Below are 72,089 nucleotides of genomic sequence, written 5' to 3' on the forward strand. Positions count from 1 at the left end.
CCCCATATACACATTTCAAATGCTTCTAGTCGTTTCTCTTCACTTCGCCGTAAAGTCTATGTTTCTACCACACACAATGCCACACTCCATACAAAGGACTTCACTAGTCTCGTCCTTAGTTCTTTTTCCAGAAGTGCACAGCTCTTTTTTTATATTAAAAGCTTACTTTGCCATTTCTATCCTCCTTTTGACTTCCTGGTAGCAGCTCACGTTACTGCTAACAGTATACCCCAAGTTGTCCACTTAATTTACCCTATGTGAAGAAAATTACTTTCTTGATACAACCATGGCTACTGAACTCTCTAAAATTGAAGTTTTAACAATACCTCATTTTAAAATTCTTATCTTCCCGAACATACTGATTCGTAAAACATTTTCATTGTTGTATAAGATTAGGACACAGTAGATTTAACTAATTCGTGTTTGAAATATTTTCCCACAAATGAAATGAGAAATAAAAATATGGGAATATCGCTGACTTTCAGGACTAATTAATGCAGATTTCAGATGTTTTATCCAAAGCATACAAATATAGAATATAATATATCATACCAGAAATTGAGTTCCTTATATCTGTCTTGCACGCCATCACCACACATGTGAAGACACGCCGGCCGGCATAGCTGACGTTATGAATGATCACTGTCATGCTTCCGGCTTGCAGCTCAAGTCTCTGCTTGTTGCAGAAACGTTGGAGAGGTGATTGTGGGTGATCCGTGGACCAGATGTCAGTGGTGACTTTTCTAATTATTAGTAGGACGACTTCTAATATTCTATAGCTTTACTGAAGCATTCGTGCTTTTAATTTATGCATATTTTTGTTTAATTTTAAAGTGCATGCTTTTGGTTGAGTTTTGGCTCTTAACTAGGCTGACCAGATTTTTTATGGTCCAGCAGGAGACATCGGAAATTTCAAGAAAAACCACAAACGCTTACTAGTCACTCTCAGTTGAAAAGTGGGAGAAAATACATGTAACAATAGATACAATGATAGAACTTAGCACACTACTAAAGTTGTGGAGTATCTCAACGTTTTGAATTAATTGTATAAACACACATATTTTAGTATTTAGTATTTATTGTTAATAGTTCACAAAATACATAAACTTAATAATTTAAAATTTATCTATATACAAATTATTAAATAAAGTAAATATACAATTAGTAATAATTTTTCTACCATATATCTATGTAGGCCTAATTTGTGTTGGTTCAAACTTGCACTTAGCATAAACACACGTAACTCCTATATACAGATAATTATAGCCACTAAGAATTCAATTTCAGTACTGATGCATGCATGGAAGTCTTTCACATAATATTGTACACATTGAACTCTAACACATACATTTTACAAGTACTTGTCTGAAGAATGTATATTTTTAAAGATCTGTTCATTCCCATACAGCTTCACACTAAGTTTTTCAAATGAGGAATAAAAGTTTGTTTTCATTTGTAGGTCTAACAAAGCTTTAACTGTTTCAACTTTTTTTCTTGACTCCAGAGTCCAGATTGAGTTCATTGTGGAGAAAAGTCTTTCAACTGATGAATTACTGACTGGAAGGTACATGATTAATGACACTATTTTGAGAAGATTTTCAAACGGAATGAACATTTTTTTGAAATGTTGAAAAACATCATACCACTTTTCACCTGTTGGTTTGTCACAAAATTTCTCATTTTTTGAACTACCGGTACTTAAAAATGGATGCTGCGGCAGTTCTAACGCTTCTGCGCAATGCGAATGCTAAGATGACCACAGACAAAGATGCTATGTTCTTCTCGTAGAGTGCAGCATATCTCATACTGTGCTCGCAGGTTCTTCTGTCTCATACCGAGAAGCGTTCAGAAATGTGCATGAATCGCAGCACTTCCATCAAGATCCTTAAATATTTACGTGTAAAATGTTATTGAAACAAAATCAAAGCTTCTGGGGACAAAACTGGGACATTTGGTCCCCGAGGACAGCAACTCAAACCCGGCGACTGTCCCCGGAAATCGGGGACGTCTGGTCATCCTACTCTTACCTCGCCGTAACTCGGAAACCAGTAAAGATTTTGATCAGCGATAACTTTTAAAAGTAATTTCCATTAGTTTTCAATGTTTATCTCGCTTTGACGTTCCATATAACGTGGAAACCAAAAGTTTGCCGATTACTAACTTTAAACTGTTTTGAACAGATAATCTCGAATTTAGCGTTTTTTCTCGTTTTCTTTAACATTTTGATATAGAATGTTTTCTATGTTTTCCTTAGACATTCAATAAAAAAATTTCAGCACCTTTGATTATCATTGGAACTATGGCATGTTCGTACCCTTTAATCTGCGTCTCTGGTAGCAGTGCAGGAAAATTCTTGCTTACGTCACGCGTACAGAAGTGGAGCGTGCGCGCACCATCACCCGACTTGGGCGTAGCTGAAATAACCTGTCCGTTAGTGTATACATATACAGGGACATCATTTTATTTTTACTAACATTTTTAATATTAACCTGTCTATACCTTTAGAGAACCGGAAACACCGCTTGCTCCCCCCTCCAAGATGGAGTTCGATGATACTGGCGTAAAACACAAATCACTCTACTAGGTATAGGAAGGAAGAAAAGTAGTTCATCCATTTACGTAAACTAGGAAATATCGCGATTTTGAGTTTGATAATTTTCATTAGGTTTTTCTTTAATCAAAGTACAGTACTGTATTAAGAATAAGTGTTTTTACTCACGAAGTGAGTTATCCATGCGAACGTATTCATTATGCAGTGTATATTATACTGTCTACAGCACATTAGCGTACAATATAGAGAAAGAAGTTAAATTGAAAAATAATCATAATATGAATATTTAAATACAATTTTGAAAATGGTGGCCGTTCATTTCGATACAGGCTTCAGTTCTTTTGTGCATATTATCGCACTATAGACTATTGCATCTAATTCCAATTGCCAGTTTCGTCCTTCGTACTAGTAACTCATGTTGAAATAATTCTGTACCTACTCTACGTACTGTTAATTCAATCTTCACTTCTGCCCGACCCGAAAATATAAAATTACTCAGACATGCTATCTACTGTCCGTCCAAGTGGTTATACCGCAGGATTGTAGAAAGGGAGGAAATCACGTGACAGTTAAATACTTAACGAGGCCCTTTTATTTAAGTTAAATTAAACAGCTATATAATATTACGTAAACTTCCAATTCCTAAGATAAATTAATGTTTTCAGAAAAGAGCTAAGACAGCCCAGCTATTACAGAGGGGCGAGCAGAAGCAGGTGGGGGAAATCGGGATGCGACGTAGGCAAACGGACAGTACCTGTGCGAAAATATGATTCAATATTGAAAGCTCTTTCGTCACTGGAAAACGCGAACATATTTCTGGAACGTACTATACTCAGTAACTCAGTACTGCTTACTATCTGCGGTCTTGGTTCTGTGTGGAGTTGGAACTTCCTTAGTAGAAGGGGTGGGAGTGAAGTACATTCAAAAACTCAGGTACAATAAAAATTGAAGTAAAAATAAAATGATGTCCCTATATATATATATATATATATATATATATATATATATATATATATAAAATATAGAACATGGGGGTGTATAGTATTGTTGCTGTGAGAGCAACTCATGAATTAGCGCGCATGATTCTCGCAAGACATGGAACTTATTCAGACGGACAGTTTATAAAGGACTGCATTTTAACAACAGGAAAGTATGTATGTCCCAATGAATCTTGGAGTTCGAGACCATAAGCTTATCGCTAAATACTGTAGCTAATCGTGCACAAGAAATTCCCCTGGTCTTACATTCGCACACGGCATTGTGATAGATCACAGAACACTGAAAGCAGGTACGGTTGAATTATCGTCTGCTTTCCGTCATCTGCTCCGAGACTGGTGCCGTGCTCTGTGTAGGTTTATGGCGGCACTGAGTCTGACATGGCTGTCCTAAAGTGTGCTTCTCATTTCTTAATGAACTTAAATCAAGCAATTATAATATAGATGTACACAATAAGAGGATAAAAATACAAAGATATTGGTTTAAATAATTTTGGTGTTTCACCTGTAAAATGTTATTTCTTCATATTCCCTTCTGTTTACGAAAATCACCATAATCCCTCGTGTATAAAGTGGCTGGTCTACGTGTGTTGCAGGTGATGGAGGCCGTCACATTCCAGCGCGTCGTCCTGTACGAGGCGTGCATTGAGAGATGGCCGTCGCAACGTGCGCGTCTCTTCTACGCAGTGTGTCTCCTCTTATTGCAGTCCGTCATACCGGCGCTCGTCGTCGCCACGGTGAGTACCAGTCATCTTCAGGAATGCGAATATTACAGGAAATCTGCGCCGCATTCTACATAACTTTCAAATCGCTTTTGTCTCGTCTTGCGTGAACGAAATGTTAATACAGTACGATTCGAGCATCTCACTCCTCACCTTAAGTTGCAGCATATCTGGCTAAAAATCCAGAGGAACAGAGTTCGCTTCTAGGCCGTTTCTGCTGCGTCTTTGAGATGTGTTTGGCTGCTTATGTCTTCGTTACGTAGTCTGTGTCTGAGTGTGATGTTCAGCATCTTCCTCTTCATTTTTCGTTGGCACCTCCTTTCAAAATATTATACCTTCTTTTCTTAACACCCAGTATATGTAATAAGAATTATGAGAGTAAACTATGAGATCAAAATATGATTATGCCTCTGGGAAAGTGTCTACAGAGTATTTTTAAAAAGACGATAGATTTTGTGCTCAATGTTATCCTCTGTGAACGACTTCTTCGGTCTGCGGATAAAGGGAAATAAAAAAATTCGGCAATATGCACAAAGACACTATCAATTACTCAGTGACATAAGAAATTTGGCAAAAAATATAAAGATAAAAGATGCCGGTGAGAACCTTGGGAAACACAATGACAAACTGCACGTGATGAAAATCTCGGCAACTTTTGATGACTAGTAAACTCTGGGATCCGTATCTATGCGGCGAATCACTAAACAATATGGGGAACACTGTGTAGTGTCGATGTATCGTTTCGAAGGATAGAAGATATAAGATTAATAGGAAGAGCTCGAATGAATTAGGCCTACCTACTGTAAGTAACACACGCTGGTAACTTGGAAACTCGGGTTACAAATTTAACACTTGTTTATTTAATGTTTAAGGCAAGTTTTGAGTGTAATACATTTACATTTATGGTACAGGGTTGGGCAGATAAAACCGGCCCATCTCATCTCATCTCATCTCATTTGATTTGAAAGAACTATTCTTATTCACAAAACAACTCTTAACATTACAACAACAAACAGAACAGTTTATAAATCATTCGTAAGTTATAGCATGTAACAAGCAACAATGTAACTAAACATGCGGAAGAAAGGATAGCCAACATAATTTCAAATGAAAAGAAATGAAACGGGCCTGTTTTATCTGCTCAACTCTGTATTAATTACATATTTTGCACGTATTTTACGTGTCGTATAGAAATTAATTTTTCGCTTAATTTCCAAACTATTTCCGTAAGTCGTAAATATTTGATTATCATTGAATCTCCAGAGCCTAGTGCATGACCTTCATTCCATAGAATAAGTCTTCATAATATAACACAGCTAGGTGGCTCAGGCGGTATCTTTCTAGACTCACAGTCAGGAGTTCAAACCTCGTGGCTGGCCAATCTAATTGGAGTTGTTCATGGTTTCCCTCAATCAAAAAGACAAATGTTGGATTGAAAATGCACATACAGTGATTCATGACCGCCTTAATAACTAATATCAAACATTAAAACAAAATCTAGATCAGTTACATTAACACTAGCCGTTTTTACATGGTGGAAGTGGAATAATCCTGCAGATTCAAAGGGACGATAAGGTAAACTTAAAATAATAGTAAACCGACATTACCTTTTGTGAATAAACTCACGGTCAATTGAGGACCGTTTTTGCAAAACTTGCTAAATGAAAAAAACTAAATTTTACAGGAGAGATAAAACACGATAGTAAGCAAGTTTTGCTGTATCTCTCATTTATAGCAGAAAGCAAGTTTTGAAAAAAACGATCACACTTTGACACACTACTATGAAGAGAAATAAACCAATATTAATAAGACGCTTTGAACATCATGTAGAGGCCTGCCTTATGTTAACGAATCCATCAAAATCTCAATTTTTCAAATTTTGCAGTTAGCAAGTTTTGCAAAAACGGTCCTCAATTAGAAAATTGAATCGGAAGTTTCAACAGCATGGAAACATCGCCGCTAACACACCTCTCTTTTTTCTCATAATACAGATGTAAGAGGTCAACGAACGCACCTTCATGAATTCCTTCTATCTCCCTTTCTTTTTCTTGTGACATTTTAATTCTACTTCTTTAGTTATGTGAATTATAAACATCTCTTCATTCTGACGCATATGTTTACACTTTACTAATTATTCTATCACATTCATATATCACAATTAAATTACATTACAGATAAGATAATTAAAAATTTTGATCTGTTCTTCGGCCAAGAATTTTATTTGATCTTTTACGTATACATACAGTTTAGGATAAGTTCTAAAAATAAATTAATAATATGGATAAGACAATGAAATTAACCTTCAGTTAAGCGCAACGTAAATTTTAGTTGTTATAAATACTCATTTAAGATCATTCTGTATATCTCTACGGTCATATGTAACAATTTTTCTTAGTTGAAGGTGTGTGAACATAGCTTAGCGGAGCTGAGTAATTCTTATAAAAATATGGATCGGTAAATGCAATTCTGAAAGTAAAATGGTGAGTTATTTCCCATTAAAAAAAGAGAGAAAAAAATAAAGTTGACTCTAATATCTTGAATATTATATGTATAAAAATACATTACATGTATCACATATCCCCTTCGATGTAATTTAAATTGTAATTGTCGGTTTGTGTATATCTGAAATATTTCACACGCTAACGGGGGTGAAAGAGTTACTTGGACCATCCTGTATATACAGGTTGTTAAAAAAGAAGTATCCAATATTTTAGGAGGTGACAGTATCCATCATAACAAGAAAAATGTCTAATAAACATGGGCCCTACAACACATACTTTCTGAGATCTGAACACTTGTTCATAGGAGGTGCTCAATGTGACGTCCATTTATGGCAATGCATTTTTCTGCCCTACAATACAGCAGGCTACCAGATAATCATACCGTAGTTGACATCCCTGGCATGGAATAATGATATGTTGCAAGGAATACTGAAAAGAAAAGTTTGGTTGCGGATATGAGCGAGGTACAGCAGAGATGGTGTTGTGAATTTTCGCAATCAGCATGTGTGGGCTGATGAAAACCCCCATGCATTTGAAGAAACAAGGCATCAGCACCGATTCTCAATCAACATGTGGGTAGGCGTTCTTGGCGATAGTTTAAGGGCCATACGTGCTACCACAGAGATTAACTGAGACTCGTTATCAGGATTTTCTAATTAATGTATTGCCTACCTTGCTGTAGTATGTGCCATGTCAGCAAAGACTACAGATGTGGTTCATGCATGATGGCACACCAGCATATTTTTTCCGCAATGAGCGTGAACACCTGACGCTGATATTTCAGGACCGCTGGATTGATAGGGGAGGCCCCACACCTTGGCCTGCTCATTCCTCAAATCTAAATCCCCTAGAATTTTGGTTACCAAGAACAACCAGGTCAATTTCAAAGAGTGCGTGATTCCTTACGCCGAATGGCAGAGGAATGCATTGCCATGAATGGACGTCACATTGAGCATCTCCTATGAACAAGTGTTCAGAAAGTATGTGTTGTAGGACCCATATTTATTAGACATTTATTAGACTTTTTTTTTGCTGTTTTGATGCATACTAGCACCTCGTATAATATTGGATACTTTTTTTCTTTACATCCTGTATGTATGAATGAATGTATTTCCAATAGATTAAAAAAAAACTGATATGAAATTAATTTAAAACAGGAAAACAACGTTTCTGTTTATATATATATATATATATATATATATATATATATATATATATTGTTACAGGTTTTTATTTCCAGATTTCACGTTTCATTCACTTTTTAAATATATTGGAATTATACTCATGGAATTATAGTCCGCAGCAATCTGTTTCCAACCCTCCTCCTTTTGTCTGGTGATAATAGAATCTGTTTCTTTATTCTCTACAACTGATTTATGTTCGGGAACGTTTGCAGACCTCGGGTTTTAATAACGATAACCCACAATATGTACGTCGCATAATTTTACTTGTTACTACCGACACTATAGGGTTGTCATATATTTCAAGCAGCACAGTCCAACCATCTCATAATATATTCACATAATTCTTTAACATTAGGAAAAATAAAGTAGCTTAGAGATGTTAACCAGAAAAAGTAAATTTCAATTTTATCGGACTTATCACTATTTAAATTCTTGAATTTAAGTATATTTTAATGAATATCTCTCTCCATCTTGGTATTTTTACTTTTCTAGCGCATTTTATTATTATTATTATTATTATTATTATTATTATTATTATTATTATTATTATTATTATTATTATTATTACTGCTACTTTTACTATTACATGGTTGATTTAGTTTCATAATTATTCTTGTATTCTTCCGCAATTATTTTCTCATTGTGCTCGTTAACAAGGAAGCAATTTTATTTATATCAATCAATGTATTACAAACCACACTATAAACATGACTTTCCCTCGTATTTCGCGCTGTTTCCGTATCCATTTTTGTGATGTTAAATCAGCACTAAGCAAGTTCATATAATATAGAGTAATATCAATGTCCATAATCGTACCTATTTTTAAGAAGGGGGACAAGACTAACTGTAGTAACTTTCGAGGAATATCACTTCTGTAGACGTCGTATAAAATTTTGTCAAATATCCTTTCGAGAAGATTAACTCCATATGTAGATGAAATTATTGGGGATCATCAGTGTGGTTTTAGGCGTAATAGATCGACTATTGATCAGATTTTTTGTATTCGACAGATATTGGAGAAAAAATGGGAGTATAAGGGTACAGTACATCACTAATTCATAGATTTAAAAAAAGGCGTATGACTCGGTTAAGAGAGAAGTTTTATATGATATTCTTATTGAATTTGGTATTCCCAAGAAACTAGTTCGATTAATTAAAATGTGTCTTAGTGAAACATACAGCAGAGTCCGTATAGGTCAGTTTCTATCTGATGCTTTTCCAATCCACTGCGGGCTAAAGCAGGGAGATGCATTGTCACCTCTACTTTTTAACTTCGATCTAGAATATGCCATTAGGAAAGTTCAGGATAACACAGAGGGTTTGGAATTGAACTGGTTACATCAGCTTCTTGTCTATGCGGATGACGTGAATATGTTAGGAGAAAATCCACAAACGATTAGGGAAAACACGGAAATTCTACTTGAAGCAAGTAAAGCGATAGGGTTGGAAGTAAATCCCGAAAAGACTAAGTATATGATTATGTCTCGTGACCAGAACATTGTACGAAATGGAAATATAAAAATTGGAGATTTATCCTTCGAAGAGGTGGAAAAATTAAAACATCTTGGAGCAACAGTAACAACTATAAATGACACTCAGGAGGAAATTAAACGCAGAATAAATATGGGAAATGCGTGTTATTATTCGGTTGAGAAGCTTTTGTCATCTAGTCTTCTGTCAAAAAATCTGAAAGTTAGAATTTATAGAACAGTTATATTACCGGTTGTTCTATATGGTTGTGAAACTTGGACTCTCACTCTGAGAGAGGAACATAGGTTAAGGGTGTTTAAGAATAAGGTTCTTAGGAAAATATTTGGGTCTAAGAGGGATGAAGTTACAGGGGAATGGAGAAAGTTACACAACGCAGAGCTGCACGCATTGTATTCTTCACCTGACATAATTAGGAGTATTAAATCCAGACGCTTGAGATGGGCAGGGCATGTAGCACGTATTGGCGAATCCAGAAATGCATATAGAATGTTAGTTGGGAGGCCGGCGGGAAAAAGACCTTTGGGGAGGCCGAGGCGTAGATGGGAAGATAATATCAAAATGGATTTGAGGGAGGTGGGACATGATGGTAGAGACTGGATTAATCTTACTCAGGATAGGGATCAATGGCGGGCTTATGTGAGGGCGGCAATGAACCTCCGGGTTCCTTAAAAGCCAATAAGTAAGTAAGTAATATCAATGTCATACGAGTTCAACATAAATGGAGTCAGAATTCATTTCATTGCCTAATCTTCGAACAAAAGAAGTGAACTTCAGTTAGTGAAGTTTATACAACCGTGCCTTGAAGTTTACGTATTATATATAATATATGAACTGTACACGGCATAAAGGATGAATAGAGTTGCCGGAACATTCAGCGCCATATGCCATTGTTGTCTGAACCTTAGAAGACAGACCGGACCTAGCTGGTACGTAAACACAGAAACAAAGCGAATACAGTGTCATTATACTAGTATACGAGTGTGTAGTAGGGCAGAGTCGGGTAGTATCGGACATCGGGTAATATCGGACAGTGAGTTTCTTTCATCTACCACACGATGATAGTATCTGATGACATGGTTACGTTTCTGTGATGTCGCGTAGAGAAACGTAACCATATCATTCAGGTACTACCATATGGTGGTAGATGAAAGACACGCACTGTCCGATATTACCCGATGTCCGATACTACCTGACTCTCCCTTATACGTTCACGCAAAGGAAGAAAAGACACAATGTTATCAGAAAGTTTATTTTCATAAACTTTGAGATCAGCCTGAAACTTGTCACATGTACTGCAAATGTCACGGCGTGGATATTCAAATGATATATTAAATCTGGCGTTGAAAATCTTTCTTTATTATTCATAAGACACATCGGAATGACCTTGTGAAATATACATTACATAATTTTTTTATGTTGAGATTGTCGGGAAGATAATATATTCGATCACTTTTTGATTGACCATAATGGCTTTTCCGTCCCTTGAATGATTTAATGTGGTTGAGCACACTTTCGAAGACATCATCAGAGCTTTTTTTGTGATGATTATGATGTTTGCCTCGTTGATCTTTAGGTGGCATAACTGTAGACTTGAGAGAGTTCTGTAGTAACTGAACGCGCTTGTAAGAGATCCCATGCAAGGAAATGAATGCTTTGAAACACACTGGTATTTCATCCATGTCGTTGGATTTTAACACCCTTACCTTATAAGAATACTTCCTATGATGCAATTTAGCTGCTACAAAGGAATATTTCAGAAGAGTCCCTCATAAGAGGAAGTAAATCTATAATTTCAACAATTAATGAACTTCTGTTTTTTATGTGAATTTATTTTCTATGACTGTACCTAGTGTCTCTTTATTAAATTATGCATTAATTGTATCAAAACACCTATTACATATTAATATTTTTCCTTAAGAATTTATGCTCATTAAAGGCTTGATTTAAACAGCTATTAGGTTATATTATAACAATTTATTTGGTTTTCTTCTTTAACCCGATCATTCATTCCCTTATCTTATACATTATATCACTCTAATAGTTATTAAGTTAATTAATAGCCTTTCGTAAATTGTATGCATTAAATAACCTAGACCCTATGACTACATCATAACAAAGTACTAATGCATTGCAAACTCTTTGCTCTTCGCTGCAAGTTACTACAGGAGTAGGAAGGTAGTAGAGTAGGGGACAGCTCCTAGGTTGCCGCTCTTTCCTCCGCGCAAGAAAAGCACAAGGAACATCATGCGCTCGAATGCTTGCTTATTCATCCTTGTCGCGCAGTCTTCATATAATATTCCATCTGCTAATTAACGCGTTTATATATATATATATATATATATATATATATATATATATATATATATATATTTGTCTATTTTTTTTTTAAGATTCAGTAGGTTCACATTCCTCGTATGACAATCAATGCTTATACCGGGACATCACTTTATTTTTACTTGCATTTGTATTGTAGGGGAGACTGTTGTACATTTAGCATAGTGTACCTTTGAACATTTTTTGTTTTTTAATTTTTGCTGCTACCTAGAGGACTCAAAATGAAGTAAATTGTAGAGAAAGCCGCTAAGTAGCTCTGGTCGTAGTTTCAGTTTGATTTATTGCAAAGTGTGAGTTCCGTGGACAAAATAAATTTTTTTAGTACCAAAAGTAAACATTTCGTTCATTGATGTATCTTTTCTAACACAAAACCAGATTGCATTTGTTAATATCTTTCAAGTACGGTGTCTTCCCTATCATCTAGTGAGTAATAACATATTTTAATTTCCATGATTTATTTGACTCTCTAGTTTTCGGAGCCATATTTGTTTAAACGTGCACCCTCTTGTACCTTTGAACACAAGACATCTTGCACCATGGAACATGTTCCAAATTACACGATACTATCGGTTTTTGTTTTTGTTTTACTTTAAGATCATGTCACGAAGTAAGTCTGGAATTAAAGAGGTCCCCAATTGATCCGGATGTCTTGAAGAAAGCTGTTGAAGCAGTTATTGTTTCTCCAGGAAATAAAATCTAAATCAGAAAAGCCTGTTCTGGTTTATGATTGAAAATACATTTTAAATATAATTGTCAATTTTTACAGCTATATTCCCACCTATATTCCATGTGTTCCAACTTACAAGAGGGTATGTTGCGAGGTACATGATCCTGTTGTACCTTTGAACACATTACATATCCCTTCATTTTATTTTTTCCATCTTTAATAGATCTGTAAAACAGGAAAATATATACACGAAGTTGTAAAGGAATCTTCAATAATTATTTCAAGCATTTTTCACTTATAATGTTTCATTTCCCAAAATTAAAAAAAAAATAAAATGTGAAAAGTGTTTAAAGGTACAACAGTCTCCCCTACCTGTGCTTCTGAATGTATTTGACTCCCACTCCTTTCACTAATGCTCTTGCTCCCGTCAGCCACACAAACTTACGGCCGCTGTTGCATTCGAAGTCTGCTAACAGTGAAGCAAACAATACAGACTATAGTGTGTTTCAGAAATATGGTTGCGTTTGCCATAGAAGGAAGAGCCTATATTATTGAAGCTTATTGTCAGGGGCAGATATTTATGGAGATTAATTTTATGATTTGTGTTTTTTAATATTAGTGTTGGCGGAGATTGTTGGAGATTGATTTGTACTCTTGTTGGATATTAATGGAAATTTTGGAAAATACAATTATTTTGAAATTGGAGTATTAAATCAGTATGAATATTACTTTCCAAATAATTAACATTAAAGGTTCATTGGGTTCTGGTAAAGGTGCGGTATGGCCAATACACAATATTTGTTGGATTGAGACTGTATTTAACACACATTCATTAAAAACGAAAAAAAAAAAAAAAACTTGCAGCCCTGAAATTAATACTTTCAAATTATTAGTGAAATGTTGAATTATCCGTTTTTTGAGTTCACTAATGTAATCAGAACACCTGGAATACCATGTAATGTAGCCTACTTGAATGTGCAACAAATTCAAATGAAAAAATGTCCGAAAAAGGAACTCAGAATATGAAATTCGCTATAAAACGACACAATAATAATAATTCGCGAATATGTTCATATTTCGCTATTAGAACTCTATTTCTCGATTTGTCGTGATTGGTTTGTCCGCATATTATTACTCAGAATCACTTAATTCGTAAAGATTAGTAAAAATCTATTTTATATCTATTATGTCGTGATTTTCGCGATCTCCGTAAATACCCTCCCCTGCTTATTTCGCACAGGTACGGTGTGTAGCATAACTAATAACTTTATTTATGTGGACTGAGCAGAAGTGAAGATTAGAATTACCGAAAGTACGGTAATATGCTGATTAAAGTAGCCAATATATAATGAATAAAACCGCCTGAAGAGTTGAGTTTGTGAAAAAATGTTACTACTCTACCGTATTTTGATAAAATACCGTAAAAGTAATGATCAAACTGAAAATCGTAATATCGTATTTCCCTGTAACATAAATGGATACATTACTTTTCTCTCCTCCTATAGCTAGTAAAATGATTTGTTTGCATATTGCACTAGTAACACCAAACTCCTGTAATGGAAGGGGGTAACAGTGTTTCCGAGTATAGCCAGGATAATGTTAAAACTGTTGGTAAAAATAAAGTTATGTCCCTGTATAAAGACGATTTATAAAGTAATATTTTAGACGACGCTATCTAATGCATTTTAACGAAATAATATTATGCCTAGTAGATTGGATTCTGAAGTTGAATTTTTAATAAAAATACTGCACGTAATATATGGGAAGAAAAAACTTCACGTAACTCTTCATAATAGAGGGATATAAAAATTCTCCATAACATTCCTACCCAAGTTATATTGTGGACACGCTGTCCAGCAATTTGTGAAAGAGTTTCATGTGTGCATTCAACATGACAGCACTATAAATTTAAAGGTACAGAGTGTGATGAAACAGACAGCAATTTTTTTTTATGAAACCGTGAAATTGTTATGGCTGTTACTCATGAACACCAAAGAACTTAAATGGTGCCATATATAGGGTATTTCAAAAGTCAGTTCAAACATTAAACAGCTATAAATATTACAATATTTGAGATAGGGAAAAACAAAAACATCACAGTATTGGATAAGCAGCGGGGTTTACAAAACACTGGGAAGATGTCCGCCGTTCTCTTGATCAACGTACAGCATTCTATCTGCGACACCATGCACAGCATTTTGCTGATAATATCTTGGAATATTGGCAATTTCTTGCGAGATGGCATCTTTCAGTTGCAGTAGGGTTGTTGGACGCGTCAGGAAAACTCGTTCTTTGAGGTAACCCCACAACCAAAAGTGGGCCGGATTGAAATATGGAGATTACTGAGGCCACATTGTTGGAATTTAAAACATTTAAATATCCAAGGAAAAATTAAGAATACGATATGCTTATTTTAGTTTATAGGAACAAAATTAAATATGTTATTTTTAAACTCTTCTAATTCAATTTAATTAAATATTCGGTGAACATAGGCAACAAGAAAAGCTTATTTTACGTTGTAGAATTGTAATTAATGATTCATAAAATCTCCGTTTGTCTTATTACAATCATTTTCTTCAGCCAATTAGAAATAGTTTCTTTCCAATTTAATTTTGAAAATAGTAACCGATAAACTTACATAGAAGAATTCAAATTTCTCGAGCTGTCTTAAAAGAAATTAAAGTGTATGATCCCAATACGAGTTAAGTCCACTTTTATGAAAGAATTGGGCTAGTTTTTTTAATCCACTGGTGTACGGACTGAGCGAGTTTTGAATAACACAAACTTTTAGACGAGGATGAGCGTTGTTTAGGAAGAAAACCAATTAAAAATATAATGATAGAGAAAATGTTATGTCTTATTTAACGACGCTCGCAACTGCAGAGGTTATATCAGCGTCGCCGGATGTGCCGGAATTTTGTCCCGCAGGAGTTCTTTTACATGCCAGTAAATCTACTGACATGAGCCTGTCGCACTTAAGCACACTTAAATGCCATCGACCTGACCCGGGATCGAACCCGCAACATTGGGCATAGAAGGCCAGCGCTATACCAACTCGCCAATCAGGTCGACTAATGATAGAGATCTCAAACATAAACATATACAGGTTGATTCACGAGGAAAGATAAAAAATTTAGGATACGATGTCTTAGGCAATTTTAAGTGAAAAAGTTCATATGAACATAGGTCCGTTTTCGAACGATGGAGGAGCTAGATGTATTTTTTTTTTTTTTTGGTAAAACGTCTCGCCCCAATGTGAATCAGACATTACCATATGCTGCTGACGTGAGACGTGAGACAAGGTCACAGATCGCAATGAATTGCGTAACATTGGAATCAGCATTGTCAGCGATGTAGATAAGAGAAGTTCATTCACCTCACAAACCGGGTTGTGGGGCATTACAAATGTGCAATCGCCCCCCCCCGTCTTATGTAATGACACAGAACCAGCACATAACACAAATACACTATCACTTATCAGTTCACAGCAGTTCAGTCGGCTACCTATACTACAGTAGTTATACAGGTACAGTTATCGGAAGTGTTAAGTTGTGTTTTTCAAGACGCCTTATAAATTTTCGACTACAGAATACGCCGATATTGTGTATGTTTATAGTTTGTGCGATGGAAGTTCCTTACGTGCCGTTGCTGAATATGAACGACGTTTTCCGAACAGAAGGGTACCATATCGAAGAGTATTTACTGCCTGTGGGGTTGGATGAAAGACTCGGTATAGCAAAGGAACGGGGAAACGAGAAAGGCGCTAATCGGCCGTATTTTGGATGCGGCATAAAGAACAACGTGTAACTCTCCCGAGCGATGAGCGCGATTCACGCCCGAGTGCAACAGTGCATTGAAGTAGAAGGAGGTACCTTTGAAAATGGGCGAAAACATCGACCCCGACTTAGAACATTAGGTGTGTATGCATATGTGACTATAAACTTCAAATTTGTCCATTATCTGTCTCTAAGTGCGAATTAGTACAATGTAATCGCAGAAGTTTTTGTGAAATCAAAGAGCCATATCTCCGTAAGCGTTCGAAAACGGACCCATATTCATAGGAACTTTTGGACTCAGAATGACTTAAGAATTCACATCCTAAATTTTTTACCTTTCCTCGTGAATCACTCTGTATAAATTTATAAATTATAAAAATGGTAAAATGGACTGAGTGAGTTTTGGGATAACACACTTCAGTTGCGTGTGTTATGTTTACATTTCTCGTTGTCTCACCCACATCCAATTACGCGAGCTGGTTCTCTCCAGGCAATAATCTTTACAGCGTTGTCACAGTGCATCACGTTTTAAAATTCTTTTCCAGAAGGAAAACTTACATTTGCTCGGTTCAGATTTCTGTACGTTTAAAGGATAAAACTAAACTTCCTCCAATCATTATTATCATAATACACTACTCTCTTAAATTGACAGTGCATATCGAAAATTAATTCAATAACTTTCCCAAAATACGCTATGAAGTGTTTAATTTTTTTTTTCTCGAAAAGGAAGTAGAAGCAAGCAAACTTGCATGAAACATTTTTTTTTAATATCTCAAGGAATAACCCTCTAAAATTATCGACATTACTGACGGTTCAGCGTGTATATGCGCATCACTATATCTTCAACCTTAGGGTGAACTTCGGTCTGTCACGCAGGGGAACCGGGTTTGAGTTCGGTGAGGCATGGGATTTTATTGAAAATTTCATAGTGATGCAAGTGGAGGACGTGGTCGGAGTATGGATTTATCTCTTAGTTCTCTGAGTTCCTCATGCTAGGCATCTACATCATTCCGTTCGATTTCCATTCCGTTATCATTTCATAGCATTCCCCGAACACCGGTTATAGATTCACTGAAGGGGCTAGTCTAGGGAGGAGTGGGGTTGCCTGTTTGAAACCTGAATCAGTAGCGAAACAATGAATTCAGCCGGTGTAATGCGCCTAGGGCGATGCTAAACGTAATATCTCTGTTAGATGTGCATGTGTGCACGCCTCCCAAATACAATGAAAAAAATACTCCACTTTATTTAAAATGCTTACGATTTTTATATCTAGCAACTAAAATTTTTTCCCAACTAAATGATAGGTGACGCTGTTATATAGTGGACTGGAACAATATTTGCAATATTAAAATAACAGAACTGTTGGACGTTTAGAACATTATTAACAAAATCTTTCCTTTCTCATATCTCCTGCTCAGCTGATGAATTGTTCTCTTACTTACTTACGTTTTTTAGAGAACCCGGAGGTTCATTGCCGCTCTCACATAAGCCCGCCATTGGTCCCTATCCTGAGCAAGTTTAATCCAGTCTCTACCATCATATCCCACCTTCCTCAAATCCATTTCAATATTATCCTTCCATCTACATCTTGGCCTTCCCAGAGGTCTTTTCCCTCCTGCCTCCCAACTGACACCCTATATGTATTTCTGGATTCGTCCATACGTGCTACATGTCCTGCCTGTTTTAAACGTCTGGATTTAATGTTCTTAATTATGTCAGGTGAAGAATAAAATGAGTGCAGTGATGAATTGTATATGCTAATAAATTAAAATTAACTTCCTCAATATGTCTAATAGGCCCATAAGGATTATGCAATTCTTTACTTATTCCATATCTGAAAGCTACAAAAGTGATTTAAGATCTACGAACTACAATAAATGAACTGAAAGTGAAAACAAATTTAATGACTTCTTAAAGAAAGTATAGCCTAAATTATGAAAACAATGAAGTCAACTGGCATTATATTAGAAGCGCGCTCAATTGAGTGACTTGGTGACCGGGATTCCACAATAATATGCACTGTTGGGCGAAGAATCTACATAAAGATTAATTTTTGGTCCTACAGAATATATCTGTTATGGTAACAATAATGGCAGTTGACAATATATGTCAACATAGCCTATATGTCGAACTTGGAGTCAGGCCACAAAAGGGAAAAACACTGGAGGAGAGGGATTCGATCCGGTGCTGTGGATTGAACTTAGTCGTAGTTCAGTGGTTTGGGCACTTGGTACCTGTACGTGGAACCAAGGACCCGGGTTTAATCCCAGCGCCGGAGCGAATTTTTGTCCTCCAATAATCATTGTTACCATAATAGATATATTCTATAGGACGAAAAATTAATCTTTACCTAAATTATGGAAGCTAAAGACAGAAATAAAACGACTAAGAAAGCTTCGTCTTACAGCTATAGTTTGTAGATAAATTCACAAGAAGAGATTACACAGAGATTTATCTAGGATATCTTTCAGCTCTGGAGATACCGGTAGTATGAAGGAGCTCTTCCTGTCTGTTACTGTCAACGAAAATGACAGCGTGTAATACAATCCGTATGCAGTAATGCTTCTGGCAATCCATATCACTCTGGAGAAAGTTGAGTAACTCGCTAAACTTCAGGCAGATTTCATGTTACACTAAATCTGAGACACAGAGAACTATCACTTATATTTATTTCTACTAATAAGAAAATGTCCTCTGCAAAAAGTGTAATGTTCTACGAACGCGAGTTGGACGTTTGCTCCTGCAAACAAAAGGATTTATAAAGGAGAATTACTTATTTTAGTTGAATAGGAAATTATGGTCAATTTGTAATAATTAGTATATATTCGAGTGAAGTTTTTATCTAAAGGAAGACAGGCAGGCATCTTTAATTACTTTCAGCAATTGAAGATGCCAAATATATAAATGCAGTCATACCATATATTAGATTGAATGGATGGATGGAATAATCAATAAAAATATAAGGGCTTACAAAATGCTTGTCTCTTATCTAATTCTTAACGAGTTAGAGATTACTACTGGAAGAAAATCCGAACAGACTCATTAGATGAATGATTAGGGAGACCAGACGTCCTCTTTTGTCAGGATATGTCCTCCTTTTTAAGCCTTTGTCCAAGGTCTGGGCGGACTTTTTAAAAATCAAGAGATGTCCTCGTTTTCGTAACTTTATGTATGCCTGATATTTTGAAATTATCTGATTTTACTCCCTTTTCAATTAATTTGCTTGTACATGGCAGCAGAATCGACGAAATATACTCCTTGCCAATGATCATAAATCTCTTTGCTCCTCTTTGTTGTGGTCGTTGTTTACAGGTAGCTAGTACATAAATCGAGAGATTGAGGTGCGAATTTAAATCTAAATAGATATTTTCTGCCCTCTTTAATAGTTATAGTTCCCTTGAGTTTCATATGTAGCTAACTGTAAATTTATTATATTATTAAGTTTTATCATAATTATTTTGTAATAAAATAGATATTAATATACTTTTAAATACGATATAAGCCTAAATCTGCACTGTAAATATTTTGTAAAATTAATGGATATTGATGTAAATTAAAGTATAATATAGGCCTAAGCTTAAACCTAAGTACATATTTTCTGTCCTCTTTTTTCGAACAATGTCCTCCTTTTTGAAGCTTTGTGTCCTCTTTTTTTTATCGATGTGAATCTGGTCACCATATGAATGTCGGATGGATAGATAAATGGGTTAATGAATGGATAAATAATTGATGAATAAATAAATAAATAAATAAAAGGATAAGTGGGTGGTTGAACAATGAATGAATTGATAATTGTTCGAAGGAATGAATGAATGAATAAATGAATGAATGAATGAATGAATAACACTAAAAGCCTGCCTCTCATCTAACTCTGAACGATTTAGAGAATACTACTTGAAGAAAATCCGAACTGATTCACGAGACGAATGAATGAAAGGATAAATAAGCGAATGTATGGATGAGTGAATGAATACATGGATGAGTGAACGTATGAACAAGTGAATGAATGAATGGGTAAGTGGATGAATGAATTAATTAATTGAGTAATTAATGAATAAATGGATAAGTGGATGAATGAATAAATGGATAAGTTGATTAATGAATACCAAATTTAAGACTCACAAGAAAAGCGTGTCTCGCATCTAACTCTGAAAGATTTAGAGATTATTACTCAAAGAAAATTCGAATGGACTCATGGACGACTGAATTAATGAACAGATGCATGGATAATTAAATGAATGAATGAATGAAAAATACAGGTTTCACGAAAAGTGTGTCTCATATCCAAACCAGAAAGATTTAGAGATTATTGTTCGAAATAAATTGGAATGGACACAGGAGATGAATGATAAACGAATGAGTCCGCCTGTCCGCCCGTCCGTCCATCCATAAATAAATAAATAGATAAATAAACAAATAAATAAGTATATAAGTAAATAAGTAAATAAATAAGTAAACAATTAAGTAAATAAGTAAAATAATTAATTAATTAATAAGTAAATAATTAAATAGTGATGTATTGTACGAATGAATGAATGAATGAATGAATGAATGAATGAATGAACGGATGGACAGATGAACGAAGGAACGAACGAGCAAGCAAGCTAACAAGTAAATAAGTAAATTAATTAACTAATACTAGAGTTCATTATAAAAGTCTGAAGACTTGGAGAGATTTCAAGATTACCACGACAAAGGAATCAGATTGGGCTTATGAAACGCAGGGTATTAAAATAAAATAATGAGAGCCAATAAACGAAGACAAAAGTGAAGAGCAGGATGAGATGGGAATGTGACGAGACTCGTGGAAATTAGCTTGAATGGCTAGTTTTAGTTTTAAAATTTATCAGCACTAGATCTCTAAGATAGACAGTGCAATTTCCCTTCATTTTCTCTTTATCCTTTCAAAACTCTGTCTGATATCAAGCAGCATTGTTCCAATAACACTAACTGAACCCATTGTGTGACGTTTATATCTCAACTGTCTTGAAATGTCAGTGGAGAAAATACTATTACGTCGGCCAGGTTCTAATGGGGAACAGGCTGTTATTTTACGTCTTCAATTTCAACAGCATGCATGCATTTTGTGCTTCACTGAAAATTTATTGTAATGTCCCTTAATGCCATTTGCTTGAAATTATCTTCCTTTCACGCCCCACAAACACTTAACTTCCCATTGTGTGCTCTATTTCCATCCTGATTAGACATTCATAACCACATTATAGGGCGCTTGTTAGACGTTTATATATCCTTTTCCATATTTTTATACATTAACGTCACTTAAATTGGTGTAGCCTTCTGTGCTTCATTTCCATTTACAATATCCGAGAAAGGATGAAATGAGTTCTTAACTTTTTTTAATTAATTCTTTTCGTGCATAGCTTCTCGGTTGCGTAATTTAATTACCCAAGTTATAGGGAATCATAAAAAGTAAACAGCCACCTGCGTAACTCAGTCGGCTAAGGCGCTTGCCTGACGATCCGGAGTTGCGTTCGGGCGCGGGTTCGATTCCCGTTTGGGCTGATTACCTGGTTGGGTTTTTCTCCCGAGGTTTACCCAACCATAAGGCAAATGTCAGGTAATCTATGGCGAATCCTCGGCCTCATCTCGCCAAATGTCATCTCGCTATCACCAATCCTATCGACGCTAAATAACCTCGTAGTTGATAAAACGTCGTTAAATAATCAAGTAAAAAAGTATGCAATAGTAGGCCCATTACATTGTACAACACTGATTTCCTCACAGGCATGAAATACTCATACATCAATTAAGATATTTTCGGATTTCATTTCATTTCATATATTATATTGCATAGATCTTACATGCGCTATGAAGCTTTAAGATGTGGAACAAGTGAAAATTTTACAATATAACAGTTATATTTTTCAAATTTTTACAGTTTTTACAATTTTCTACAATTTTTTTACAATATTTTGGCGAGATGTAGTGAGATGAGGTTAGGCCCGAGGATTCGCCAAAAGATTACCCGGCATTTGCCGTGTGGTTGGGGAAAACCTCGGAAAACCCAACCAGGTAATCAGACCAAAGGGGTGAAATGAAGTGATGCCGAGGACTCGCCATAGACCATCCGGCTTCAGTCCCACGGCTGGGGAAAACCTCGGAAGAAACCATTCAATGAGACCAAAGGGGGATCCAACCCAAGCCCGAACGCAGCTCCGGATTAGCATCCCAGCGAGTCTGCCGACTTAGCTACATCGATGGCTCTACTAAAAATATACCGTACATAGCCAATCAGATTGTTAAATTTACAAACGCAAACGATTATTTATCAGTTGAGCTATATATATAACACAAAACAAGTTAAGTTAATTCAATTTAAGGCATAAACAATTCAATCAGTTGTGACATACATAAATTGATAATGCATATCATGCAAACTACTTCAAATTACAAACACAAACAATTCATCAATAGAGCTATACAGATTACTATTCAATATAAAGCGTATACAATTTATCAGCCAAAACTATACAAACATATACAACACAAAGTAAGCAGATTAATTCAATTTACAAGCATACTTTCATTAAGCTATACAAATTTGTACAATTAATATCAAGTAGATTAATTACACAGAATATGAAAATTGTAATGATTTTTGCAACAAAGTTGAGATATTGCTATCACACCCTATAGCGGAAGTGTTTGTTCCTGTCGGGGGCGACCGGCGCTATATTCTCTGAATCTGGTAATCTCTTTCTTTCTCGCGGTTTATTACTCTTAGGGGCCGTTAAACCTCTAGGAATGTTTAGGTATACGTTGCTGGTGTCTGTTGTAAATAATATGAGGTAGTAAGTATCTTGTAATATACCTCTTTACGTGCAGATGTGCATACATTTTGAGTAAATCATTGTGATAGCGGAATGGCGTTTCATACAGTGATGTGTAACAATTAAGATATCACGCTAAAAATATCTGCCATCTGATAGAAGATATATAGAAAGTTCTATATTTTTCAATGTCTCGCCGCTGTAAGAATTCCCCTAATTTATTCTGTTATGTATATGGAGAGAATAATACAAAATCTCAGCGCGATATTATCATATCTCTACTTCTGAAGGCTTACAACTTATATTTGGGGAACTATAGCAGATTTGGAGATAAGGATAAATATTGGGCACCGAACTCCTGCTTTGGTGACGTCAGCGACGAGCATAGGAAATGGTTTCATCAGGACATATTAGAAATCGAAGGGCGATATTTCGGAGCCATCTTATCGCTGTAAGTCATCCAGGAAGAAGTTTTGAAAAGGAAAAAAAAATGTTCAATATCTTTGCTTACTTTGTTATAATATTCTTTTTATTGGGTTATTTTACGACGCTGTATCAACATCTAGGTTATGAAGGTGATAATGCCGGTGAAATGAGTCCGGGGACCAGCACCGAAAGTTACCCAGCATTTGCTCGTATTGAATTGAGGGAAAACTCCGGAAAAAAAACTCAACCAGGTAACTTGCCCCGACTGGGATTCGAACCCGGGCCACCTGGTTTCGCGGCCAGACTCGCCGACCGTTACTCCACACTTTGTTATATAAAATAGAATTTATCATTAGTAGAAAAATAGTTAGGCTGCACTATTACATACTTAAAAGAACAAGATGTGGATATAAAAATAAATAGATTTAAAAGAATGTGTGGAACAATTATAAGGACACTAAAAAATAAAACGTTACCTGAAACACAACTAAAATTTTATAAAACACTTGCAGTCCCATTACTCACCTATGGCTGCGAAAATTGGACACTAAAGAGAAATAACAAGAGAAAATTAGAAAGCAGCGAAATTAAATTTCTTCGAAGTGCTGCAGGCCTCACATTACTAGATAAACAAAAAAGTGAAGATATGCGCAATAGATTACAGATATATAATATTTATGAGCGGGTACAAGCACAAAAACAAAACTGGTACGAACACATCCAACGTATGGAATATTATAGACTTCCTAAAATCCTTCTCAGTTACAAACCTATTGGTAGGAGAAGCGTTGGAGGACCTAGAACCCGCTGGTTAGAGGACATCATCCTTTGAAGTCGGAACAGGCCTTGAGGCCTATAACCTGAAGTTGAAGAAGAAGAAGAAGAAGAAGAAGAAGAAGAAGAAGAAGAAGAATATATAACTTATGGTTATTTTAGATAATGTATGATTTGGTTAAGATGGATGGAGTGATTTAAGCAACATTATTGCAAAATTTCCCTAAAAACGAAGTAGGAATACACAATGATACTCGAAATTATGCGAAAAATTGAGCACATCCTCACAAAAAACTGTTAGGTGATAGAGAAAAACGGACTTCAGATTGAAAATCAGGATATTCAAATTGCCTAAATTCGCATATTTTCATTTCTTTGAGCGACAAAAAGTTTAAATTTGTTGTACAGTCTTTATAATATATTATTACTACTTAACGTCGAAACCCAGTTTCCAGCAATGTAACTATAATTATAATATAAATATAATTCCTACTCGTTCCACTATCAGACGTGCTATTACTCCACAGCGATGTACTCATAATTAATAAAATCACCATCAAATCCTTTAACTTACTGCTGAATTTGAAGAGAAGTATTCAGCAGTAAATCGTTTCATTAGTTTCTAAGTAAAAAGTATCAGAAAAGCCATTGCGTTGAACGCAGTAATTATAGTAATGTTATAATACAGAAATTCTGAATTGAATTTGAATTAAATGAAATTGATACGTCACATGGCAGTGTTTTGTTATATGTTAATATTTTTTCGCGCGTGCTGCTATAATTCCGAGAGAAGGTTATTTTCGAACGCTTAGTATAGTCGAAAAGGAATCACAGCACTCAGTGCTTTATGACTTTTCCGACACTCTAAAGTATATAGTTGTGGTTTTGATTGTAATTGTGGTGATAGTGGTTGTACTGATGATTGTGTTGATAGTGGTAATATACATATTTATATCTAAATTGAAAATTCATGCTAATTACAACGAAATTCAAGGAGAATTTGGAAGTCTTGTAATCCAGTTTTGTTTGACGACAAAATCTTTGTCTTTTCCACGGTGGCCAAGACAATGGAAAACAAATTTACCCGTACAATAACAGTGAAAGATCACTCCCTTCATTTCGTTTCCCGATGACCATTTTATTTTACTGAAACTTTGCGATCCCAAGTATGATTTTCTCTCATGAAATTAGCGTTAAGAATCAAGAACATATTCTTGGAAAATAAGTAGGCCTATGTCATTTCATTTGTTTTTAGGGTGCGGAGTGTTTTTTTTATCCATTAACCGTCTCTTATCAGCCTGATATCACACTCGGCGAAGATTCTCCTGCGAATACTGAATCGACGATTATATTCTAAGATGGAACAACAGTTGGAAGAAGAGCAGTTTGGCTTCAGGAAGGGAAAAGGCACGAGAGATGCAATTGGACTGCTACGAACAATCGGCGAAAGATACCTAGACAAGAATAAAGAAGTGTATGTAATATTTGTGGACCTAGAAAAGGCTTTTGCCAGAGTGGATTGGAATATACTGATGGGAATCCTAAAGAAAATTGGTGTGGATTGGAAAGAGAGAAGACTATTCAGTAATCTTTATAAGCAACGTCAAGGATGCCCTTTATCACTAACTCCGTTCAACATCTACTTAGAGGATTTAGTGAAGAACAGTTTTCAGAACATGGGAGAAGTGACATTAGAAGGCAGAAGAATAAAATGCTTAAGATTTGCTGATGATATGGCATTGCTAGCACAAGAAGAGACGATACTAAGGGATATGCTAGTGGAGCTAAATGACAACTATGAGCAGTAAGGGATGGAGATCAATGCAAAAGAGACGAAGACTATGGCTATTGGAAGAAAAGTAAAGGAGGTCACCCTGCCAATACTAAAGGAGGCAGTAGAGCAAGTGAACAGCTTCAAATACTTGGAGTGTACTATAAGCAGGAAGTCAAAATTAAGATAACAATTGAGAAGAAGCTTTTAATAGAAATAGGAGAATATTCTGCAGACCTTTGGAAAAAGAACTAAGGAAGAGACTAATGAAGTGCTTTGTACGGATTGTGGCACTATATGGGGCAGAAACATGAACATTACGACGAAGTGAATAGAAGCATTTGAAGTGTGTATATTGAGAAGGATGGAACATGTGAAATGGACAGACAGAATAAGAAATGAAGTTGTTTTGGACAAAGTGGGTGAAGAAAGAATGATGCTGAAACTGATCAGAAAGAGGCTGTGACTGGCTGATAATAAACTACCTACTGAAGGATGCACGGGAAAGAATGATGAACGGGAGAAAAGTTCGGGGTAGAATAAGATCTCAGATGATAAATGACATTAAGATATATGAATCATATAGGGAGTCAAAGAGGAGGCAGAAAATAGGAAATATTGGGGAAAGCTGGGTTTGCAGTGAAAGACCTGCCCTTGGGTAGAACACTATGAATGAATAAATCGTCTCTCCCACGTTGAGCGCGCAGCTGTCATTCCGAGAGAAGGTAATTGCATTTCTGAGCGCTGAGTCCAAGAAGAGGCTCGCGTTTCCGTGTACAAAGACTTCGGACACTCTGTACAGTGTGATAGACCTAGTGGTGGTAGAATAATTGCACGGAGTTACGAAATATTAGACCAATCAACAATTTGAAAAAAAAAGAGAGAGAGAGAGGTATTTGCACAAATCTGTTGATGGCAGGCTAATTGAACTCGGAAAAAAATGAAGAATGAGATATCTGAAATTTGCTGCTGTTTATAAGCAAAAATGCGTTTATTGCATAAAATTCATTTTTTTAGTTTGCTTTGAAATATTAATTCAACTGCTGATCTCTTATCAAAAAGCGGGTAGCCTTTTTTTGGTATTATTTGTGCTAGTTTTTGTAAGAGTATGAATTTTATATTACTTCTTGCATAAAATGTTTTATAAAAGCAGAGGAAATCAATATTTTAATGATGAGAGAGAGATGGAACGGAGAAAAATTCTCTCCGGCGCCGGGATTTGAACCCGGGTTTTCAGCTCTCCGTGCTGATGCTTTAACCACTAAGCCACGCCGGATACAATCCCGACACCGTTGAGAATCGTCTCAGATTAAGCTCCATCTCTTGGGTTCCCTCTAGTGGCCGCCCTCTGCACTACGTCATAGATGTCTATGCACGCAGGACCGAAGTCCATACATGTGTAGAGGTGCACTCAGATGAGTGACTGGTTGGCCGGGGTCCGACGGTATGGGCGCCGTCTTTAAATCACAAAGTGATTTATTACGCATATCATATTTATTTTGATGTACCGAAGTACATATGATATTTCCATGCAGATATTCTGCTTTCTCAGATGATGAGAGAGAGATGGAACGGAGAAAAATTCTCTCCGGCGCCGGGATTTGAACCCGGGTTTTCAGCTCTCCGTGCTGATGCTTTAACCACTAAGCCACGCCGGATACAATCCCGACACCGTTGAGAATCGTCTCAGATTAAGCTCCATCTCTTGGGTTCCCTCTAGTGGCCGCCCTCTGCACTACGTCATAGATGTCTATGCACGCAGGACCGAAGTCCATACATGTGTAGAGGTGCACTCAGATGAGTGACTGGTTGGCCGGGGTCCGACGGTATGGGCGCCGTCTTTAAATCACAAAGTGATTTATTACGCATATCATATTTATTTTGATGTACCGAAGTACATATGATATTTCCATGCAGATATTCTGCTTTCTCAGATGATGAGAGAGAGATGGAACGGAGAAAAATTCTCTCCGGCGCCGGGATTTGAACCCGGGTTTTCAGCTCTCCGTGCTGATGCTTTAACCACGGATACAATCCCGACACCGTTGAGAATCGTCTCAGATTAAGCTCCATCTCTTGGGTTCCCTCTAGTGGCCGCCCTCTGCACTACGTCATAGATGTCTATGCACGCAGGACCGAAGTCCATACATGTGTAGAGGTGCACTCAGATGAGTGACTGGTTGGCCGGGGTCCGACGGTATGGGCGCCGTCTTTAAATCACAAAGTGATTTATTACGCATATCATATTTATTTTGATGTACCGAAGTACATATGATATTTCCATGCAGATATTCTGCTTTCTCAGATGAATTTTTCTCCGTTCCATCTCTCTCTCATCATCTGAGAAAGCAGAATATCTGCATGGAAATATCATATGTACTTCGGTACATCAAAATAAATATGATATGCGTAATAAATCACTTTGTGATTTAAAGACGGCGCCCATACCGTCGGACCCCGGCCAACCAGTCACTCATCTGAGTGCACCTCTACACATGTATGGACTTCGGTCCTGCGTGCATAGACATCTATGACGTAGTGCAGAGGGCGGCCACTAGAGGGAACCCAAGAGATGGAGCTTAATCTGAGACGATTCTCAACGGTGTCGGGATTGTATCCGGCGTGGCTTAGTGGTTAAAGCATCAGCACGGAGAGCTGAAAACCCGGGTTCAAATCCCGGCGCCGGAGAGAATTTTTCTCCGTTCCATCTCTCTCTCATCATCTGAGAAAGCAGAATATCTGCATGGAAATATCATATGTACTTCGGTACATCAAAATAAATACAATATTTTAATGTTAAACTACTTAAGTATAATTATATTCAAAATGCAACAACATCATTATTCAAAATTAATAAATTTAAGGGAAACCAATGCAAAAGTAATAATAAATATTCACGAGAATAACCCAAAGAACAAGAATAAATACCAGAATAATATATTCCATGTTGACTATATGAATAAAGGTATAAAGTATAGGCAGCACTAAAAAAAGATAAAAATATTTATTTCAATGGCCAATATCTCGAAACAGGTTTTTGGCGCTTGAATCACTATTGCTAATCATTGTCCAATTGTGGTAGTTGTTATGGTAGTGATCTGCAATATAAATTTAATTAATTTGTAATGTATTTTTTGTACGTGAAATATTTTTCAAGAATTCATTAGCAATAACTCATTTTGTCCGAGACTTAGGACAAGCACAACTGTATAATTTTATCTATAGATATTTAAATATCACCGGTACTTCACTTTGAAAACAATCAGACACAGTTACATTCATTCAAAGAATACACTACGAATTTAATGTTTAGGTTCAATGTAACATTTTGTGAGGGAGCAATTTTCTAAGTTACACATACACTCACACATCCTTACATACATAGAACAAACTGCTCAGTCTGAAGTGTTCTTCTTTAGCCATGAAAAAGTAAATCTGTGTTGCATACTGAAATCAGATATTAATTGTGAACTACTTCCACTATTCATAATTTATATTAAATGAGAAAGATCTCATCCATCGAAATAGAGTTAGGAAATGATCCCAGGATAGAGGTAGCATTCCCTTGCTGAACCGCAATTCCAATGCGTTGACGAAGGAAATTGATACATCTAGGATCGCCGGTGTTTTGGGCGTAATAGATTGACTATTGATCAGATTTTTTGTATTCGACAGATATTGGAGAAAAAATGAGAGTATAAGGGTACAGTACATCAGTTATTCATAGATTTAAAAAAGGCATATGACTCGATTAAGAGAGAAGTTTTATATAATATTCTTATTGAATTTGGTATTCCCAAGAAACTAGTTCGATTAATTAAAATGTGTCTTAGTGAAACTTACAGCAGAGTCCGTATAGGCCAGTTTCTCTCTGATGCTTTTCCAATTCACTGCAGGCTAAAGCAGGGAGATGCACTATCACCTTTACTTTTTAACTTCGCTCTAGAATATGCCATTAGGAAAGTTCAGGATAATAGACAGGGTTTGGAGTTGAATGGGTTACATCAGCTTCTTGTCTATGCGGATGACGTGAATATGCTAGGAGAATATCCACAAACGATTAGGGAAATCGCGGAAATTCTAGTTGAAGCAAGTAAAGCGATAGGGTTGGAAGTAAATCCCGAAAAGACTAAGTATATGATTATGTCTCGTGACCAGAATATTATACGAAATGCAACTATAAAAATTGGAGATTTATCTTTCGAAGAGGTGGAAAAATTCAGATATCTTGGAGCAACAGTAACAAATATAAATGACACTCAGGAGGAAATTAAACGCAGAATAAATATGGGAAATGTCTGTTATTATTCGGTTGAGAAGCTTTTGTCATTTAGTCTTCTGTCAAAAAATCTGAAAGTTAGAATTTATAAAACAGTTATATTACCGGTTGTTCTGTATGGTTGTGAAACTTGGACTCTCACTTTGAGAGAAGAACAGAGATTAAGGGTATTTGAGAATAAGGTGCTTTGGAAAATATTTGGGGCTAAGAGGGATGAAGTTACAGGAGAATGGAGAAAGTTACATAACGGAGAGCTGCATGCATTGTATTCTTCACCTGATATAATTAGGAACATAAAATCCAGACGGTTGAGATGGGCAGGACATGTAGCACGTATGGGCGAATCCAGAAATGCATATAGAGTCTTAGTTGGGAGCCCGGAGGGAAAAAGACCTTTGGGGAGGCCTAGACGTAGGTGGGAAGATAATATTAAAATGGATTTGAGGGAGGTGGGATATGATGGTAGAGACTGTATTAATCTTGCTCAGGATAGGGACCAATGGCGGGCTTATGTGAGGGCGGCAATGAACCTTCGGGTTCCTTAAAAGCCAGTAAGTAAGTAAGTAAATAAGGATCGCCGGTACAGGACAGTAGGCGTGTACCAATTTGGGTCATTAGATCTTTAGCGTCTCTACACCACGGATAATTACACTGTATACTTAAAGTGAGAATGAATGCCAATTATCACGATGTTAACCCTTAAATTGACAAAGTATCCTATAGGACTCAACATTTTAATTTATGCTATAATTTTAATAAATATTACAGAAAATAAATTGAAGCAAAGTTACAAAATAATATACAGCAAAATAAGTTATAATGTGGACACTGCATTAGTTATTTTCTTTACAGTCCGATGCGGTTTATTAAAAAGGAACATGAGACACATATTTCTTCCAATTTAAGGATTAAGTAAGTATAATAATTTGTTCCATGGATAGCATCTATTGAAACATTTTTCTTCTGAAGCATGTAATCTAACTGGTCGTCTTTATTTGCGATTCAATTCTCTTTGCAGACGATTTGGTATTATTAGCACTTTCAGAAGACGACCTCCAAAGGTCAATATATAATTTGCAGCAAGTAGCAGCCACATACAATATGGAAATTTCAACAGATAAAACAAAAATTATGGCATTTATGGGAAATACCCAATACAAAGTAAAATTTGTCTCGATAATAAAATATTAGAAAGATGTAATAGTTTCCCATATTTAAGTTACAATCTTTCCATATTTGAAGAATTGGACATATCATAGAAAATGAATAAATACACAAGAGCTATGGGCATTATAAATAGTGTGATGAAACTATCCTTGGTTCAGAAACACACCCGCATACGTCTCTACAACACATTTTGTGGCACGACCGATGCTCAGCTATGGCAGCGAAGCATGGTCACTGAGGAAAGCAGATAAAAGCAGAATAACGGCTTGTGAAATGCGATTCATGCGAAGAACAGCGGGCTATACTAAATGGGATCTGAAAAGAAATTGTGGAATTTTAAAGGAACTGAAAACTCAACCAGTTTTAGATTACATTGTTCAATATCAGTCTAATTGGAAACATCATTTGGAAAGAATGTGTAATAGTAGACTCCCAAAGACAATTTATAATTATGTACCACATGGCCAAAGATCTGTGGGTCGTCCTGCTAAGATATGGCGTGAAAATGTTATGTGAGACCGTAACAGGCCTTGTGGTCTAACACTTGTCAGGCAGAAGAAGAAGAAGAAATTTTGTATTCACACACATTTAAACTGAAAATCTACTGATTTACTAAATTTGTATGTACTTTAGACTTGTAAACTATTTCACACGTTTGTAAACTTTATCTTTGTAATTTCAGTAGATTTTATGATTAACATACATTTATTTTGTATTTAAAAATATAATTTTAAAGTTCTGATAAATTTTTCTTGCATTAAGTTGCCAACAGATTGAAGATCTCTTTAATGATACAATTAATTTATTAGTCTGACCCAATATTTTGGGTTTGCCTTGCCACATAGAATAGCTCACAATAGAATTTAAAATGAAAAATGATATAAGCAGGTTTCAAACAAAAGTGATTAAGACATAATAGAAAAGAAATAGAACCAAGTACAATTTAAATTGAGTGTAAACCATAAAGATTCTGGCGAAATATCGCTACAGAAAATTTTATTATGGCGGTGACAATAGCATCTTGAAGATCTCTCTTCAGCTTGTATTTTTCCCTTCACTTTACAAAGATTTCCAGAATGGTGCCTCTCGCTCCGAAGAAGAGACTGATAGGTACTGAATCGTGGGCTCGTAGATTTTCTTTTCTCTTCATTCATTTCAGATGGCTAATTACATATAAAAAACTCGAATTGGAAAATGTCTGTCATCTGGATTTCAAGTTACTGAAGGTCTATGTCAAGTATGTTGCTTGTCACCCACAAAATTTAAAATTTATACAGAAAAAACTTTAGAAATTTAGAAAGAAAAATTGTAAGAACATGAGAATTGCAATAAATAGGAACACTATTATATTCATTACAATTGAGGAGTTCGGAAGTAAAACATGGTAAGTGACGTTTCAGTGTTTTGAAGTTATTAGGCAGGTAAACATTTATACATGCAACAGTTTGTACAGTTACCTGGAAAGTAAAATCTGTATACTTTACCATCTATCGAGATGTTGGACAACTCACGACGCAGATTGAAAGATACCATATTATACGCTACATATCTCATTTTTTTTTTTTACCAAAATGTCAGTTACTATGTTTTACGTCAGAATCTCTCAATTTTCTGAAGATCAATTGATTTTTGCTCAGGGCTATGAAGACATAGAATACATTATTAGGAAATTGGTTAAAAATATAAGAAATTGGGTCTTAATGTAAGTACAACAAAAACAAAATATTTGACAATAGGAGGTACAAAACAAGATTTCTTGATAGAAGAAGGATTGGGAACAATTTCGCGTACAGTAGAATATGAATATCTTGAGATGAAAAAAAGAAAGAAAAGAAGTGACAAGGAAATTAGAAAAAAATTAACTTAACAATATCGACATTTAATAGTATTCTTTGTGACAAACATATTACAAATGAAACAAAGGCAAAAATATTTAAAACAATAATAAGAAGTAAAATGATATATAAATCAGAAGTTTTTATTTTGAAATCAAAATAGAGAGGAAAATTAACAGTAGTAGAAATGGATGTTTGGGGAAGACATCCAAGGATATCTCTGCAGGAAAAGATTAGAAATGAAATTATAATACAAAAATGACTGTTCTAAATTCAGTTGTTGACTTCATTGAAGACAAGCAACTGGATTGGTACGGATATGTTAAAAGAATGCATGAATAACTATTGCGGAAAGATATATGAATTGGATTCACAAGGACACAGAAGAAAGGGAAGACCAGCGGACCATTGGATGAAAGGAAAACTTAAAATTTGCAACAATAAGGGAAAGGAATATTGATGAAAATTTATGGTCTGATAGACAAGCATGGAGGAGAGTTGTTAAAAGTACATAAAATAAAATTGTAGCCTAATCATTGTAATCAAAGGCTCCGGAAAAATGTAGCCTACTAATGTTGTAAAATCGGAAATATATAGGCCTATTATTATTATTATTATTATTATTATTATTATTATTATTATTATTATTATTTTACTCTGTTTTTGAGTACTGAATACTCCTACTCATTTTCTTAATAAACGGTAAAAATTACTAGTAACAGAACTCCCTGGTCATTTTGCTAAATTAGAACAGGTCACTGTATAATGCACAGCACAAAAAGAAGACGTGTACTGAAACACAGACATCTCCTAGTTCGGATTATAATTTACAGCTGGAAAGGAAGTCGACTGCTCTAGATTTCTATACGAATAAAGTTGGCAAACTTTCTAAATAGTAAATTTACGAGCTAGATCTATGAATTATATTTCCAAATTATATAAATTAATTAGATTATGAAAAAGCCTTTGATAAGGTCTTAAGGAACAAATTGTGGAAAATATTGTATGAAGAAGGATATCCCAAACATTTGGTAAATATCATAAAAAGCTTATATGAGACAAAAATATTGATAAGAGTAGGTAATCAGATAAGCAATTCAGTAATAGTAAACGAAGGTGTGAAGCAAGGTTGCCAACATTATTTAATATATACCTCAATAAAGCCATAGAAGAATGGCAGAATAAAATATAATTGGGTATAAATTAGGAACAACTGTATTAAATACTGTACAATGCTTTTTGCCGATGATCAAATATTTATCGCAGAATTTGAAGATGATCTACAAATGGCAGCTTATCAGCTCCAGCTAATAACAGAAGGATATAACCTAAAAATTTCTAATAACGAAACTAAAACAATGGCTTTCAGAGGGCTTAACCATTTGCGATGTAAAATAATTATTAATCAAGGAACTATAGGCTACAACAGATATCTTCTTTAACTACTTAGGCTGCAATATAACTTATTTGGGTGAACAGGATATTAACAGTAAGTTGAGCAAATTCCAACAGATGTGTGGAACAATAAGAACTTTAAGAAATAAAACACAGCGCTCAACACAATTAAAATTTTACAAAACCCTAGCAGTTCCATTATTAACTTACGGTTCAGAAAACTGGTCATTAAACCTCGCATCAAAAAGAAAAATCCAAGTAAGTGAAATGAAGTTCCTATGAGGTGTTGCCGGTTATACTTTATTGGATCATCAAAGAAACGAAAATATCCGACAATTATTAAATATTTTTAATTTAGAAGAAAAGATTAAAAATCAAAAACAAAATTGGTACCAACATAACTTATTACAAGAATGACTAATGACAGATTATCAAAAGAAATTATGGATTATGCACCAACAGGGTATAGAAATATCGGAAGACCGAAAATAAGATGGACAAATGATTTAAGCCTTGAAGACGAAATAGCTCAATAGGCCTAATCCCTGTAGCTGAAGATGAAGAAGAAGATTAATTTAAACTAGTAATAATTAGGGTTACCATGAGAAGAAATTCTATAGGACATGGAATCTAAAATAAGAGGATATTGCTGAAAAAGGAGGACTTTTTAAAAATTGGTATGAACAAAATTAAGTAAATATAAAACATTGGCTCACCTTAGTTTTCTCACTAGGTGCTGGATTAGTATTACATCTGTACCCTACTTAACGGTGGAGCCCATTTTGTGCACAAGAGCCTGAAGAGAGAAAGCTTATATCTTGTAAGAAATAACTATGGAACTGCTCACAGAACATGTCCTTGAAATTATATTTCACCATGATGATGCCTCTGACTGTCTCCGTCAGCATGCGATTTCGTTCTGATGTCCATTGAGCAGATATTAGGGAAAATACTCTCTTAGCACTTCCATTGTGACTTGGGATAAATAAATAGAAGTGACATATTTTAAGGGTTCTGAGAAAGTCTCAGTGCTCGCAGAACTATTGGAATTGAAGAATTTGCACCATTGTTTATCTAAACTTAAATCTTCGTCCAAATTAACTTGACTGGCATATCTTTGTCCATTGCAGAATAAAATTGATAAAATAGCTTAGAATCATCATGAATAGTGACGTTTTTAGAGTGTAAGAATTCAATGCATGTCAATAGATGAACATATTTTATGTGTTTTTATGTGCTCCAGCTTTAACCATTGAAAGCAGTTAAATTCTTTCATAGGTTTTCACCATTTGTTTAGATATTCTATGCATAATATCACACATTATTCAATATTCATATTAATTCTGGTTAAAATGCGAAATGCCGGACATTTCAATTCTTTTTGAATGCCTGCCGGACAGGATAAAATGATTATAAAAGAGGACATGTCCTCCTTTTGCAGGACGGATGGTAACCCTAGTAATAATCGCATTTAAATTAATAATAATCGCATCTCTTTTTATATAGGCCTATTATCATTTCTGCTTGAAAATTAATCACTATGTTTCTGCATAACAACTTGTATGCTTGCACACAGTCCTCTTTCTGTAATGTAAATATCAACAGCAGTAATTGGAGTATGTTCCTTTGTACACACTATTGGTTTTGAACTGCTCGACAATCTGCTATTAGTATGGCTGATAGAATGTAAACTTAAGGATATTGGATTTGGGGATAAATAACTGACATCGAATTATAGGAGTTAATTGGAAATAGTGACCTGTACTGTTCCAGTCATGGAACTACTGATGTTGCCCAGCACTTACTTAATGATAGACGTTAAACAATAGAGGTTTATAACGACCACGAACCACATTCAATACAAACAAAGGAGCAAGTTGATTTGAGTTCACGGAGGGAAATGTCACATTCTGAGATACAGTTCCTTGTACTATTATTAGTATTCCTGCTGCTTAATACAGGGACATCATTTTATTTTTACTTCAATTTTTATTTACCTGAGTTTTTGAATGTACTTCACTCCCATCCCCTCTACTAGTGACCTTCCAACTGTTCTCGTCACGGAACCAAGCTTATACAGTCAAAGTCGTCTTAAGTTCGTAGTAAACAAACAGTATTGAGTTAGTGAGTATAGTACGTTCCAGAAATATGTTCGCGTTTTCCAGTGACGAAAGAGCTTTCAATATTGAATCATATTTTCGCACAAGTACTGTCGTCCGTTTGCCTACGTCGCATCACGATTTCCCTCACCCGCAACTGTTTAAAATAACTTTAATAAAAGTAATTAACTGGACTCTCATTTTGAGAGAGGAACAGAGATTAAGGGTGTTTGAGAATAAGGTTCTTAGGAAAATATTTGGGGCTAAGAGGGATGAAGTTACAGGAGAATGGAGAAAGTTACATAACGCAGAGCTGCACGCATTGTATACTTCACCTGACACAATTAGGAACATAAAATCCAGACGTTTGAGATGGGCAGGACATGTAGCACGTATGGGCGAATCCAGAAATGCATATAGAGTGTTAGTTGGGAGGCCGGAGGGAAAAAGACCTTTGGGGAGGCCGAGACGTAGATGGGAAGATAATATTAAAATGGATTTGAGGGAAGTAGGATATGATGGTAGAGACTGGATTAATCTTGCTCAGGATCAGGACCAATGGCGGGCTTATGTGAGGGCGGCAATGAACCTTCGGGTTCCTTAAAAGCCAGTAAGTAAGTAAGTAATTAACTGTCACGTGATTTCCCCCCTTTCTACGATCCTGCGACATAACCACTTGGACGGACAGTAGATAACATGTCTGAGTAATGTTATCTGTGCGGGTCGGGCAGAAGGGAAGATTGAATTTGCAGTACGTAAGGTACTCTTTTATATAATAGGTATTGAATTATTTCAACATGAGTTACTAGTACGAAGGACGAAACTGGTAATTGGAATTAGATGCAATAGTCTATAGTGCCATAATATACACAAAAGAACTGAAGCCTGTATCTAAATGAACGGCCACCATTTTCAAAAATGTGTTTAAATATCCATATTATGATTATTTTTCAATTTAACTTAATTCTTTATATTGTACGCTAATATGCTGTAGACAGTATAATATACTCTGCATAACGAATACGTCTGAATGGATAGCTCAGTTCGTGAGTAAAAACACTTATTGTTTATCTGTACAGTATTTTGCTTAAACAGAAACCTAATGAAAATTATCAGATTCAAAATTACGATATTTCCTAGTTTACGTAAATGGATTAACTATTTTTCTTCCCTCCTATACTTAGTAATGTGATTTGTTTGTATTTTACGCCAGAATCATCGAACTTCAATCGTGGAAAGGGATAGCAAACAGTGTTTCCGGCTCTGAACCATTAATCTAAAGGTATAGCCAGGTTAATATTAAAAATGTTAGTATTATTGCTAGTATCGCTATTTTTCGTAGGCATCACTATTAATATTAATATTAATATTAATAGTAACGCTAAACAGCACTATTACGACTATTAATATAGGCCCTACCCACTATTAGACCTACACAAAATAACACTAATATTAGGCACGTTACACACTTCAGCGAGAAATATGTTTGTCGAACTATGGAAAATGCTTTCCTTTAGCACGGAGCAACGCTCGAAATAAGCCATAGCTGACATTGGTCGGCTAGCGATTTAAAAAAAAAACCTACGTATTTCCCGCTCCCACAGATAACCTAACCTAATTGTAGCATATAAAATTAATATTATGTGAATTAAATTGAACAATTAATACAAAGTCAGATGTTCAGATTTATACACAACTATATGAAACCCAAAGACCTTGCACATGTCCTGGGCTCTTGTCTTGTGAAGTACTCCGTAACTCACGACACCATAGAATTCGTTCGATGATCGCCGAACAATTTAGATCAATAAATTTTCAAGTGTTCGAAGATATATACAGACTGTCAGACAATGGCAGTACAAGAAGAATAGACATGATTGCCATCCCACCAAATAACAACAATGGCTACATCATCGATCCCACCGTTAGATTTGAAAAACAAAAGAGCCAACCTGAAGATGTAAATAGGGGAAAAAAACGACATCTATTTACGTACCGTTCCATATTTCATGGACAAATACGGCCTACAACAAATTGAAATAATAGGCTTTATAGTTGCAGCGCGGAACTATTCCCGGTTTCTTCTTCCAAACCTGGCAACGTTTCGGCTTACAGAGGAAGGCAATTGATGACATCGTTCTTGCAGCTCTGAGAGGATCCATATTTCTACTCCGAAACCAACTCTACTGTCAACAGTGATCTTCAAATAATTAATTAGTACCTAATTATTTATTCAATCATTTCTTGCCATTGTTGTATGATACCATTAAACTTAAACATATGTATGTTATTTATACTTTCAACTGCCTATTGTACAATATGCTCTGTCTTTATGGCAGTCTGTTAATACAGGGAGCTGTTATCGTTTAGATAAATAAATAAAATACAAGGTCTTTGATCAAACTGCCTTCCATATGAAGTAATAAAATTCGTGTTTAATTATCTATACAGAGATGGCTCAACTGTGTAGCAACATATTTCTCGATGTAGTGCGAAAACGTTAGGCTGTGCTAAGCCGTGTCTACACATTACATAGTTCATAGCTCTCGCTGTAGTGTGTAACCGGCCTTACTGCTTCAAAATATGTTATTTTTAGGTTAATGCGTAAGCTTTTGTTCATCAAAACACTGCGTTGCTAGGAGATTCTTTATCGTTTGTCATTTGTCTCATTTGTTATTTGGAGTGCTATGGTTGTAAATAAAAATACGCCTTGAATTTGTGGGCTAAAGAAGATGGAGTGTCAAGTGGAAAAAACGAACACTTCCGACATATTCTTCTGTTTGAGTTTAATAGAGTAACAAAGGCAACGGTGACGGCTCGAAATATTTATGCCGTCTACTGAGAGAATACAATCGGAGAAAGCACTGCAAGAAAACGGTTCAGACATTTCAACACACAAGACTCTATACAAAAGTTAGTGTCTGCCTGTTCTCGGCTAACACGAAGAAAGCAGCTATCCAGGAGTTTGGTTGAGAGGTGACTCTACATCCCCACAGTCTCTCGATCTTGCGCTCTCAGATTTCCACCTTTTCCATTTCCTATCTAATAGTCAACTCCTTTGATAACGAAGATTCTTTACGAACTTGACTAGACGACTTCTTTAACTCCAGACCAGCAGAGTTCAAAGACTACCCCAGCGTTGACAGAGAATCATAGGCAATATAGGAGAATATATTGCTGATTAATTTTTATCTTCTGTTAATCTCAAAATTTTTTGTAACAGCGAAAAAATACTACGAACTTTTGCATCAACCCAATACAACTAGAAATCGGAAAAACCTATTTTTTCCCTGAAGAGTTAAGACTGATCCACAGTAAACCGCGAACGGAAACGACAACGAGAACAAGAACGAGAACGGAAATATTGTTAAAATAAATGTATTTAAATGTGAACATTCACAATTAAATCTCTCGTTCCCGTTCCCGGGCTCCGGGAAGCTTCTCGTTAATTGTGATTTCTCACATTTAATTGCATGTATTTAATAATATTTCCGTTTTCGTTCTCGTTTCCGTTCCCGGTTTGTTGTGGACCAGCTTTTAGACTCATATTAAGTTGTATTAACACGCTTCACTGCTTGTTGTAAGCAATCGTGCCCGGAATCGAATCTACATTGCAGCAAGCCCGAGAAGTGGGAAAGAAAAGAGATTATGAAAGAAGGGCAGTGGAACTATGATGGCGAAATGAATCCAAGATAGTTACGTAGTAGTTCTGCTTCAATTGATTGAAGGAAAACCAAGAAGAAATCTCAACCAAGTAACTTGTATCAACCAGAACTTGAACCCGAACCCTCTCGTTTTACAGTTAGACGTGTTAACAATTACTCGACAGCATTTGATCTTCCTCTTAGTCACCGCAAACAACCCATATTTCTTAATGTTTTCTATTGTCTGATATCGTCTTCTTCCCCAAACTTTTTTCTCTTTCACCATTCCTTTCAGTGCATCCTTCTGTAGGCATTTTCTTCTTAGCCAGTTACTCAGAAAATTCTCTTTCTCTTCCTGATCAGTATCAGTTATTTTTCAACTACTCCTTCTAACAAAGTTCCATTATTCTTATTTTGTCTGTCTACTTCGCACGCTGCATTCTGCTCCATATTCACATTTCTATAGGGAATATGTGTAACATTTGTCAGTAGTGCTTTGATATACGGGATGAACCGTGTGGAATGCCATTAATTTCAGGAGGTCTTTCTTTGAGATATTTCAAACAAAAAAATTGATTTAATTCTCAATATGCTCAGTCAATTTCAGAGAGCAGTGTATTATGATAATAAATTATTGAAGAAATTTTAGTTTTGTCGTTTAAATGTTCAGAAATTTGATCAGAACAAATTTAGTTTTTCGTTCTGCAAAGGAATTGTACAATGTGACATCTTCAACAAACATTGACATAGATAATATACAGGTTGGAAGTCAAATAACCTTGCAGATTGAAAGGGACGACAGGGTACACGTAAATGAATAGAAAACCTATATTACGTTTTATGATTAAATGCACGGTTAATTATAAAATTAAGTTTGAAGTTTCGGGAGTCCGGCAACACCGTCGCTAATACACTCTACTCGTTACACAGATGTAAGAGGTCAATGAACTCCATCAGTCTTCGTACGTAAGCTGCCAAGCTGCCAAGAAGTTGCCATTCACGCGCTTCTTGTAATGGCTTGAAATGAGAGGTTTTTAAAATTAAATTTACACTAAAATCGTGCGGTATAAACTATTCTGTATTAGATTTTATATCGATATGGATAAGAAATCACGATTCTACACGCAATAGTTACCGAATAAGAGATTATTAAACATTTGTGAGAAAACATATTTTTGTGGAAAAAAAAAAAAAAAAAAAAAAAAAACTATTAACTTTCCTCCAATATGGTATTTTACCCCCTGTTTGAAAGTTATCCTTCCTCATAAATTCATATCAAAATCCCTGCTAGGGATAACGTCTATCCCCCTCTCACAAAATATAACTGTTTTAATATGAGTATATGTATTTATAAAGTATAAAGTAAGCAAAGAAAATAATATTTATGTATTATCCTCACCAACAAGCTGACAACAATCAATAACTTAGGAATTACACATCTTATCTTAAGCCTGCTCATACTTAGGGGAGAGTCGGGTAGTATCGGACATCGGGTAATATCGGACAGTGAGTTTCTTTCATCTACCACACAATGATAGTACCTGATTGACATGGTTACGTTTCTGTGATGTCGCATAGAGAAACGTAACCATGTCATTCAGGTACTACCATATGGTGGTAGATGAAAGAAACGCACTGTCCGATACTACCCGACTCTCCCCTACTTACTGGCTTTTAAGGAACCCGGAGGTTCATTGCCGCTCTCACATAAGCCTGCCATTGGTCCCTATCCTGAGCAAGATTAATCCAGTCTCTACCACCATATCGTCCACGCCTGTGGAGTAACGGTTAGCGCGTCTAGCCGCAAAACCAGGTGGCCCGGGTTCGATTCCCGGTCGGGACAAGTTACATGGTTGAGGTTTTTTCCGGGGTTTTCCCTCGACCCAAAATGAGCAAATGCTGGGTAACTTTCGGTGTTGGACCCCGGATTCATTTCACCGGCATTATCACGTTCATCTCATTCAGTCGCTAAATAACCTAAGCTGTTGATAAAGCGTCGTAAAATAAACTAATAAAAAAACACCATATCCTACCTCCCTCAAATCCATTTTAATATTATCTTCCCATTTACGTCTCGACCTCCCTTCTCATAGAAGCTATCCTTTATACTGTCGTCTTTCTCTTCTGTAGGGGCATGAGCATTCATAACTACGATATCGCACTATCTACCCTTAAGTACTAAATACGATAACCTATCACTGATAAATTCGACCTTTTTTACTGCTGATTTTATTCTTTTATGGATAAAGAATCCTGTTCCTAATTGGTGATTATCGTTTCCTTCCCCATAATACAACAAGTAATCTCCTATTTGTGTTATGACGTTCCCATCTAACCTAACCTCCTGTACTCCCAAAAAGTTTATTCCATACCTAGCTAGTTCTTTTGCTACTAATGTTACCCCTCTTGTTCTATATAGACTTGTACCATTCCAAGTACCAACTCTCATAACATTAAGCCAGCTCATAGTTATAATTATTATTATGATCAAAATGCAAGACAAGCAAATCAGTGCAACCAAGTGTTAAGCCGTATGGAATGAGGATAATAATACTTTTCTGTATGGTTTCCTCTATCTAGTATTCTATCCCCTCCTCATCAGAAATCTTAATTCACACCCTGCATACAACATGAGCTATTCGCTCTGGAAATCTGCAAAGCTATTTCATTTCCACTCTGTATAAACTAGTAATCACAGAATTATACTGTAGATAATTTATCAGTATCGTTCACATTCTAAACTCTGTAGGCTACATTGTAAACAACTATATGTAATTGAATAAGGGCAAAAGCGGAAGAAACGATTTTACAAAATTAAATATTTGAGAGATGATCGCATGCAAATAAAATCGCATAAAACTTCAGGTCGTTTGTTACAGGAGTACCGATAGTGATGGTGGCGCTGGTGGTTATTTTCATTGGTGCGATGGTATGCAAATAAGTACAAACAAGAGGCAAGGGAGCAAGCAATAGCTTCGCCGTCTATCCTTCCATCTGACTTAGTTTAGAATCAAGCCTTCGGCAATCCGATAGCAAAACAGTTGTGTGTACTATAAAATCGTGCACTGTCCCACACAGGCCAGAAGCTTAGAGCCTGAGCTCGTTGCCACAGTACTGTTTACACTGTCATCACAGCAATCTGTGGACACTTTGAATGATATAGCAACTGGAACACAACACTGGGGCAAGTTTATTAAATTACATCAAATTTCCGCTATTGCTAAGTTTGGGTTTGTAGTAAACTCAGTGAATACGATACACATTATTTTGTTCATCAAACACTTTTTTCCACCAATGGTATAAACACACCACTTTGCATATTTTTATTGTAAAATTGTTGCTCATTTAGAGACAAGAAATCTATGCAAATGTATCTTTCTATAGGAACATAGCTCAAACTTAGTACTTATCCATTTCATTATATTCCGGTTCCAAATATGTGTACTTTTTCTGTGAATATTTGCATGTTTTGGCCTTTCGAGGATAAAAATATGCATAATGCATATTTAAGCTATTTTTAGCTTAATCATGCATATCATATGTTATATTCAGTTTAAATGCATGTTTTAATGGTTTTGAGTGGACACCTCAGTATCTCGAATTTTATGTCCCTTATTTTAGCTTCTAGAATCAGAATTGACGAAGGAAAAGAAAAAAATTAAATACCAGAAAAATGAAATAATATTAAAGATTTTCACTATACGATGTTAGAGGATCTTTCCCTGGAGGGAAATTCACTTTTACAACACTTTACCGACGTCCCTCTACAGACTGCGTGTCATAAATGGATTTATTACGTTGGATATTTTGAGAATAGTAGAGGGGAAATATAGAGGATTTAAGGAAACTGCCAACAAATAATTTAGGTCAAAGGCACCCTCTTTCAGGAGGTTGTTTGTTTATTCTGTTTGCGTGTGTTAATGTGGTTCTAATACGCCTCCAATTAAAGGTTCCAAAAGTGTAATCTTTACATGGATTAAAGGAAAGGATTTTATTAGATCATAATGGGAATATCGTATTTTGCGATTGTTGCAGTAAGGAGGTAAGCGTTACTGTTATGTTTCGTAATCTTTTCTATGACAGTTGTTCTTTGCAAAACATTACAAAATTTCTTTAAAGTAAACTGTACAGGGTCATAAAAGCGAACCTGGACTACGGATTGTTATGTTCAGTGAAGAAGGTTATTTGTGATGAAAACTTGCATGAAAAATTTGACTGATACTGTCACAAATAGACCTATGTTCATTTAAGTTTGCACCCATAACTTCTTGCGATGTAGAGAGGTCATTTTCTGCATACAAAGATATATTGACTGACAAGCATCTATCTATCTATCTATCTATCTATCTATCTATCTATCTATCTATCTATCTATCTATCTATCTATCTATCTATCTATCTATCTGTCTGTCTGTCTGTCTGTCTGTCTGTCTGTCTGTCTGTCTGTCTGTCTGTCTGTCTGTCTGTCTGTCTGTCTGCCTGTCTGTCTGCCTGCCTGCCTGCCTGCCTGCCTGCCTGCCTGCCTGCCTGCCTGCCTGGCTGCCTGCCTGCCTAGCTAGCTATCTATCTATCTATCTATCTATCTATCTATCTATCTATCTATCTATCTATCTATCTATCTATCTATCTATCTATCTATCTATCTATCTATCTATCTATCTATCTCATTTTATGGCGTCTATGCACACGATTTCCATGTATCTGTCATAAGATCATTAATCACATGAAGATGAAATATCGTAAGAATTATCTGTTTTGTTTGGTTATATATATTGTGATGAACACACGCTTCACTATTCAGTATACATTGTTTTATTGTGCTTTTTAATGAATTTAACATATTTTAATGTTTGACACACACACTATTTTAATATTCCACTTGGTTTTGTTCTTACACACATGCCATTTTATAAAAGTATTCATTGGATACTAACATATTGATCTGAGGATGTCTCAGTCGAGTCGAAAACGTTTATCAATAAGTAATGTATAAATAACATGTAATTTATTATTCATATTAGATAAGCATAGACGGATCATATTGTAAATAATTTATTACAAAATAGAACGTCCAGTACTGATCGACACAACTGAAGATATGAAACCAAGATTATTCTAAACCATCACTTGAACTATATTAAATCAAATCAAAAAGCATTATGTAGACTATAAATAAATGACTTGCACGAGATGTGATATACTTAATGATTACCCGATTTTTCTTTACTTTAACAATGGTAACTTAGCTCGATAGAATTCACAATAAACAGATAAACGTTTCAATGACCACAGTCAACGGTCATAATCACACAGGTGTTCACAATAAAGGGCAGCAGTTTATAACTAGTAGAAGGATCGACACAGTTGCTGCCATGTCTTGTCAGTGATAAACAAATATACTGGAAAGGCTATCGTGTGGTACTGGCCGCCGTCCGGCACTGAATTAACTCCCCTAATTTTTTGTCATCTACTAACGATTTCTAAGCAGGTACGTTAAATATTTCAACTTTATTATTCCGATTCATTTGTTGGTTTTGATTTTAGTGAGGATTGTTGTAACGTACTTTCAAGCTTATTTGTAAAGTTATTAAAAGGGGACAATTTGTTTATTTTTGTTTCAAATATGTATACACACTGTGGTTTCATGAAACGTGTTCACTTTAATGCGTAGTATCTCAAACATTATGGTCATTGCAGCTGTCGTAACACAAAACTAATAAAAGCTTACATCAGGTGCCACGCATAAAGTAGTGAATACAGCGGAGTGCCATCCAGTTTGCCAGAGTGCACTAATAAAGTGAACTTTTTTATGTACCGTAGATATTTTGCTCCAACATTTTAACACACTTAATACAGCAGTGAACTCAATTTAGTTGTGTATATATTAGGAGAATTTCTTCGCCTAGAAGAGATAAAAGGATAAAATTTGCTGCGGTTTTTCATTACAGAGTCTGCTGTTACATGATTTCAAAATCTGAATACACACCAGCGTTTTTTCTTCCCTTTAATGCAAAATATGTAATAAGATCTGAATGCGGGACTATTTTATCTTGTGTATAATTTTATATTGAGAAGCATTATTGAAATTTTTTGTAGGTCATTATACTGCACGTATTCAGGGTGCATCTGCTGGCAAAGTAATATAGAAGCGTATTATCTTACCTTTTTTTCCGCCATTGTGAGAACGTACGGGAATGTAAACGAGACTTATGGTTAGAAGCATGAATATTGGACTATAAAATTATTTATCTAATATTAACCAACAAAAATGTATATATGTTACTGTAAATGTACGAAGATCGGTAAATCTTAGAATTTACCGGTATAACATAACATTTATCGTTATAGTGTGGTAAAACCCCGAAATATCTTATTAGATACATACATTTTGAGCTTTTACGAAGAAATTTTGGTAAATCTCAAGATTTACCGATCAGCTGTGGTAAAATCGTATTAATTTAATAAAAATTTTACATATCTATTTGCGATTCATTTGTTTATTCTTATTTTAGGATCTATTTAAAAACATAAATAAAAGTCACCTCAGTAATTACTGAAATAATTTATATTTATTTCAAATTAAAGTTATTTTAATATTCTTATATTCCAATGTGATTATAATAAACAATATTCCATATTAAAAGTAGCGAAAAATATTATAGTTTTTACTTACTGTCTGTTATAGTATTCAATATAAAAATTAACAAAGCCTTTTCCTTCGTTAAAACAGTCTAGGTTCACAAATAAAGTAAAACAAACATTATGAATTTTAATTCTTCTTACAACAAGATTAGTTGTTGTGATATTTAGAATTGCACAACATGGAAGATGATTTTTACAAGCATTTTTGTCTTGAACACTTTTTTAAACAACTACACTTCTTGAACTCTTGTCCTCCAACCACTTCCCGTACACTAATTTCTTCTTATCCTACTTCTTCGATGATGATAATTTTTTTTTTGCACAATGTAAATTGGTTCCTAGTGTACAATGTTGTTAGCTTTGGTACCAAGCTGATTTTGAATATTTATGACCATTGCTATTTTTGATTTTTCATGAATGTTTGTCCTGTCTACATGCGGTACTCTGATTCTCGCATTCTGTCCGACTGAAGATTTTGGAATTTTGTTACATGTGGTTACTTTCATTTCCTTCGATTGCATTTCAAAACCTTCTTTGGCAGTCTCTCGGAACCGCTTCACTTTATCGACCCTGCACACATGTACAACGGTGGCGGCATTCTTCGATCTAGCTTTTACCAGCTTGCATCGGTAAATTCTGAGATTTAGCAACATTTCTTGGTAAAAGTTCAAAATGTATGCATCTAATAAGATATTTTGGGGTTTTACCGCACTATAACGGTAAATGTCAGGTTATACCTGTAAATTCTAACATTTACCGGTCTTCGTACATTTACGATAACTTATACAACAAAAGCCACATAAAATACTTTATTGCACAAGCTTTTATTGGGCAGCAAGAGGTCGCAAGGAAAATTAAGTGACGAGCGTTACATATAGGGTTATTCGTTTGGAAAGACATAAAATAAAAACGTGATGAAATGAAAACTGTTGTTATTTATTGTTAAATAATTTGTACATGCATTATAGAAGAATGGGAGTTTTGTCCAAATTAGATTTCAACGTGCCTACCATTGCGAACACGTCACAGTTCATATCTTGAGGCTAATTCCTCCCATGTGTGGTCTAACATCTCAAGGGTAACTTTGTCAGAAGCTGAGGAAATCTTTGCTCTGAGATCTTTAACATCCCTGGGTCGCTGTGCATACACATCATTCTTCACGAAACCCCGGAGAAAGAAATAGGGTGGTGTCAAGTCTGGGGAATTTGGAAGCACATAATTGGCCCTCCTTGACCACACAAGTTATTACCAATTGTGTCATTCAGATAATCATGGATGTCTGTTGCCCAATGAGGTGGTGCACCATCCTGTTGGAACATGATGCCTGTGTTGTTTTCTTGTTGCAGTTGTGGTTCGAAAAAAGTTTCTCAACATGTCAAGGTGTGGTCCTGATCGAACTGTTTTTTCTGCGAAAATAAACGGCCTTACAGATTATAGCATCTTATATTAATTTTAGGACTAGACCGTTCCAGTTCATATGAGACATATTTCACGTCCCCATATGATTGCATTATGAGTATTCACTCGCCCACTGACATGGAAGATTCCTTTGTCAGAAAATAGCCAATTATTCAAGAAAAATTTTGTTTATTCTGTTGTTGCTGAGTAACGTCTTTTGTTTCTTGTGCGGTAACAGGGATGATACCAAACTCCCGTGCTTCAGTATCACGTTGGAACTGAAATTAATTCTACAGCACCCCAATTATAAATTTTATAGTCATTTTTATGTCTTCTGAAACGGTTCAGACTGTAGTTAAAATATATATATATATATATATATATATATATATATATATATATATATATAATAAACTGAAAATCAAAGAATTAAATAACGAAGTAAAATAGGTGAGTAAGAAAGTAATGTAGTGTAATGAAGTAAATAAATACCACTAGTGGTACGTGAGCCACTGCTGGGTAGTACTACTTAAAGTGTGAAATAAATATATAAATTATCGTGAAATATAAAACAGTGCATCTGTTTTCAAAGTTTGAAGCAATGAAAAAATAAGTAAAATTATTTCAATAAAACATGTCTAATTATAAAATGATTTCAGTAGCGTGTGTTTGGATATTTGTAGTTGTTGGCCAATTGCACCAAACCTCGTTAATGTTAATTTAATAATATTGAGTAAAACACAAAGCTTAATATTAAATAAATTCATAATAACATGGGATTACATTTTAACAACTATGGCCTATACTTTTTATGTCAGGGATTTGAAAATCTTACGCATGACGATTTCCGACAGTAACTTACTAAATGAAAAATAGTGGTACATAATTGAAAAAGATCGAAAAGTGCTGAACTAGATGATCTGAGATAAGTTTCGTAAAACGTATTACGTGTCTTTCACGTGTTAAATTTTATATTACCTAGTTTACATGTTTCGGGCTGCTATTGGTGATCCTCAGAACTGGTTATTGCTGGTCTTGGCGCCTTTTGTTTTGTTTCCTGTAGGGGTGTGTTTGTGTAGTGTAATGTGGAATCAAAGAGTGTGTGTGATCTGAAATTGAGTTGTGTGTTGAGAATTTCATTTGGATGTGTTTTTGTGTGTCTGTATATTTCATATTGTTATAGTGTGTTTAGTTTCTGGCTTTTTGGTTGGATGTGTAGAATTTCCATGTCTGTATTGATGTCTCTGTAGGTTTGGTTAGCATTTGTGATGTGTTCTGCATATGTGGAAGTGTTTTGTAATTTTGTTATGGCTTGATGTGTTCTTTATAACGTGTTTGGAATGATTTGCCTGTCTGTCCTATATAGAAGTTGTTGCACGTGTTACATTTGAGTTTGTATAAGCCTGTGTGGTTGTATGTGTTTCTTTATCTTGTTTATGTGATAGACAGGCAGATCATTCCAAACACGTTACAAAGAACACATCACAGCCATAACAAAATTACAAAACACTTCCACATAGCCTATGCAGAACACGTCACAAATGCTAACCACACCTACAAAGACATCAATACAGACATGGAAATTCTACATATGCAACCAAAAAGACAGAAACTAAACAAACTAGAACAATACGAAATATATAGACACAAATGCAACACTATTACAGTATTTAATCATAGTAGTAATTTAGGCCCAAGAATATATAACAAATTTATATTTAAATATCCTAATCTTGTCAATTCTAATAGTTGTAGTATTAAATTTAAAAAGTTATGTATGGATTTTATAAAAATTGAAAAATTGTAAATTTAAATTTATATACTATAATTGCATAGTAGACATAAGACAAATTGTATTGTATACTTATTAATTTCAATTCAGGAATCCGCCCCTGAGCACGAGTTCTCCTCTTTCAGCGGTGAGCTAAAGTTTTTTCTGTTTATATTATATGTTATGTTATAATTATTAGCAAAATAATAAATAAATAAATAAGTAAATAAATAAATAAAAACACATCCAAATGAAATTCTCAACACACAACTCAATTTCAGATCACACACACTCTTTGACTCCACATTACACTACACAAACACACCCCCACAGGAAACAAAGCAAAAGTCGCCAAGACCAGCAACAACCAGTTCTGAAGATGGCCAATAGCAGGCCGAAACATGTGAACCAGGTAATATAAAATTTGACACATAATACGTTTTCCGAAATGATATAGTTCTAAGGTTGTGTAACCAAGGTGTATAACTGAGATAAGTGTTTAAAATACAGGCAATATATTTTCCCAAGTAGCATATTTGCATTTTTATCCTTTATTTATTTTACTTTACATATTCCAAATTTTCTCACCCTTTCCTTCAGCCATATTAGTCATTCTCTCTATGTACTCATATCTTTTGTCTCTATATTTATTTTTCAATTTTTCACGCGACTATTCTTGCATGTGTTAGTAGGAACTATTGAAGTTTAATTAATTAATTCCATGTTAATTGCGCGTTCATTTTATTGAATCTACTGCAGACAGATGAGTGCACAGGTCACAGAATTCGAAGTTTTATGACAGTTTAATGTGACATTAAACTAAACATGTGTGACAGCATCATATAATGTCAATCATTCCGCCATATACTGACGCGATTTTATTTGATTATTCAACTGATATGCATTTACTCAATAGTGTGTGTGAATATGTCGGAATTTTAATCTAAACGCAATTATATGAGTCGGCCAACGACAATACAGTGAGTGATTGCAGAGGACTGGTTTGTGTCAACGACAATAAATTATTCTCCACATTAATTTGGAACATTTACAAAGCTATTGATGTAATATTCTCAATTAGTTGCAGGTAGTACTAAATATACGCTAGAAAGCCAAAGTTCGTGCGCTTGATTCCCCATCGAATCCTGAATTTTTCAAAGTATAATAATATAACTTGTAATGTATTTATATAATAATAATAATAATAATAATAATAATAATAATAATAATAATAATACAGAACATATAAAACAGAATAATACATGAGACTACAGAATATAATTACAACAACAGAAATATAAATAAAATAATACATCAATATAAAAAGGGGTTACAATAATATTAACAAAATTTGAGGACCGAATGAGCAGCGCTCGTGTTCGGTCGCAGTTCAGATATATCATTAATATAAGAGAAATATATAAATAAAATAAAATAGGAACGAAAAGTAAAATTACAGCTACAATGAAATTACATAATATAATATTAACATAGAGAAGAATAATATCGTACGTGAATCAAGTAGGACAAATTATGAAAAAATATATATTCCGAAATTATAGAATATAGATATAATATAGGCTGATTAATTCATACACATAGGCTATAAATTTATTGAACCAAATTGAAGACGTTAACAGGTTTCTAATCTTCTTGTTATATGTTAGTGGGTTACATGTTAGAAATTTTGGATGTAATTTAGCTCCAGAATTATAAAAAAGTGCCAAAATTGATACTATGCTTTAGAACAGCAGATGTGAAACATTTACGTTCTATTAATGTTCATTTATTATTTCGCCTTGTGTCATGATTATGTGCCTGTAATATAAACTTATTACGATTTTCATGATAAAATTTTAACAGAGTGTATTTATAAATTTGTTCAATATTAAATACATTAAATTCAGAATAAATTAATTTAGTTGGATAATCGAAACGTTTCTTCAAACAAATTTTAATTATTCGTTTTCGTAGTAAATTTAAAGGACTAAGATTAATTTTTGTACTTCTACTACAAACAATAATGTCATATTGAATAGCAGACAGAAAAATGGCCAAATAAACAGTCCGTAGAACTCTAATGGGTAAGTAGCATCGAAGTATAACGAATTTACAATTTTTTTAAAAAGCCTCTTACAAAGATAAGGTCCACACATGTGGAGCAACAGTTAGCGCGTCTGGCCGCGAAACTAGATGGACCGGGTTCGATTCCCGGTCGGGGCAAGTTACCTGGTTGAGGTTTTTTCCGGGGTTTTCCCTCAATCCAATATGAGCAAATGCTGGGTAACTTTCGGTGCTGGATCCCGGACTCATTTCACCGGCATTATCACCTTCATCTCATTCAGACGCTAAATAACCTAAGATGTTGATAAAGCGTCGTAAAATAATCTACTACAACTGCAACAATACAAAGATAAGTAATGTGATAAGGCCATTTTAAATTCTGATCAATAATGATATTCAGATATTTCACATATGTGGCTTCTTTTAATAGTGGACATTTACAACTTCTGGGATCTAAACAATTTTCACTGTGTATGTTAAATGTTATGTTTTATTTAACGACGCTCGCAACTGCAAAGGTTATATCAGCGTCGCCGGATGTGCCGGAATTTTGTCCCGCAGGAGTTCTTTTACATGCCAGTAAATTTACTGACATGAGCCTGTCGCATTTAAGCACACTTAAATACCATCGACCTGGCCCGGGATCGAACCCGCAACCTTGGGCATAGAAGGCCAGCACTATACCAACTCGCCAACCAGATCGACTTCACTGTGTATTATTATTCTATATTCATTGCTAATTTTTAAATTTTGAACACTGGCAGTTGTTAACGAAAAAGGAACTAAGGTTGATTTAGATAAATGTAAAGAAAGGAGGTTTTAATCAAGCCATTTTTTTAATCAATATTAGCACCTATATTAGCATTTCTATATGCTTCTTGCATAAGTCTTCTTCTATATAAGTCAACTAAAACTTTTGTCTATACCGTAGCCTGGGCCTTTAACAGAAATTAGTACCAGGTGTTTTTTTGGGGGAGGGGAGTAATGAGGGTGGCTAATATTTAGCACTAATATCCCACTGCCACTAATGCCGATTGTCTGCAGTGATAGGAGACTTAACCTTCCGATACCATGCTGGTCCCGATGGACTGTAAATAAAGATGGATAACTTCGACTTCAGTAATGATTATCTCATTTGCTACGTGACATTTGTTCTGCCATGGAAATCCGCACTACCAATCCATTGATGGGTGGATCGGGATCATTTTCCCCCAGGGACATAACAGACGTTTACAAATGCACAGTATTAATTTGTCTAAAATTTCTATCATAAGTGCTATAATGTATAAAACTCATAAATTACGTATTATATAGATGTTTATAGAAATTATGATCCGATTCACCCGCCCATATTTTATATTTTAATATATGATTAAACTTGTTTTCTCCAAACAGAAAATAATTCGTAAATAAACAGCTTGACTATTCTTATTAATAAAGAGATGATAATTATTACAACAGTTAGGGTTTCGTTCTTGGGTGCGTGCATAAGCCCTGAGTACTACATCTTACAGAGAATAACCTGAAATAATGAATTTACATCACAACATGCCAGTATTTCGCCAACTTTTCTTCCACGACTACCTCGTCACGGACCACATCGCTCAATATATCTGAATTTCACCGTAAATATCTGCAACCGACAGCAGGAAGTTTCTCAGTTAATACTTTCTTTCAGAAAAAATGTTCCCATGGTTCATTTCGTTTTTAAAGAAGTAATTTTCCAGTTAAGTTGCCTTGCACGTTAAAAACTGATTTTGATATGCCATTTCCGCTCTAATAGGTCTTGAGTAAGAGTTCTATAGGCCTAATTTATTTCATGAATAAGAGAGACAAAATTAATTTCGAATTACATAGGTATTAGAAATTATTAAAATCGAACATGTAAGAAAAAGCAAATATTAATACCTACTTAAACGTAGGTACAGTACAATATTTACTTAAACATGTCTACATAATTAATTATAATTCACCTAACTACAGTTCGGTAAGCATATTCAATTTGCTTGTCGTATGTAATAGAAGCAATTTTGATCTTTTCGGGAAATAATTTGAATATCTTTCGATGAATATATTAAATATAGCCTAATAGCTTCCATGTCAAGAAATAAGCTTTATACAGGGTGAGTTTTAAGTCCACCGACAAAATTCAGGGGGTGATTCCTGACTGAAAATGGAGCACAAGAGTTCATATCACCTTGTGTCCGGAAATGCATAGTTTCCACGGTAGATGGCACTGAAGAACGGCATCAAACAAAGAGCTCTGGCACACAGTACATGGCCTGAATCCCATCCATGTCATAACAGATGTTCAAAGTGGCCTCCATGGGATGAAATTCACGCGTTTACACGTCGCATCATGGTTTGCCTCACTCGTTCGAATGTTCCGGCTTGCGTCCGAATAGCGTCACAGGCTACGTGGATACTCTATTCAAGGGTCTCAACATCAGAAACAGGCTCACCATACACACTATCTTACAGATGCCTCCACAAGAAAAAATCCAGGGGGTCCGGTGATCGAGCAGGCCATGCACCTCTCGACCGTTTTCACCTGCTTGGCCATACACGAACACCATCTCGGCTTGTTCCTGGTATGAATACCGGACCATTGTGCTTCTACATTGCTTAAATCACACTATCTGCAACACACAAAACGCACACTGCAAGTTATGAGAGAATGTCGTCAGTGCCAACTACCTTGAAACTATGCATTTCCGAGTACAAAATGATATAAACTTTTGTGCTCCATTTTCAGTCAGGAATCACTCCCTGAAGTTTGTCGGTGGATTTAAACCTCACCCTGTATAGGTATAAAATGCACTTATATTGTAAAGTTAAACCACTACAAGACAATTCAGCCCAGAGGATGGCAGGACGTTAAGTTCCCACTATTACAATCAGCATTGATGTCAGTAGGGATGTAGTCCTAATTTCCCGCCACCATTACCCACAAGAAAATACCCATGGCACTAATTTATGTTACAGGGTGAATAACCCTCAGGAAGGAAGGATTAGATTATCCCATGACCTTATTGAGAATGGAACTCACGACCTTCCGGCTTTGCAGCCTTACGCCTTAACCGCAACACTACAGCGCGCCCCCTAACATATTATAATATTATAGACCAGGGTTTAAGCTAGAAAATAAATAAAATTGTTGCAAAAATGCACAAATGAAGAATTATATTTATGCAAATTGCAAGAAGCTTGTTCAATATTCTAAGTAATTGTACAGAAAGATAAAATTAATATTTGCATAAACAAAAAGTTATGTAATTTGTTTCTTGGAGTTTTATTACTTTCAATCCATCTTACTACACTCTAGATATGCTTATGTAAGTAAATCATTAGACGTAGGTATGTTTAGTATCAATTACTGCTGAATTTATATCACATTAAAATACGTTATATTATGGGCACTCTAAACATTGAAATTCTTGACTAGTAGGCCCTTAAAGATTTATTGTTAGCAGAGTGCTAACTCTTTTTACTGAAAGGCGGTTTCTAATTACACTTTTTACAAAATTCATGCAACTAAATCCTAGCTCACAATTTACAGTATGCGATGGAATTGTATAAATCAATAGAAGAAACTGTTCACTTAACTTGTTAACTTACATGAATTGCACCTACACTTCGAAATCCACTCCTGAACATCTATTGCTCAATACCTTTTTAATTAGCATTTCTTCAGATTAGATCATACAAATCTCTGATTTCATTTTCTCTACTACCATCTTCGTTCCTGAAGTCAAATGTGGTTGTCGCATTTTTGCACATTTACATTGAAAGTTCGTTGCATTTTTAGAAGTAGAGTAGCAAAATGCGACAAATGCGACTGTGGCTTAAACTCTGTTATAGACCTATACATTCATAGAAGTATAGAGGCTTATACGTGTTTATGAGGAGGAATATGGAACATCGCTATGCAATGCAGGCTCACGAAGCTTTTGTGCACCCGTGATGTAATGAGTTGCGTGCCGACTCTGTTGCAAGGCTAAGCGAGCTTAGCCATCCGCCGCACTACACATTCCTCTCTATTCTTCTAAGACGTACACCATACCACTGTTGGTGATATGCCGTCCTTCGTAGATTTAATAATTGTTGTTGTTTAGACAACTGTCCGAACCCAGGTATGAACCTCATAAGTGACACCAATAAGGTATCGCTCATGATGCAACTAAGCCATAAGATAATGGGTTAGGGTAGCCAGTTCCTTTCTCTTTCCATTGCATACATGGCTGACTAGCTACATATTACATTATTCACACTTCAGATGTATACAAACAATTGTTCTTCCTCTGACACATATCGTCAAGTGAGATGTGAGGGGTCTAGTATCAAAACCTACCACATCCACTTTGCTACATTTTGAGAAAAATGAGAAAAACGTGCAGTTACTTTGATATAAGATGTATGTGGCTCTTCTTTAGCGGATGATTGGGGTTCGTGGAAATCTACTAAAATAATAAGATTCAGAAAATCGTGCTCCCCTAATTAACTATATTTCTGACAGTTTATAATGGATATAGTTGATTTTGATATATCACCCATAAGAACATGTGTTAAATAACTAATAATTTTCCTGTTAACATGAATAAGCTTTTTTTCTAGTTTTATTGAGTTAAAACAGTTTTTTACACAACGCCTTTATCATGAGGGTTAATGAATTGCTCAGTCTTGCTTCCTCCTCAGTTACTCCAGAATTTGGACATAGGCCTACACATAAAATAATATTCATTTTCAAGCTTTTTGAAATTAAAAACGCAGGTTTCACACAATTCCTTCATCATGGGGCTTAATGAATTGCTCAGTCTCACAGTAATCTTCCTCTACTTCTTCCTCAGTTACTCCAGAATTTGGACATAGGCCTACACATAAAATAATGTTTATTTTGAAGCTTTTTGAAATTAAAAACACAGGTTTCACAAAATGTCTTCATCATGGGGCTTAATGAATTGTTCAGTCTCGCAGTAATCTTCCTCTGCTTCTTCCTCAGTTACTCCAGAATTTGGACATAGGCCTACCCGTAAAATAATATTTATTTTCAAGCTTTTTGAAATTAAAAACAAACGTTTCACACAATGTCTTCATCATGGGGGTTAATGAATTGCTCAGTCCCGCAGTAATCTTCCTCTGCTTCTTCCTCAGTTGCTCCAGAATTTAGTACATTCGCATAAAATTGCAAGCGGTCGTCTTCTTGCCATTTACTTCCAAAACGTTTCTCCAACAGTGGATATTTTGAAAGTGAAGATTCTGAGAGGATTTTACAACGTTTGCAGCAGCTTCTTTCCAATTATAAACATTTCAATCTCTTCCAATGCGGCACACCTTGCCTTACTTACCGATAGTGTTGATATAATGTTGTGGGTTCAAAATCTCCTGTTCTTTGCGTACTGCTGTTTCTATGAAACCAAACATTCTATCTGCTGGTAAAAATGAATGGCCAGTAACGGGAAAGTGAAGTTCCATCTCAGTGATGTTCTCTAGTGACTTAGATACTAATCAAGTTGCTGCCATTGAAATCATAGTCATGTTCTCATTTTGACCAGTGCAGCCGTCTGAAAAAAGTCGTATTTTCCGTATTTTGTCTGAATCCACTTTCTGCAAGCTGTCATAAATGGCTGAAGCTATTTCATTGGATCCTCTAGACATCTCATTTTCAGTCCAAACATAGCACCTAACATTATTTATGCCTAGCTGTTTGTTTGGAAGCATCGTCACAAAACCGAAATTGTGTAGGTAAAGTTAACTGCTGTAGTATGCTGACTGATCCTCTTTTTTGGGTATTTTTGGGTTTACACAATCAACACCATACCTCGTCATCTGTGATCCTGTTTAACAACTGATGGAAAGATTTTGCTCGTTTCTTATGAACTTTGAGCTGAAGGATAAAAGATTCCTTCTTTTCTTCATCTTTTTCCATATTTTGCTTGATTCTTCAGTCTTACACAGGTTGAACAGATGTCGGTGCTTGGTTTTCCAAATCCAACATTGAAATTGGTATTGAAGATCTTGCGAAAATATGACTCTTTTACAGCGGTATCATTGGAATACATCCGCCACAGATTCTTCCTACTCAAAGATGGCGGTAGATACTGTCTTTTTTGAAGATCCTCGACAATAATGGCTCTCCATCCCTTTAAATGACTGTATGAATGTTTTGATTGCAGCTGCTTTTCAAGGAAAAGCCTCTTCCTTCTGCTTATCACCACGGTGTTCATATCGGAGCTATGAATAGGGTAGAAGTAGAGAAATATTAACTTTGTACAAGAAAATAATGAGTTCATTAGAACTAAAACTTTCAATGCAATGGGTATTATCATTCTTATGTTTTCACCGAATTGAACATCTCTCAGTGCATTGTATTGAACTTCCTGAATATTTTGTTTATGTGAGCTAGTCTAGGGTCAAGGATGTGTACATATTATGTGCCAGCGAAATGTTCCTGCGTATGAGTCAGAGTGTCTTCGAAATTAAAAAGCAGACAAAATTGACCTTGCAGTGTTATCGTCATGTTTAATACGATGCCACTATTGATACGTAAAATGTATGTGTTCGTGAAAGAATTAATAATACTATGCGTAAGAGTACAGTATTTCTCCTGTAATATTATTGTTCACTTTATCTTTTGTGTGATTTTATAGCATATTTTCATGAATTGTATGTAGTAATAAACCTGACTGTAATATTGTCATTAATGTGGAAACATTTTAAAGCATAGAAATATTAATTTCATATTTTAATCGTCTACCAATTATTACGCTAATTCTAATGACTCAATAACAATATTTAATTACATTAGTTCAATTTTCGTTAAAAAACGTAGACAGTGAGCGTTTTTAAGCCGTGGACAGTTTCCTTCTTACAAGACTTATTTCAAAGCTAAAGCTTATGAAAAATATTATTAATAATATTTACCTGCCCTGTACGATGGTAATGTGCAACAATTGATTCCACTCGTCATCTACCAACAGACAGAGTTGCGGCAAACACGAACACAGATCTTGTTTTTTCTTAAGAAGTAGTGTAAAGAAACCTCCTTCTTTTCACTTGTGGTCTTGCGTCTAATGCAGTCATTTATAGATACATACTTCAAAATGAATGCATCTTAGCCTCTTTTTTTTCTGAGTATATCAGCCTCAGAAAGTTCAGAACATTTCAAAGCCTTTGATTTTGTTTTATGGTCGCATTGTTGGAAAGTCGGCGGTTTTAATGTGTACCTTCAATCCACAAATGACATGCTGTAGCATCAACAATGGAACATTTTATAACAATTCTAAACATGGCACGTGACTTGATATTTTCAATTATCGTACACCAGTGAAAAGAAACGTTTTCTTATCTTTGCTTCCTCTTCGTTGTAGTGCTCCATTTTGAATCCCGAACGGCCTTTTCCTATGATGTTTTCGGTGTAGTTAGTGCAGGTGACATCTTAAACAACAATACTGTAACAACTGACTTGCATGTAATGTTGAGGAACCGATAAAACTGAGCTCACGCGATTAAATAACTTCCAGTTATTTGTGAATGGATGTAGCAGGTTTTGAAAGTGAGACATCGAGTATTTTCCTTAGATGTAGCAGGTTTTGAAAGTAACTCCAATTTTTACTATGCATTATATATGGGTTGTAGTTAAAATTTGAAAAAGCCAGCCAGTGCATATGGTAGGTGTTAGAAAGTACTCCAAAATACATAAGGAAACTCGATTTAAAAAAAATGGATATGGCAGGTTTTGATACTAGACCCCTCATGTACTGTCTCATAAAAGATGTATATATCAGCCAGAACCTCAATCAGACGTAAATTTATATAATTATGAGTCATAATTCTTTCAGAGGAACTAACAATCTTTGGAGCTTCGCAGCGTCTTTATACAGAACTATGGTCCTTCTAGAACTCACTACCACGCTATGTACCAATCTTTGGACACTCCGCAACACCTACTACTCCGAACGGTAGCTCTGACGTCACATATTCATAGAAGATCTCACATTTTAAGAAACGGAGATGAGAGTGGAGAGTGTTGGTGGAATGAAAGGAGGAAAAGCTGGGGAATCCATAGAATATTTCTCATAACCTTGACATTATCCACCACAACTTCTGCTATCGCGGAGATTTGAATTCGAGTCCGCGGTTGTCGTAAGTCAGTTCTCTGCAAACTGAGATACGAAGACGGCTATTTATGTCATCTAGTCAACGTTAGGAAATCCATGCATATTTGAGTTTTAATGAATAACAAATTAAGAAATGATATTACTGTTTGGAAATACCTATATGATTTAGCAATTCTGTAATTAAAACTGGTTTCAAATTACCATTTTTCACACGGTATTGCGCATGGAGAGTCGAAACGAAATTAAACCTGGTCATGTTCATCTGCTTAATAAGTAGTTTCTTATATTTCTATTTTTACTTACAAACATAGCTCTAAAATAAATAACTGTGAATGTGTGTCTAAAAGTACTGAGACTGGACGAATGGCTTGAGAACTAGCGAAAATGTAGCTAAGCTAGGTACTAGCGCCAGCAGAGACCTACGTTTTTGTTTGACGTTCAATGCAAGTTTATGCTTGATAGTGATAATACGTCTAACTTGACAACGGATAAAATAGGGACCTGTCAAAATATTGGAACAACAAAAATCTGCGTGCGGCTCGCAGCAGAAACAGATTGACTGTGAGAATATAACTGCGCATGCGCAGACTTGGTTAATAGAAACCTAAACAAACAAACCAAACCAACCTTCGTATATCGTCGTTGTTCCTGCAATAACTCCTATGTGACATATTTATCGACTTTCATATTTTTGCTCTATTAAATAACTTAAATAGTGATATAGTAAATAATAAAATCTCCTATATGTAATTATAGAGCAATTCCACGAAAATGTCATACTGAGGTGAAATTCTTGAAATTGATGTAGGGCTATTTTCAACGAGTGCCGTGGAGTGCTTCTACGTGTTTAATTCCAATGGTTCAAATTCAATCTAAAAGTAGAACTCAACATTCTAATCTATTATTATGAACATAATATATAACAGCCATAGGCATGGGAAATATAAACTGTGATCTACGTCACCTTATCGTAATCGATAAGGAGGTCAGTGCCAGATTATTAGCAACGCGCTTGAATAACGTAACATACTCTCTTCGCTGGGGACTTGATGCCATATAGAGTGATAAGCGCTGTCAAGGTTGCTGTGACACACATAGTCCTAAAATTAAACACCAATGCGTATGGCTGGTATATACAGTATTTAATCACAGAGAAAGAACTATATATGTTATTAAGTAGGCCTATGTAGTACTTGTATCTGCATTAATTTGTGTCATTAAAGATGCATGGTTAAGCAAAATAATTTTTGTATTCTGGAAAACATATTATTCGTTTAAATTAATCGTTACGTTAATTTACTACGTATTAAGTTTCATATTATTTTGTACTATTTACAGTTCCGTAAGTGCAACTTTATTTAAAAATTCAGAGATGTCAGTCATTTACAGAATTAGGTCAGTCAGTTACACATCACTTTTTCGGCCATAACTCCACTACTAATCGTGGTTTGGAGGTCGTTTTCAACTTAAACTGAAGATTACAATTTCCTTTCCGAACTATATTTTGCAAAATTGTATCAGGAATGACAATTCAGAGAAATCAGTGGAGAACCATATTCACCCGAAGAGAGAGTTGACATTTATGTCAGTCAGTTACACACACTTTGGACGTAAATAAATAGTATACTTTTTTATTAAAGACGTTTATTTTTATGTGTATCTTAAGTGTACACTTTCATCTATCAAATCCTGCGGTGACACAGTCTAATTTCAACTCATTATACAATTTAGGCAAATATTTTGCTTTCAAAGTGTACTGTAATTGTCAGTCAGTTACACGTGGAATTGCTCTATATTTCTTTCTTTCGAAAATGTGAGAATTCACAGTCCCCTATGTACGGGTGCCATAGGATGAATAAATGTGTTTTTTTTCCTTCCTACTGAAAAATTGTATATTTTGCACATAGGAGTTATTGCAGGAACAACGACGATATACAAGATTTGTAATCGGTGCACGAAGGGAACTTCTTGTTTAGATCTGGAATGTGCACGAGAAAATAAATTCAGGTAAGAATCACGCTGGTACTGCATGAGATATCCGCGCATGCGCCACAGTCAGACTGTCCCTGTCGCGAGCCCCTCTTCAAAATCTAGTGCAGAGTTGTGCCATGAAGTTTTGCGTGAAGCTCAATGAAAGGGCAACATCAACTCACGAAAAATTACAGAGAGCCTATGGGTGGAATGGTCTATATTCTATGGAGATCACAGGATTTTAGATGGTATAGAAGAGTATTTTGTATACTCGTGAGTGTGTGGAAGAAGAATCTCGTTCTGACAAGACTTGCATTTTGAAAACGGACAGAAACGAGAGATCTCGTAAAATCTGATCAATATTTGTCATTCAGAATGATTACAAGTGACCTGATTTTCTGTGTTGCAGGACATTCTCGGCAGCCACACGTTCATATGGTGCTCTAATATCAATAATTATTTCAGGCACATGTTGGAAACTATACCAGAGCATTTGTAACCTCCGATGAAACATTACTTCCCTTCGCAATACTCGGCCGGACATTTCATCCTGTAATCCCGCTCTTTCCTGGCATACCCTGATAGTTATGTCTTTTGAGAAGTGGTTGTAATAATAATAATAATAATAATAATAATAATAATAATAATAATAATAATGATTTATTTTAGCTGGCAGAGTTAAGGCCGTAAGGCCTTCTCTTCCACTCAACCAGCAAAAAGTGTATATACATATGCATGAACTTACAAAGAATCCAACAATTTGATAGTACGATATCGAAGAAGGCAATTCCCGTTTTTACACTTAACATATCCCACAATGCATCCTTCTTCACCTACCACAATTAAAAAATTGTTCCATTCAGCACTGCTTAATTACTACTCCTTTCAAATTTTTTACTAATTTGAATTTGTTTATTCGTACATTATGCATAACATCCCTTAAAGACATTTTATTATAAATTACAACACACACGACACACGTTTAGGTGTCAATAATCATGAACAGCAACTGAGAGCCATACGATGCAGGTAGAGCTGCGAGCCTGCGATTCAAACCTTGGTCCTTCGGCTCCTGTAAGCTCGTGATCCTAGCTGAACATGGTGGGGAAATAAAGAACTGACTTCTGTATTGCCGGTTGCCTAGTAAGCGAGGAGAGGCCGTGCAGAGCTCGAGCCATTCTCATCTCTAGAACAGAGTTGAAGACCTTCAGCACCGCTACCGGGAATGGGAATGTTTTCGGTGGTGTGTGGCTTCCCAAGGGAACTATTTTATAGGAGATAATGTTGATTTATATGTATTTATTCATCATCACCATCATCATTATCATCATCATCATCATCATCATCATCATCATCATCATCATCATTTTCATCATTTTAATCATTATCAGCAGCAATATAGTTTAGACCTTTTGAACTGTTCCGGCCTCCCATAGAAACTGATCTAACCATCTCTTTGCTGATATTCCTCTCTCTTCCCTTGTGGTGTATAGTGAATATGTCCTTGGTGTTCGTAGGACATGATTATATTTTTTTGGTGTGTGTATATATATATATATATATATATATATATATATATACACTTATTTATTTGTTAATTTATTTATTCATTCATTCGTTTTACATTTGTATTTATTTATTCACTCATTTATTCATTGATTTATTTATTCATTCATTTTATTATTTATTTATTTCCTTACTCACTCTCTCAGCTATTTATTTATTTAATTAATTAATTATTTATTTTCTTAGTCACTCACTCTCTCAGCTATTTATTTATATATCTTATTTATATATTTATTTTTTTGTATATTTGTATGTTTGTCCAGACGTTTGAGATGGGCAGGGCATGTAGAACGTATGAGCGAATCTAGAAATGCATATAGAGTGTTAGTTAGGAGGCCGGACGGAAAAAGACCTTTGGGGAGACTGAGATGTAGATGAGAAGATAATATTAAAATGGATTTGAGGGAGGTGTGATATGATGGTAGAAACTGGGTAATCTTGCTCAGGATAGGGACCAATGGCGGGCGTATGTGAGGGCGGCAATGAACTTCCGGGTTCCTTAAAAGCCGGTAAGTAAGTAAGTAAGCAAGAAAGCTAGCAAGTATTTATTTATTTAGGTATTTATTTAGTTATTATTTATTTATCATTTATTTTCTTACTTTCTTTATCTCTTTATCTTATTTACTTATTTATTTATTTGTTTATTTATTTATTTTCTTACTCACTCTCACAGCTATTTATTTATTTATTTCGATATATATCTTAATTGCTTTTCTCTTCATTTCACGTAAGAATATGACGGATGCTAACTAGCTATGCATTTCAAGCTTCGTGTCACATTTCGTTCAAACACAAATGAGGCGGTAATTAAATATTCCCGCGGAGAGACTAGAATTTATTAAAGTCTGTAGCTTGTCTTCTGTGGCGTTACATTTGCTGCGGGACTTGGTACATGAATTCTATAGAGTAGAGTGTGAGTTAGTGAGTGGTTTGGTGAGAGAGCAGTCATATACGTTATTGTTATGTTGAGTAGGGTATGGGGACATCATCTACATAAATTTGTCCTGGATTTCGCTGACTGAAATCCCGCATTCCGCATTCCACATCTTCTTTCTTCGGGTGTATCCTCCCCAACCTCCCAGTTCATGCAATAAGCAGTCTCGTCTGCGCCCTGCAAGTTTAACCAACATTTTCGTCTTCATAAAATGAAGAACGTAATGAACAAAATACTAAACGAGTCCAGAAGAGTATCGATATTTAATTTTTAGTACTGAATATTTACACTTCTTAGGTTAAAAATTAGAGGAGTTTTGATATTAGTGTCAAGAAGGAGTTCAGTTCAGAGATTATTTAAATTTGCACCACCAAATGCCACTACCGTAAATCACCTAAGATTGGGAATGAGTACTTTTGAAAATATTTGAGTTAAATACAGGAGAACGAAGCTAAAAGTCCTCTTTATTCATTGCATAAAGGATGTATGTGTTACTCAAATAGGTGCTGCATAATAGAGGTATAAAAATTACTTCATCAGTCAGTTCTTTGGTTTGGAGCACAAGAGATATGTTGCAGTTTTCTGTTTTTACTGTATTTTAATATCTTTATTTTAAAATTTCTTCGAAATCTGCAGCGAACTATTTCATAAGACGAAAACTCAATATGTAAGCACAAAACAGACATCATAGACTTTGCCTACAATTTTCCATTGTAACTTACGTTTAAACTCATTTTTCTCAAAATTAGGTTTATATCACTGATATCGCTTGTGCTCTAGACCCCTCTTATAATAATACTTGTGAAATTCAAGGCTGTGACGCATTTCTAGACTACGTTTCAGTATCGGAGGATATAAGGTAAGACGCTCCAAACTCTAACGGTTTAAATTTAAAAGTTAATTATATAGCATCCGACATCGTAGAAACGACACGTTACAGAATTCACTGAAATAGCATCGTCTATGTTACTCCAACGGCATTGCGTTAATGACAAGCACAAAGAAATATCTTCGTATGTCTTTTCATTAATTGAAAGCATATACAAATATAAAATAAACTGAGTATCAAACAAATATAACATTTGTCATTAGCCGTTTTATGCGTTTCGCAACAATTTAATTACTTTAACATGATGCGAATAATACCTACCATTTATACCAGTATAATAGTTCATTTCCTTGAACTATTATTCGAAACAATTATCTAGTTTATAGTACTATAATGTCATTCGTTATCTCGTAAAATCAAATGCAAGCGTGCCCCGTAGCTCAAAGTAAGAACCTCACAGTGGATATATGTGAGCTAACTATCTGCAAGTGGAGGCGTAGGCTACTACCCGACAAAGTGAACTAGCGACGCGGAAAATATGTGCAACAACACGCTGTGACGTCATCGTATCATAACTTAAACAGTCACCTGGTCGACTGCAGCGCCCTGACCTACAAGGCCAAGTAAGAAGTTCGCCTTGCCGGGTCTTAGCGAGTGAGGTAAGCTTCTCAGTCCACTTTCTGCTGCCCCTCTCGCGAGATAACGAATGGCTTATACATACATAATTTGTATGTAGCCAAATAGAAATATGAAATTTAGTTGCATGAATTGGATGCCAAAGAATATTTTACGGTCACATAATTAAAATATTTTATTTCAGTTTTAAAGTGCATAGTTAATTCCATGTATGTAATAATACAGGGACATCATTTTATTTTTACTAATATTTTTAATATTAACTTGGCTATACCTCTGGATCAACGCCGTTTGATACCCCCTTCCACGACTGGAGTTCGAAGATACTGGCGTAATGTACAAACAAATCACTTTACTAGGTATAGGAAGGAAGAAAAGTAGTTCATCCATGTACAGTTTCCCTGGAAAAGAATGAGACGATTGAATATTCCTAAGTCTCAGATGTAAGACACTGCGCATGAGCGGAGACCAGAGCACTGATACACAAGATAACGAATATTGAGTTACTTAAATTCAGGCTGTTTGGTTTGTTACTAACATCGTTCCGAAATTCACTTGAAACACTACAAAAAATATGACAATATTACGTAAATAAAATATAAATATATACATAAATCGTGTAGTTAAATCGACAATGGACCTTCATGACTAGATCGACACTCCGCACAAAAAGGGAAGGTTTCGTGTCGTTTCAATAGCTCAGACGCTAAGACTTCTGCATGTTGTGCAGAAGAGAGCGAGTTCGATTCTTAGTCTACATCAACGATTTTTTTTTTTTGGTCTACATAACGTTGAAATAGAGTTTTACAAAGTCCTCAGAGTAAGTGTTAATGATCACAGACAATACAAAATTACAAGTTATATTATTATAAATGTTAATCTAATGAATACATTTATACACACGCACACATATACAATGTAAATGCATAATATATTAAAAACTAACAATTAAAATGAAATTAAAAAATATTCCTAAGCCACACAGACAAACTTTTACGAAGGTTTAGAGTCCTTAGGTTATGTCATTTGCTGAGTAATTATTACAATATTTAATTAGCAGCTTTCCCATTATGTGTAAGAAATGCACTCGCACAAAACAATTTTTGTTAAAAATGTGGCTTTGGATTCTTTCATTCTCACCCCTTCAGTTGAATTTAACTATTTTATCTACGTGTTTGCAATAGTGTTTAACTTTATGTGCATTCAATTTTATTCATGTTATGACTGAATGAAAAAGCAGTGTTGCAGTTATTGACTAATTACATTTATTAATACTAATTATTAAATACATCTGTTAAGTAACCAATTGCAGTATCTTTTGTAAAATCGTGAATGTTTAAGTTGTCAATAATATTTCTGTGTGTATATTGCTATAAGACGTTAAAAGAATTTGCAATAGATATGGGATCCTCTACTTTATAATCACTGGCTTTAATGAAAAAATTATTCCCTGTCTTAGGATATCTACAAATTTAACTTTAATAATATTCCGAATAGCTTTAATTGTTTATCTGAATTTTGTACTTTTCTATTCAAATGTATTCCATTTCCCTCTTTCATAATTTTTGATAAATTACACTGTACTTCTTGTAGTATTTAAGGACATCAGGATCATTACATTGCAACTCATTACATATGGACTCTTCTTTTTAATACATGATATTTTTAATTCCCTGCGTTATCTACATTTTTTTACTTTTAAATTTTTTCACAACATCCACATCTCCATTGGGCATAAATTATTCCATATTTTTCGACATATTAGACAGTCGAGGAACTCTGAAGAAATTAATTACACCTCAATAAAAAAAGTTTTACCTGGGATCGAACACGAGACGTTTCGGTTATACAGTGGAAGTGACACGCTACTATATGAGCTACCGAGACAAGACAATGACAGCAGAAGTCCAGAATGTAGATCCCATAGCAGGCATTTGTCATTCGGTACAGAGAATCAATGATATTTCGTGACTCGAGCTATGTTGTGAAATCGTGGCCTAAAATGGCTATCTTCTTCGTGATCCTTATTCTGGTCCTTATCTTTGTTGTGGTCCTTGTAGCAAATCTTGTTATATTTGTCACGGTACTTAATGTTATGTCGATATCGAGTGAACCGCGCTGTAGAAGTTTAACTTCCGACGACCAAGAGTCGTCTCATTCCTTTTAAAGGTAACTGTACGTAAACTAGGAAATATTGCGCTTTTGAGTTTGATCGTTTTCATTAGGTTTTTGTTTAATCAAAATACAGTACAGTATTAACATTTAGTGTTTTTACTCACGAACTGAGCTGTCCATGTGGACGTATTCATTATGCAGTGCAAATTATACTGTCTACATCACATTAGCGTACAATAACTTCTAGAGAATGAAGTTAAATTGAAAAATAATCATAATATGGATATCTAAACACATTTTTTAAAATGGTGGCCGTTCATTTCGATACAGGCTTCAGTTCTAATGTGCAAATTATTGCACTATAGACTATTGTACCTAATCCCATTACCAGTTTTGTCCTTCGTACTAGTAACTCATGTTGAAATAATTCTGTACCTGCTCTATAAAAGAGTACCTTACGTAATGTAAATTCAATCTTCACTCCTGCCCGATCCGAAAAGATAAAATTACTCAGACATACTATCTACTGTTCGTCCAAGTGGTTATGTCGTAGGGTCGTAGATAGGGAAGAAATCACGTGACAGTTAATTACTTAACGAGGCCCTTTTATTTAAGTTATTTTAAACAGTTGTATAATATTACGTAGATGTCCAATTTCCAACAGAAATTAATATTCTCAGAAAAGAGCTAAGACAGCCCAGCCACTAGCTGGCGAATAAAAGCTGGTGGGGGAAACCGGGATACGACGTAGGCAAATGGACGACAGTACCTGTGCGAAAATGATTCAATATTGAAAGCTCTTTCGTCACTGGAAAACGCGAACATATTTTTGGAACGTACTGTTTACTATGACCGTAAGGCTACTATGACTGTATATGCGGTCTTGGATCTGTGTGGAGGACAGTTGAACTTCATTATTAGAAGGGGTGGGAGTGAAGTACATTCAAAAACTCAGGTACAATAAAAATTGAAGTAAAAATAAAATGATGTCCCTGTATAAACTTTGTACAAAATCAAATAAAGTAGGTAATAATGTATAAAAATTATTAAGAGTAAATGTATGATTTATGTACAGGATATTCGGAAAAAGTTTACCCAAAGTATTAGAATAATAGCTGGGATCAAAAGAAATGACATCGGAAAGATCTCAAACTTTTACGGTGTTTTTTTTTTTTTTTTTTTTTTTTTTTTTTTTTTTTTTTTTTTTTTTTTTTTTTAGAATAAAGGAGTTACAAAGTGATTCTTGCAGATTCCTTACCAATCAATCACTTGCCATGCGAGACGAATGATTTATAAAAAGAAAAAAAAAAAGAATATCGTAAGGGCTAGGCCAGAAGGAGGAAGATTGTGTTAGAATGTTAGAAGACCTAGGATGTAATGGAGACAATACATGAAGGGCACAGAGGAAAAACGTAAAAATGATCTAATTCCGTATGTCACTGCAAAATTTATTGCTGTTTCTATTGAAAATGAAGGAAAGGATGGCAGTATCCATGATGATTATTATTGTCCTTTTAGTAGTTTTGATAAGAATAACACTACAGTCCGTTGTAATGTATTGAATTAGATAATGACATAACCCTTAAGAGAACTGTGACATTTATCGTTTTTCCTGTGTACCCTTCACATGGAGAGGGTTTCTGCCAGTCATGGGAAGTCAATGAGAGCGTTGAGAAGTTCGGAAATGGATAGGGATCGAGATAGAAAGTGACTAGTGACATCCTGCGCCTAATGATAAAGGTTTAAAAAAAAATAAGAACAACAACATAGAAAAGACAAAAAAATAAAGTCAAATAATCAGTTCGGACCTGGAATCGAATACTTTTATATTTGTAGCCGGAAATGTTACAAATGAATCAGAGCGGAAGAACTGATCGCAATAATGGATCACTATAACAACACTCTCTAATCACAATGTTTATGGATAGTCCAAGATGCAACGCGATATCAGTGTTGTTTGTTAGTCCGTAGAGGCACAGAGTGTTGATCTGGTAGATAGCAAAGTTTGTTTCACTCCTATCCGAACAATAATATGCCCTCATTATAAAAGCGTCTCGTTTGTTCTCTCTTCATCTATTGTCGTCAGAAAACAATTGCGAGATGTAGGCGAGAACCTTTCTAATTACAGAAAAGTGCTTTCTATTCTGTCTTTGCTACACGCTCTCTACAAGACTTCAGCTTTCTTCTGTAAGAGATGAATAGAAATGTGACGCTTTTTAATTATCAGCGCTACGGTCGTAAGTTTTATTCTTATTTCTTCAAGAAAATAATATCCAAGACTATGCATTCGTCTTTCGTTGTCATAAAAATTATATATCGAATAACAAGAACGGGTTTTTTTATCATTACCTGTAACAAATACGAGATTATATAGCGTCGATTAAATTGATGGTAGCGAGATTGTATTTGGCGAAATGAGACCGAGGATTCGCCATATGTTACCTCATATTTGCCTTACGTTCAGGGCCGGATTTAGGTATAGTGCCGCTCCTAGGCAATGCTAAAATTTGCCGCCCCCCAATTCTCACAAACAGTTTATAAGGAGCTATTATATAGGTCATGTTTAGCTTAAATTAGTTTTAAATGAAATGTTATAATTCAGAAAACAATAAATTACTGGAATCAAAATACATGCTTCTTAGTTGTCAATTATAAAGATTTCCTTCGCACTTCCTTTACAGCAGGACTGGGCATCGGGAGCGCATCCAGACTCTAAACGGGGACGCTTAATATTCATCAGTCACAGAATCAACGCTGCGCGGCGTTCGGCTGGGAAGAAAGTTGATGAAGAGAAATCATATGTTTCCCCGTGAGAGAGTAGAATCCGCTCTTGCTGCCCAGCCCTGCTTTACAGAGAAAGCATTGATGATGTCTTCAAAGTCGATCTGACGAAGCATATCAGACTCGATGCAAAGAAATATATTCAAACTTAATAAGCATTGCTGAAACATGATTTGTGAAAGGCAAACTGTGCGTTATTTTTAAGCATTGGTTTTGTTCGCGGTGTAATTATTACGAGTATTTCTCACTTCGATAGGAAGTATAAAGTAAATTGAAAAATAAACTCCAACTCTTTGCAGAATAAACCTTTCATATCGAATTATATACTGCAGTACACATGGTGGAAAGTGGTTAAATAATATATTTGTCAATATATTATATTGATAATCTAACCGAGAGTTCTGGATACTATTCATAGCGATAATATAATAAACACACGTCCAATTTCATTTTCAACAATGCATTCTTGTTTATACAAGCAGTTAAATTTAAGCAGTTTCATTTTATAATAACGTGATACCGGCATTACAATATAATTATGCACCTGCACACTTCCCTTTGACTCTCGCCACGACCACGACAATGCGATAACAAAACAATATCCGACTTCCACAAGGTGTTTAAGAACAAACTTTCGAAAATATTTACCAACAAGTATTTTAAAAACAAATTTCACTCTAAAATGGAAATGAAAATAAAGAGGAAGAGAAAGAGAGAGAAAATGCCGCACCCCCCTGGAAATTTTCGCCCTAGACAACTGTTTATGTTGCCTAGGCGTAAATCCGGCACTGCTTACGGTTGGGGAAAACCTTGGAAAAAACCCAATCAGGTGATCAACCCAAGCAGAAATCGAAACTACGTCC

General features: G+C 35.3%; 3 non-coding genes across 3 annotated transcripts; 1 reads left to right on the forward strand and 2 right to left on the reverse strand.

Moving 5' to 3' along the window:
* Window positions 1-27,187: 27,187 nt before the first annotated feature.
* Window positions 27,188-27,259, reverse strand: TRNAS-GGA (transfer RNA serine (anticodon GGA)). Its single transcript has one exon. It is a non-coding gene; the product is annotated as a tRNA-Ser (tRNA).
* A 310-nt stretch (window positions 27,260-27,569) lies between these two features.
* Window positions 27,570-27,641, reverse strand: TRNAS-GGA (transfer RNA serine (anticodon GGA)). The gene has a single exon. It is a non-coding gene; the product is annotated as a tRNA-Ser (tRNA).
* A 958-nt stretch (window positions 27,642-28,599) lies between these two features.
* TRNAS-GGA (transfer RNA serine (anticodon GGA)) lies at window positions 28,600-28,671 on the forward strand. The gene has a single exon. It is a non-coding gene; the product is annotated as a tRNA-Ser (tRNA).
* Window positions 28,672-72,089: the final 43,418 nt, after the last annotated feature.

Source organism: Periplaneta americana, chromosome 1 (assembly GCF_040183065.1).
Source record: "Periplaneta americana isolate PAMFEO1 chromosome 1, P.americana_PAMFEO1_priV1, whole genome shotgun sequence".
NCBI classification, from domain to species: domain Eukaryota; kingdom Metazoa; phylum Arthropoda; class Insecta; order Blattodea; family Blattidae; genus Periplaneta; species Periplaneta americana.